General features: G+C 40.5%; 3 protein-coding genes across 4 annotated transcripts; 1 reads left to right on the forward strand and 2 right to left on the reverse strand.

The window, feature by feature from the left end:
• Nucleotides 1–6,399: 6,399 nt before the first annotated feature.
• Nucleotides 6,400–7,962, reverse strand: LOC119735513 (microfibril-associated glycoprotein 4-like). Its single transcript, XM_038209226.1, has one exon. It carries the CDS (start codon nt 7,591–7,593, stop codon nt 6,574–6,576), a length of 1,020 nt encoding a protein of 339 aa, XP_038065154.1. The 5' UTR covers nt 7,594–7,962; the 3' UTR covers nt 6,400–6,573.
• Nucleotides 7,963–12,090: 4,128 nt separating this feature from the next.
• LOC119735693 (ABC transporter G family member 23-like) lies at nt 12,091–43,469 on the forward strand. Of its 2 annotated transcripts, none has more exons than XM_038209547.1 (7): nt 12,091–12,145; nt 19,942–20,172; nt 21,467–21,626; nt 23,441–23,595; nt 24,289–24,396; nt 26,413–26,506; nt 43,029–43,469. In XM_038209547.1, exons 2-7 carry the CDS (start codon nt 20,048–20,050, stop codon nt 43,122–43,124), a joined length of 738 nt encoding a protein of 245 aa, XP_038065475.1. In that variant the 5' UTR covers nt 12,091–12,145; nt 19,942–20,047; the 3' UTR covers nt 43,125–43,469. The 2 variants fall into 2 exon arrangements, with proteins under 2 accessions (XP_038065475.1, XP_038065476.1); XM_038209548.1 differs by having other exon boundaries at nt 12,097–12,145; nt 19,965–20,172.
• A 1,398-nt stretch (nt 43,470–44,867) lies between these two features.
• On the reverse strand, nt 44,868–45,791 carry LOC119735193 (histamine H2 receptor-like). The gene has a single exon (XM_038208899.1). It carries the CDS (start codon nt 45,789–45,791, stop codon nt 44,868–44,870), a length of 924 nt encoding a protein of 307 aa, XP_038064827.1.
• Between the last annotated feature and the right edge of the window lie 15,157 nt (nt 45,792–60,948).

Here is a 60,948-nt window from a genome sequence, read left to right on the forward strand (position 1 = left end):
CAATTTGAAAATCAGCAGACCACTAAGTTATATTCCTCCCTCAAGGTTTGGGCGAAACTGAATTATCTTCGTCGAAAAATATAATATGAATGAGAGTAATTTCCCCCATCACAGCTCGAATACTACCCCCCCCCCCCCCATTCGCTACTTAGGTTGGTAGTGTCCTCTTTTTCATGGGACACTAGGTGGCGCTATTTACGAAGACGTTTTGCGTAAAACCACGGCCAAATTTCATAGCACTACTTAACAGTTAGCATAAAACTTCTGAACGGAAAATCATGCTGCTGCTTTAAGCACTATTTTTCAAGGCGTGAGTGTGATAACGGTCGCGCGCGATAGAGATTTCGATTATTCATAACATGGAATTTTTGCGTCGGGGTGATGTAAATCAATATTAGGTTTTGCCCTTCACCGACGTACACTGTATACGCAGTGTGTTACCTCCCGAGGGAAAGTTTGAAAACAATCACTCGGGTGGGACTCAAACCCACGACCCACGGTGTTCGAGTGGTAAGACGTCTGCACTAGAAGCAAGAGGTCGTGGGTTTGAGTCCCACCTGAGTGATTTTTTCCAACTTTCATTTGGGAGGTAACACACTGAGTTTATACGTCGGTGAAGGGAAAAACATAATATTGAAATTTCGATTGTTACGTCACTTATTTCAGACAACTTTTTTCCCTCTGGGGTTAAGCGTGATTTTGCTGTGCTTACTGCTTAACGGTCTCTATGGAAATAGATGGAGGCTCGGTAAGCACAAAATCGGCTGTTAAGCAGCGCTAGGAAATTGGGCTCCCGCTGTACACTGTACATACGTTGTAATTAGCGATTTACCTCCATTGCCCCATTTTGGGGTATATGCTGACGAAAATTGTTGGAGGGGAATTTCGGGGGAACATCTCACCAGGCCTACATCTCACCAGGCCTACAACATATTACGGGAAGGGGGGGGGGGGGGTATCCACAGACGAACATTTTCTTAAGTATCTCATGCATCCACATTGAAACAGTGGACTCTGAACAATAGAGGCCACGATTTGGTGAAGGTCCTCGGTTTTTGAGAACGTGAACAAAACATAAGGGAGGACTCTTCATAAAACTTATACAGTATAAACAATAGACGGACAATAGGAGGTCCATGATCGGAGTGAGGGAGGGAAGGGGGTGAGGGGGTTTAGGATCATGGGAGTGCGACGTGACAAAACATTATTTAAACGTCGGAGGGGGGCTGCAGCTAATTTAGCCTATTTTAGATAATCCGTGGGACGAGTGGCCGAAACGCTTTAGTTTTCGAGATAGGCGATCTGTGTTTTCAAGTTTCCACATTGAAACAGTAGACCCTGAACAATAGAGGCAACACATTTGGCGATGGTCCTCGGTTTTGAAAGCGTGAACAAGACATAAGGAGCCCCCCCCCCCCAAAAAAAATAGATATATTAAGTATCAACAACAGACGGGTCATAAGAGGTCCACTATGGAAGGGGTGTTGAGGGGTATATGATCATAGGAGTGTGACGTGACAAATGTTTGAGAGTGGCTGCAGCTAATTTAGCCTATTTGAAATATGGCCGACAAAGAAGGAGGGCGCGATTTGGTCGGGTAAAAATACAAAAGACTTTATCCAAATCAAACAGCGCCCTCTTATTTTGTCTTCCATACCTCAAATAGGTTAATGGTCCAACCTCGTCCCCAGGGTGTCGAGCAGTACGCGCCCACCTCTACCTGCTCTCTCACCCTGGTATTGGATCATTTGCATGTGCAAGATGTTTGCACACGTATGCAAATGAGGAACAGTCTGGTGCCTGGATATGCGTTACACATTAGCGTTTGTTTTTGTACGCGGTGTCTGGGGTAAAAACAGAGTCAATTCGTAGCAGCGCGAGCACGGCGTGAGTTACGAAAACACGATTTTTGAAATCAAACTGTTACGATCTTATATCGAGACAACATGCAGTATCATATTTCATATTAATATGAGCAAATTGGAAAGGAAATTAGTATGTTCGAGAAGGCGTGGACGAATGATCGCGAAAACACGTACTGCACGTTGTGAATATATAGCACCAAGTACACGATAAAAATCCATTACTAGCCAATTGCGGTATCCAATCAGGATACAGGAAGAAAGTTTCCCATCCAGGGTTTACTATTGGAAACGCGGTTGGAAATAAAGTAAGCACTGGGGACGAGGTTGGTTAATGGTCAGGACACTCTGTGTGCTGTTAAATACAGATATACCTAAGTGTACACAATTGTTAGACTTGCGATATCGTGGGCAATAGGTTGACGCTGTCTTGGTTTTGCTATTCTTTTGTGCTTGCACAAATCATTTGAAACACAATAGCGCCCTCCTATATCTGCCAGGCCAACGGTGTAGCCTACACACGCGCGGACCTAAAACTCGCTTGCAAGAAAAAAAAATACTTATGAAATCACAAAGTATAACAATTTGCCCCTTTTCTAACTAGTATTTATTTGTAACGGCATCAATAACAGTAAAGATACGTAACCCATGCTCTTCAAAAATTGATTTTGTTTTCCTAACGAATAAACACTTTGTGTGATTATTGTTTTGTTTTATTGAATAAACGACTTTATGCCGATTTTGGGCGTCTGCATGCACTCCTCTGAAAAGGGATTTTTTAGTTTGTGCACAAATAACCCGCCCTACGACAGCCAAATTATTGTCTTGCAGTCAATATTTCAAATGTTGTCAAAAACAACTTTTCAATAACTTAAATGTGAGTAGATTTGTTTTGATCAATGTCTCATTCAAAAATGAATAACCTTTTTCTATGCAAGGAAAATAGCAATTGAAAAAAACCCAAATAATTATATTTTTCGAGGTGAAACTCGAAAATAGCACAGGAATACATCTTTAACTGTGGCATACAATACACTTATACATGTACATCAATACAATTTTGAACCATACATTATTTTCACTGAACGAAAACATAATGAACCTATAGGCCCTATTTTAAACAATTGTAAGTGCAAACGTTGGTATCATTGAAAACTGAACTATATTTACACCGAAGGTGCTGTCTCAATGTGTAACAATATTTGAAACTCAATTTGAACAGACACTAGCAAAATACCCATTCTGGCCTATTCACAATGCAGTGCGCCACCAAGAGTTTGCCACAGAGAGTGCACTTTTCTTAGTGCATTGTGGGAGATGGTCGTTCCGGTCAGTAGTTTCGTAAGCGCATGACTTGAGACTGTTTGCCCTTTTCTATTCTTTTTATTAATATGGTGTTTTTTGTAATGCGACAGAACGCGATATCCCCGTCAGTTAATCAGGCGCGGTTCTCGAGCCAATATTTGGGGGGGGGGGGGGGGGGGGGGGGTCTAGCAGGGTGAATCCGTAATTTTTTTTCAGGGAGGCGTGCTGAAATGTAGACCGGTTATTTTCTCCGGACACTTAGGCCACCGAAAATCAATCATTTGGGTTGGGGGGGGGGGGGGGGCTCGTGCCATATTTTCAATGGGGAGCGCTGATAAAATCCTACAATCAAGCGCACTATATTAACTAAAAGTGTACAAATTCAGCCTTCTCACGACTATTTATTTAGGGGAGACCGTTCGCATGTACGTCACATTTTTACATTTTGTTAGTGCAATTTTCTTGTATGGAATTTTCTTTGGGGGGGGGCACCCCTCAACCCCCCCCCCCCCTCCCCCAGAACCGCCCCCGTCTGTTAATTAGCTCCAGTTGTCCAGTTTCAAATGGGCCATGTTTTGTCGACCGTAAACTTGACTCTCCACGGCAAATTCTCGGTGTGGCACTACATTGTGAATCGCCCGAATTCCGGCTAGACAGTACTCCTTATAGGCTTTACTCGCGAGTCCTCCATAAAAAGCAAGGTAAAATCCCGGAATAATGATATTAAGAATGATAATAAAGCTAACATTATGTGCAATTATGTATCTTATTTTAATTAATTAACTCTTAATTAAACACTAGGTGAACCAATAAAAGACATTTGCAAATATATACACAGCATAAACTGTTGATATTGACATCAAACTGCGTAACAACGAAACTGTGACTTGTATTATGTGCCGAGAACTTGTGGGCATTATATATACAGTTTTCAAACAATTCATTTTTTTCGGAGATTCGATTAAAGAATAACGAACCTATTGAACTTGCGTGCATTATCAGTTTTCACAAAAAAAATGATAATTATTCGAAAACAACATCTATTCAAAAAAAATCTACAGCTAAAATGTTTACCTAAAGGTAATTGTTACAAAACAAAACTTCCCCACTTACGAAGAGTAGAGAAGATAGCATCCAAAACAAAGAGTTGTTCCAAGCCAGTACCTTACAAACTCAAACACGAGATTTAGTGTCAAATGATGACACACATAACACCTATTTTGCAACATCTCCAATGGCTTCCGATTAAATTTAGAATCATGTACAAACTAATGCTTCTCTTTTATCGCTCACTGCACAACATCCCCCTCCGTATATTTAACTGCGCTACTAGCTCCCCATCAATCCGGTCGTTCTGGTCTCCGGTCACTAACCAACAATTTCTGGCTGTACCGAGATCGTACCGATCCTGGGGGACGGATCTTTCCGTGCATAAAAAAACATCCGATCTAGCACATTTCTCAGCTCATTCAAAACGGCTCCAAAAGCACACTACTGTAATCTAGCCTACAACACCACATAATAAGTTCTTTTGCAGGTCAGACTGTACACAATGAACATTTTTTTTGGTTCTTGTTTGTTTCATCATTTTTTCTTCTATCGTAGCGCCATGAGCGCCTTTTGTTAGGTGTGCGCTTTATAAGTACCCATTATTTTAAATATTATTATAGTAATTATGATTGTTATTATAATAACAAGTATACCCTTTTAGGAGACACTTCAGTGTCAGCGCCTTTGGGAGACACGTCGAATTAGGGAGATATTTCAATGTCTCCCTAGTTCCACATCCCTACTTAGAGGCAAAATGTTATGGTCGCAAATAGGCTAGATCGATTGCTTGTGGTCCAATTAGTTAAAGATAATTGGGGTTAGGAGTCATTTAGCTGGGGAAAAGAAATGTGTGCACAAGTCTACGAAAAAGTCTCCCTAAAACCCAATTATCAGACCCAATTATCGGTAATTGTTACCATTAGGGAGACACGTTATCGTAATTTTTTTCGATAATAGGGAGACACCGGCTTTTAGAGAGACACATAACTGTCTCCCTAATGGCACAGCCCCCTTTAGAGGCACAATTTTATTGTCGCAATTAGGTTATTATTTTATGGTCGCAATTAGATTATAGTTGTTGCTCGTGGTCTAATAAGAAAAAAATACCAACATTTGTGGCAAAAAGGACCAGGGAAAAATGGGTTAGGGCACATTTAAGTTGGACAAAAATGTGTGCTCAAGTCTATGGGAAAGTCCCCCTAATCACCCATTCCCGGTTATCATTATTATTTTTATTGTTAGATGATGCCACTGTAAATTGACACTAACTGGTAACTTCAACAAACAAACAAACTTGCTTGGCTTTTCTAACGCTAATGACAGTTATATTAATATGTGTATATATTCTTTCCATCCACTGACATCAGATTGTTAATGTTGCGAAACAAACAAATATAATTAGTTTCCATTAAGCGATGATGATAAGTTTTGGGTGTTTTTTTTAACATGATAGATCATGCTGTTGATTATTCATTTCGTGAGGATTCGCCTCATTCATAGTCTTAAAAATATATATACCTTCTCTTAAAACAAGAACAAGTAGGCTACAGACTATTCAAACAGTCCACATGACACAGACAACTGCAACACGTGACACTCCCGATTTTTGGCAACAAAATGGGCCGGGAAATTGTTCAGTTCTTTACCTTTCGTGTCATTTTTTTTTAACAATTCGTTATTGTGACCAAATAAAAGTGTGGTTTTTTTTCAAGTTCCAGCTTAGTTTGGTTCCATGACCCCATTATCATTCGGACTTCAGAAATGGTTTCCGTTATAACTAGCGGTGAATCTTGCATACATTGTGCAAATGATATGTATGACATATGTCAGAATTCCGCCTCCTAATATGCATTCAAAACCACAACGGTAATGTCTGTGCACAACCAGCCTATTGTAAAATGGGCAATAGGCTACGAATCTACATTTTCGTACATAATTAATTTCAATTTTGTTGAATTCGAAAGTGTCTCTCGTAACTATCAACAAAGAGAGGGGCATTTCTGTTCAGTATATTTAAAGCATATGCATTTCGAATACTTGAATGATTTTTTTATGGAGACACTGGCGAAATTGCGTATCTTTTGGGGGGTAAGATCTGATATTTGTTGATAACCATTGTGTTCAAGCATGGTTCAAGCATGGTCCATGCACAAGCTAAGCCGGATAATGATTCAATTGTAATAAACAATTACGTTACCGGTTACCGGTCCCATATTTTTTAATGAGGGTCGAGAAACAGTAGTTCCAGCTGCAATTAATAGCGCCCTCCAGCGCTAAAACCACGACACCCGGGCTTGAATAAAGACTACACCCACTCCAATCCTAGCTTTAATTATTGATTGATATTCTTTTTTAATCAAGGCAGACGATGATAGCACTTAACTTCCCGTATTTTCATACTGCATTGCTTAAGTGATTCGTGAAATCCTTTCCACCGTCCCCATATGATACCCTTCCCCTCATTGATGTACCCACGTTCACGGTACACACCATTCAAATGGGACTCAAGACATAATACGAACCACCAGGCCCCAGGATAATCGTCTGCACAGTTTCCGCCTGCAGAGTCGTGGTCTCGATCCTTTGTCGTGAACATGACGCCATCGTGTACCCGCTGCAGCGAGTCCCCCGCGGTACTTGCAGGGTTGTACGAGCCGACACGGAGTTGGTATTCACTGCCAGACAGTCCAAACTCACCGTATTCTGCCCAGGCCGTGTTGCCCTCCCAGTCTCCTAGGTCCACGATCAGCTGCCAGGACCCGGACGCGGTGACGTCACGCACGATGTCGTTCCCCAGCCAGAACTCGCCGTGCATATCGCCGAAGCCCGACTGGTACTCGACCCAGACACGGGAGAAATCCTCCGTACCGTCACGGCGTCTCTGGATCACCATCCATCCTCCACCGTCGGTCTCCATGTCGCAGTACACCGGTACCCCCACGCTATCAGCTACTGGGTAGATGGTATACACGCCGCTGGCGCGGTGACCGGCCCTGAAGAGCATCTGACAGCTGCTGTTGTATACCTCTAGTGGCGCCGAGCACAACAGAGTCTCGTCGCTGCGGTCATAGTAGGAGCTCCCTCCAAGCTCCAAGAGGTCGACGGGCCTGTCCTTCCTGGTGGCGTTGTTTAACTTGCAAACGCCACTGGCTTGTTGGTAGTTGAAGGACGCACAACGAGGCGAGTCCAGGTGGCAGTTCCGTGCGCACATTGCTGCGGAAACTCCGTGAATCTCCTGGTAGGCAGAATAATTCAGAGCTCGATTTTCAGCCAAATAAAAGTCTGGGGGATCCTGGAGACTGAACGAACACCCGTGTGCACTGTTCTGAGCCTTGATACTTAAAACTAGAGCGGCTGATAGCAATGTAATCAACATGATGAGTTCATCTAAGATGTCTATCTCTACGTAGAAATTGGCTGTAATGAAAAATTTGGTGTGGGGGGAAGAAGCTGTCAGGATTTTTATGGCAATCAAAGACCGGCACAATTCTTTGCAAATATTTTTAGCGCGTTTCAGTCCCCGCACACAAATACATCTACAAAACGTACTCGAATCCTTGTTTCCCAATTTGATGTCAAGGGATGGCTGAAGTCAAGGGGTGGATTGGAGAACATCAACGATAAATCTCGTGGAGATTGGAATAATTTGAGAGTAGGCCTGTCTTGAACGCAGTAGAGGCTCCTTTCTGGGTATCGGAGAGCGCAGACAGTTGTGATAGAAGTACATGTATTGCCGAAACGAGTACTAGAGTTTGTGCCAGAATTCAGAAGTAATTAAGCCGATGCATAAATTAGGTTAAAGAGAAGCAGACTTTTGTTGGCGAGGCGAGAGTTTCCTTGTGATCGGTATTTCAGAATCTGGATCTCGAGTCCACTACGTCTTTCTGCATGCACTACCGCACTTCACCAGACACACAGCACACTGGTCGACGGAACACCTAACTCCCCACGTCTCTTCTCCTCTCTTTCTCTCTAGCTCTCTGCTGTCGAACAAACACTGCTCATTGTGTTGCATGAAGTATTAACGAGTCCCTTAGCTCAATGCGCACGTAGCCAAGTATTGACAACCATGGCCTTCTGCTTATTAATAGGTACGGAGATCGGCAGCTATTATTTTTCTTCACGATCCAAGCGTTAATGTGGTGCGCGCATCCAGGCGCTTTTGTAATTTACGAACAGTAGGGGCGAAATCGATGTGCCAAGAGCCTAATGTCCTCGGAGGTAAATAAGTGATACGGCGTAGTTCCATGGTTCTATTATGACAATCCATTAGAAATATAGTTGGCGGCTCGGTGTGTAATGTTTTCAATTACCAGTTCGTGTGGTTATGTCACAAGGCCGTTGCATCTTATTATTTTGACGCGAGGCACATTGTCAAAGTTAAAGCCCTATGAAAAATAACTACGAAATGACTGTAAAAATAATCTGTTTTTCTTTTCGCGAGCCCCACACGTCTCCCGCATCGATTTTTAATCGCCGCCTGAATGAAAAAGAGGCGGGGACGCAAGCCGACCGAAGCGTGATGCCATTAAGTAGCTAACGCAAATAAATGATACATCCAATAGCGCCTTAGCTCTTATCGTCACCACTCAATATTACATTGTGAACGCTAGTACACTTTGGTCCATAATCCAAATCAGACTGTCAAGTTTACTGAACATGCGGACTAAAGAAGGCCTGCCGGTGGTAGGTCGTCGGTAACATGCCGTCTTAACTTTGGCAATTCAAACAGAGCAGCGAGTGAGACGAATTGAAGGGAGATTGAACACACAGTGCACGCACGCCCTCTTGTTTTACTATACTCCTGAGGACAATGCTTTGTGTTTCCCTTTGCCCCTGTAATATAACACTCTCCCATAGACTACGCACACAAACTTACTACAGTGGACCGTTTCCAACAAAAGACCCAACTGCCGAGGACTGAAAGGATCTGTTGTTCTCCCTCTGTGTGTCTGTCCTCGGGGGTTATGTAGAACAAGTACACACACATGCATGTTTACTTTACATACCTAGTGTGGACATTCTTTTGTTTTCGTGTAGTTTGGAATAACCTGTGAAAAACAGAAATCATTTTACTCACAGTTGTGAAAACTCTTTGAACCCAAATTATTTTCTCTGTTTCTCTTTATTTTTGCCACGGATAAACCTTGCCCCCAAATCCCGTCCAAAAAAATGTAGCCTACATATGATTCTATAGCTCAGAATAGCTGATTAAATTACTCCAAACTTACAAATGATGTTCAAATTGTGATCTTTTGCTCAAAACAATACGTTAAAGTGGTCAGAAATTGCCTCACTGAGATCGCACCACAGAGCGTCTAGAATCCAAAATTTGTCGGGACCCTTAAGCGGGCCCCGCACCCCACGCCGTTAGGGCTTCGCGCTTAGCGCTCGCATTAGTTCCGATCAGCGAATGTCCCCCCCCCCCCCCCCACACACACACACACACTTTTGAAAAGTGATTGACGCCCTTGGTCTCGATTACCTTATGCCGGCCCTTGGTCTGCACTTAGGGGGCCGTAGTCATGATGCACACTGTCATCAGTGATCTCCTTTATAAATTAGCCTTCAAATGAGTGTTAATTGGGAGAGGTTGTAATCGAGAATGTACGTGCATGCAGCCATTACAGACAGGTTGCATGGAGTTTTGGGACCCCGAGCCGGGTCTTAAAAAAAATCTCAGACTTTTGTTTTTCTTTTGGAAAGAAGTGTTGTTGTTTTCTTTTGTTTTGAAACACCCGGCAAAAATAGCAAGGAATCTAAAGAAACGGTGTGTGCATGTGTACTTGGTGTTGTTATTTAGAACGTGCAAGTACGTATTTTCACGAACGAACGTAATTATAACGTCCACACCTTCTCAAAAATACCCCTTTCCTTTCCAATGTGTTCATTTTAATATGATGAAGAGTGATACTGTTGGCGGGATAGTGTAACATTTTAACTGATAGTAATCGTGTTTCGTCAACTCAGGGCGCGCAAATTGATTTTTACCCGAGACACCACATACAAAAACAAACGCTAATGAAACGCACAGGCAGGCACCAGACCATTGCTCATTTGCATACGTGTTCAAAAATCTTGCACATGCAAATGTCCAATACCAGGGTGAGAGAGTAGTCTGGTTCCCAGACCAAAAGATTCCGACTATTCCTGATGAATCTTAGGTCAGGTAGCCTCCGGTAATACAATGTATTACAATTTACATCACGTGACTAAAACGGGAGGAATTCCTCCTTTTTCCGAAAATGTCCGAAGTTTGCCGAATTCATTTCGTCGACTATATCGGATAGTGTCCGAGTATTTCCGAGTATAATATAGGTTTTATTAACTGCTAATTGCTTATTAAAAACTTAAAAAAACTAGTTGATAATTAATATCCATTGCTTTTATTTAGAAAACTTGAAATTCAACGACGATTTTGCACTCGGATCGTATACGAGGGGCGAACTTTTTGCTGCGTCATGCACAAGTTTGAATTTGACGACCGTTACCGGCATTTTCCAAAAAACTCGGCGTGGTCTCAATTCGGCTCCGCCTGCTTACAGTGCTGTTTGGGTGTCTAACTTTGAAGATTCCAGGTCAAAATTAGTCAATGTTTTCTTACAGAAGTATTAAACTGTATATCATAACTGTATGATATATGAAGCAAGTGATTTATTTTTAAAAAAATGATCGGAACATTAAAAGCTTTATGTGATAAAGCGAATTCGGAAACGAAGCCGAGCTTTGAAAAAGGGCCGTCAATGTCGTCATGTTTATTTTTAGCCACGGAGGCTGCCTGACCTACAATTTAGACGTGTAGACGTCGGGGGAAATTGTCAGGTCGGGGAACCAGACTAGGTGAGAGAGCAGCTAGTGGTGGGCGCGTACTGCTCGACACCCTGGGGACGAGGTTGAACTTCAACTGCCTCAGTTTCCTGGCAAGATCCTCAAGTGTTCATGATTTTGGGACAAAAATGTGCTAGTGCACAGGTGCATATGAGGTGCAGTCAGTAGAGTGTATGGCGTACTACCAGCTAGTTTTTGGTATTTTTGTTGTTGAAAGTATGGATGGATCCTGACTAGGTCACATATCAAAATTACCCGGAACCACTTTCCAGACGCACGACAAGTGTCACATTATCACGCGTGCCACTTCATTGCCCTATAATGTGCGAAACGTAGCCTATTATAACTTGTGATGACGGATACGCGTGTTATATTTACGTGCCACTGCATGGGCCGGGTGTGTACACGATGGATATTAAACTTCGAAACTTAGTCTCATATATAATGCATGCATCTCTAAGGAAAAGGGTCCATTAGGCACTGAAAGGGTAATTAAGTCGCGCTGTTTCGCGCTCTTCATTGTGTGCCCCTTTATCGAATAATACATTATGGTATAAAAAAAATCGCTATGGTGCTTATAATAATGCACCTATCAATTGTTTCCCCACCCCTCCCCTGGGCTGCCCCACCCAAGACGTGGGGATTGTCACTTTTGGAGTGACAAAATCCCCACCCCTCGGGCAAAATTTAAGTGACAATCAGTCGACCATGCCCCGATTTGTATACGTGGGGCGCACTAGTGATTGCCTTTCCATTAGTACGCCAATTTTAACAATGTAATTTGAGTGACCAAAATCCCTACCCTGGGGCATGAAAAACGTGACCAAATCCCGACATCGGACCCGGGGCAGCGCGGGGAGGGAGGGGTGGGGGAAACATTTGATAGGCGCATAATTATCCAATCGAGCGAATAGGCTTTAGAGCGCCCTCTCTTGGCAAAATGTGATTTAGCCTGGTACCCAGCCTGCTCCGCCTTGTACGCTATTCATTGTGCCTCTCTAGACCAGACTAAACCATATGACCACCAAGTTAATTCTACAGACAGTAAAAAAAATTGACAGAAGATTAATTAGTCCTCCGTCTCCGACCTCAACATTTAGGTAAGTTTACTGATAAAACCTAAAAAGGAAAACGGACAAGCGGCACAATTGCAGAATACCCGCCACTCGATCTATGCACCTCGTAGCCGGCTAGCTACGGGGTCACGGTGAATGATTGCCCTCACCTTCTCAGCGCTTGTTGATGTGCTTTAACTAGCTTGAGTAACTCCAGCTGACTTGCTCCATATTCATTCACATGTAACGCTGGAGGTAGCCCGACTGCGTCTGGCCGTACAGTACTATCGCAAGCTCTGTAGTACGGCCAGACGCCCGATGCTTCCACAGAGACTGAATTTTTTGGGCCGCCGATGTAGCGATTTTGCTACATCTTTCGATCGCGATTATCTTTTCATCCAGGACACAAATTTCCAAAGTTAAGGTTCGTAGTCGTAGAGCAACTCATATCTTTTCGAAAAAACGTTCTTTGGTCTCAATATTTTCATCCATCTGGCCACAAGACGAATTTCAGTCATCAGATTCCACAAATATCGTCCCCCATGCGATACCCCATGCGATTTCAAAATGGCGGCCGCGCTGTAATGTATGCAATATGCAGGCGCGCCCGCGCAAACTCATGAATATGCATAAACAGTCTGTGACGTATGACCTCGTGTTTTTGGACGTGCTTGCGACGGCCCCGCCGCAAGCACGTCCAAAAACACGAGGTCATACGTCACAGACTGTTTATGCATATTCATGAGTTTGCGCGGGCGCGCCTGCATATTGCATACATTACAGCGCGGCCGCCATTTTGAAATCGCATGGGGGATCGCATGGGGGACGATATTTGTGGAATCTGATGACTGAAATTCGTCTTGTGGCCAGATGGATGAAAATATTGAGACCAAAGAACGTTTTTTCGAAAAGGTATGAGTTGCTCTACGACTACGAACCTTAACTTTGGAAATTTGTGTCCTGGATGAAAAGATAATCGCGATCGAAAGATGTAGCAAAATCGCTACATCGGCGGCCCAAAAAATTCAGTCTCTGTGGAAGCATCGGGCGTCTGGCCGTACTACAGAGCTTGCGATAGTACTGTACGGCCAGACGCAGTCGGGCTACGCTGGAGGCAAAACCTGTTCGTTAGAATGTGGTAGCAAAAGACCCTAAAAAAATGGCCTCTCAAAAATTGTTCAGTTTCACCTCTAATATCCCACCCCAGAGTTCATTTACATACCTCATACATTCAGCAGTCATTTACGAAGCCTAATGATCGACTTGAAACAGACTACTCCTAGAACTATGAGGCTCCACGTAGTGGAGCCTCATAGGTTCAGAAGCCCGCAAAATTGTTGTCAGCACAAAACACTAATTAAGTACAAAAACGTCCATCCCAAGCAGGCCGTTTTCCACAGAACCGCTGCACAGTTTGCCCCTAAACTCCATACAATACCTCATGACATACTCACGTTATGTGCACCCAACAAACATCGGTGGATTCTGTCTGTTTTTCGGCAAAAATGATGAAAAATATGCCCTTTCCGCACTGAGCCAACCTAACACTTGAAACGAGCACGCGTGCAGAATGATCGCAGTCATTTTCGGTTCGATCGCTCGGAGCGCGCCGCGGGGGGTATGGTGTAGAGCGGAACGATAGTATGCACATGCGTACAAGTGCAAGTACGTACCCCCCGCGGCGCGCTCCGAGCGATCGAACCGAAAATGACTGCGATCATTCTGCACGCGTGCTCGTTTCAAGTGTTAGGTTGGCTCAGTGCGGAAAGGGCATATTTTTCATCATTTTTGCCGAAAAACAGACAGAATTCACCGATGTTTGTTGGGTGCACATAACGTGAGTATGTCATGAGGTATTGTATGGAGTTTAGGGGCAAACTGTGCAGCGGTTCTGTGGAAAACGGCCTGCTTGGGATGGACGTTTTTGTACTTAATTAGTGTTTTGTGCTGACAACAATTTTGCGGGCTTCTGAACCTATGAGGCTCCACTACGTGGAGCCTCATAGTTCTAGGAGTAGAAACAGACCACACAAAAAAAAGTGAAAAATCTTGACGATTTCGGTGGCTTGTCCATAAAAATACGCCAGTTCCAACGGCTGTCTTCCATTTTGTTTTGCTAATTATGTAAATGTATGCATCACGTGATGACATCAAAAAGAATCTGCGCGCGTGATGTATTTGGTTACCACACCGCTTTCAGGCGCCGCAAGTGAGTTCAATTTTCGTCTGGTGCGTTGCCGTGGAGAGCATTGTCGTTGTCTTGCTTTCCGCGACAACGCACCAGACGAAAATTGAACTCACTTGCGGCGCCTGAAAGCGGTGTGGTAACCACATACATCGCGCGTGCAGATTTTTTTTGATGTCATCACGTGATGCATACATTTACATAATTAGCAAAACAAAATGGAAGACAGCCGTTGGAACTGGCGTATTTTTACGGACAAGCCACCGAAATCGTCAAGATTTTTCACTTTTTGTTGTGTGGTCTGTTTCAAGTCGATCATTAGGCTTCGTAAATGACTGCTGAATGAGTGAGGTACACATATGTAAATGAACTCTGGGGTGGGATATTAGAGGTGAAAATGAACAATTTTTGAGACGCCATTTTTTTAGGGTCTTTTGCTACCACATTCTAACGAACAGGTTTTGCCTCCAGCGTTACATGTGAATGAATATGGAGCATGTCAACTGGAGTTACTCAAGCTATACTGTAACGGGATTAGCGTTACAAACAGGTTCGGATGGTGTTGACAGGACACGAATGACAATACAGATTGACAACAAATATAAACATAGAAGATTATGTACATTACACCGCTACAGTACCCTAACGTGGCGCGGCCCCTAACGTGGCGCACTTTGATTTTTCGCCTGTAGCGCCTAGCTAGAGCAAAAGTTTTTACTGAAATTGCACAGAAAGTGAAATTTCATCAAGTTCTAAACACTCCCGTTCATAAATCGCGAGTTTATTCACCTGTTACAAAGTTAGAAGGAAAAATTATTTTGGCGTGATTTTCCGGTTATATTTTCAAGTGCAAAGTGAACCCGTTGAGAATGCCCCGAAAAATAAGATCATAATTTTCTGACAAACATCTGGCTGGGTATGTAAGTAGAGAAAATAATGATTTAGGCTATCAGAATTTATCAAGTTTACAGAAATTCTTAAATGTTAATTTGGAATTTTCCGAGATTTATTCAAGTGCGCCACGTTAGGGAACACTCCGCCAATTTGTGCCCAATTTCCGGACTCCACCGTTTTTTGAATTTCGGATTAAATTTTATGAAACCGAAATTGTTCACAGAGGTTAAATAGCAAGCATTAATAAGGTAAAAGGACCCGTATTTCACTGCATGAATTTGAGGTTTGTCAACAAAGAGGTTTGGCAACACTACACGAGGAAAGTTGGGTAAGCTTCGAAGTGCGCCATGTTAGGAAACACGACTACCCGGTATATGTATAGGTGGTGTACTATGCGTCATGCTCCACTGCACTCCCACTCCGTATCCGCGTAGCCGGCAACAGGGTAGTTGGTTTGGACTTAGAATTTTTTCAGCAACTGCCATTCATTTTGTGTTGCTTCGTTTTCAAGGGGACCCCCACTCAGTATCCGCGTAGCTGGCAATGGACTTGAATTGTTTCTATTCCAGTGATTCCAACCTCGTAGCCAGAGAATTTAGGGTTGTATTTCCGAGTGGCGGACTGTTCCTGCGAAATAACGAAACACCCCAGTTGTTTACATTGGACACGATGGAGTACTGAGTACGCATACGTTTTTCCTGTCATTTTCAGTCAATTATGTAGGATATACACGTTGTGTGTGTCTATACAGCACCGCGCTCGCGAACAGCGTGACATATCACCAAATGTGGTTTCTTGCATGTCCACAAAAGGCAAACACTTTACAAATGAAATCACAACTAGCACCCAAACTGCTCGACATTTTGGGGATGCAAAAGTGGACCCCGAAAGTCGTATAATACAGAAATAATGTAAACGCCCAGTGTTGAAAGGATAGTTGTGTGGATGTTTCCTACCTTTAAAGGGAATATACATCATTTGCTTTTGCTGTAATTTTCAGAAATGGATGGAGTTGGGGGTAGTTAATATATAGCAAATATTGTTACATTAACTTTTTTGACATTTTGGGTTCATAGATGCTATAAAAACCAAGAAAAACAATCATTTTCCTGAAGTCTGGTTCCCTGACTCCATTTAAGATGAAACGGAGCAATTCATAGATGTTGGGGAATTATAAGGTCAGGGAACCAGTCATGCTGGCTTGTACCCGTTCATAGGTGTGAAATCGATTGCAAACAAATGCGGACTAACTAAATATGGTCAATTGGGGCCAGTATCTGAAAAAAGCCAGTTTTTTTCCAATGCTGGTCGGCCGACCAGCGTTGGAAATTGATACGAAAATACCACTTTTCTTGAAAATGACAGTATACATACATGTACATGTACATGTATGTACCAAGTGCCATGATTTTACAGGATGATTTAGACTGTCATTCACTAACAGTCCAGCAAGGTATTTCAAAATGATTTGCTAGTTTTATTTTGTGATGTTTGCAAATGTTGTATTTTCCCTTTAAATGTTCTTTTCGATAAACATCATTTCGTTCAAAGCGTGTTTTGTAGCCCAATTGGGCTGTTCTGGGACACAGTGTCCCTTTAATGTTCCTTGCTCTATGGTCAGAGCCACGCAGCGTGTAAGAGATGCATGCTAAATTTTCTGAAAAGTTGTTTTTAAATCCTAAATTTGAAATCCAGACTTTTTTCCACTTGTTATTTGTTATGGAAGCTACATGTACCGGTACATGTACTTATGTGGTTAAAGGGGCACTGTGTCCTGAAATCCCTAGATTAAATTTTCTTTTTGATTGTTTACTTATAATTCCTATTTCAAACATCTGGTTTAAAGGTAACCAACCTAATGCCTTACCATTCCCGAGAAAAGACGAAACACCCCGGTTGTTTACATTGGACACGACAAAGTACGCACACGTTTTTCCTGTCGTTTTCAGTCAATGTATATAATACACGTTGTGTGTGTAATGTAAATTAAACACAACACCAATGCACAAATATGGTTTCTTACACGTCCGCAGAAGGCGAAAACTTTACGGCTGGAATCACAACTAGCCTGAACAGCCTGATTTATGGATTTATGGGAGTCGCAAAAGTGGACCCCGAAATTCGTTCTCTCTCGAATAACGCAAGAATAACACAAAAACACTCAGTTTTTAAATAAGGGAATAAATGTGTGCTCCGGAGGTTTTTATCACTCGTTTAATACCACTTAGAGTCTGGGTGCTGATAATTACCCGAGCCGGAGGCGAGGGTAATTATCAGCACCCAGACTCTAAGCGGTATTAAACAGAGTGATAAATACCGACCGAGCACATATTTATTCCCATTCATAAATAACTTATCCGTAAAAAAATATCAAATAATTCGTTCAAAAAATCCCGATTTTGTTCAACAAGTTCACTTCATGCTTTTTGAAACATCCCTCTAGCAAAATAATGGAGTGTTCAGCTGGCGAGTAAGATGTAAACAACCCTTTTATGGAGATTGATGCGCGCGTAACATGTTCTGCGCGATGTCACGCAGAACGCACCTGGGGCGTTGCGTTTTGAATTTAGAACTATAAAATTCTGACTCGCTTGTAGTGTTGCGCATGCCTACGTGAGGATTGTGAACATTCAACCAATGAAACGGTAAGAGGCACTGGATTTTTAGGAGTCCACATTTTATTGTGACACTGGAAAAGTGTTTAAGACCAGCTAGCCATGTCTTTATCATCCGTTTAAGACCGGCCACGTGACGGGCTCTCGACCAATAGGAATAGCTAAACTGTCTGAGGTATTTATGAATGGTGCTTCAAGTGTGGATGTTTACATACGTATATCCCACATGTACTTTTAAATGCTCTTTCCGATTAACATCATTTTGTTCAAAGCGCGTTTTGTCATTTGTAGCCCAATTTCCTGGCCGCAGTGTCCATTTAATATAATAACAGGGGAAAATCAAAAGATCAATGGTGCATGACCCGGCCTTGTCCTTGTGAAAAGCCTTACAGTTATTTTCACACAATAAAGTGGCTACCGCATTTTTACATACAGAAGCATGATGTGTTTTTCAATGGCTGTACAGTATGTTATGTGGTAGTGTAGTGGCAGAATTGCAACACAACATTGGAAATCTATCTGAGGTTTTAATTTTTTTTTCTTCATTTATCGCAGTATTTGAAGCAGTTAAGTAGCTCAACAGGATAAATGTAACGGTATTTATAAGGCCAAAAAAAAAGGCTCCGGTTTCTGGTATGCACGCGCGTCGCCGTAGCCATGCGCGTCGGCAAAATGAAAAAGTTTTTTTTTCAATGAAAGATGATGTCTCAAAACCGCCAAACTCACTGGTTTGACTGGAATCCTGCTGCTGCACAATTTTAACGTGTTTTTAGATGGGGTTATGATCGAGAATAAGCTTTATGTGGCCTCTCTGGACTCCCATATATTTGCACTAAAGTTTAGTCGGGCACCATTTGCAGTCATCAGCCGTCATTTGAAGCAAAAAAGGTAAAAAAAAAAAAAAAAACTCTTCGCCGCACCACTTTTGGACAAGCTCCATACCAGAAACCCGGAGACTTTTTTTTTTGGGCCTAATGCATTTGAGTGCCGAAAGTGCAGGGTTTAAATCTTGAAGAAAATGGGCAGTTGTTGACGCTTTCTTTTTGAAATTGAAGATTTAGGCCTACCCCCTCCGATCCCACGTTTGAAATTCATAATCTTTTGATCTACCGGTATAGTAGTTTTATCCATTTTATTATGAAGGTAATTGAGCTTTTTGATCCCCCAAACATGAAAACAAGTTCATTTATTCGACATCATGGATCCATCTTTGGGACCATTACCTGAGTGGTGATCTTGGGTGGTTTGTTGATAATGCAGTCATCTTGTTCACGGGGCAAAAAGATGTACGCGCTGCTAGAAACGGGCGCATTTTGGAATGAACACACGGTGACTTGGAAGCTTAAAAGTTTTCGCGATTGACGATGCATCAACGAGTGTTAAATTTGCCCCGTAAGCAAGATGGCGCATATTACCGTGAAAGAGCTTAAATTGAAAAGAATCTTGGAAAAATATATTAAAAAGAAGGCCCTCCTCCTCTTTTTGATAAAACGCGGACGTTCAACTGGTATTTATTTACTTGGCCTAAAATATTTCCCCAAAGCAAGATTTAATCCCAGAGTAATCGTTGTTTATTTTGTGGGGACCATAAATGTACTGGGAAACATGGATTTTTATCTGAAGGCTTACTATCCTATCAATGCTTGAATCTTCAGAATCACTTCTGCAAACTTGTTACATGTAATTGTTTGGTTTGCCATGGTTTGCCATGGTTTGCCATGGTTTGCCATGGTTTGCCATGGTTTGCCATGGTTTGCCATGGTTTGCCATGCTTGCAATAATTATCAATACAATTGTAATTGTTTGGTTTGCCATACTTGCAATAATTTTCAATACAATTTTTATGCTGGGTCCAATTTCTGTAAAGCACAGAAACTATATTATTATTATTAAATTTTTTTGACAACGTCATGGGTTGTGGAAAGACTACACATCCCATCTTGAACCACTTCCCGTATAAAATACTATAAAAACTTGAAGTAATCAGTTAAAGATAAAAACTTAAAGTAATCATGTAAACTGTAAAACAAAAAGGATAACTTTTGAAACTTAACGTATAAGAAGAAAAGAAAAAGTAATTGTCCATTGTTGCCATTTTGTCAATATGAATCTTAATACTGTACACTTTGCTTCTGTTCATATTTCAGGGTATTTCTTGTATGCATTGCAGAGGTTCGACTTGTACACTGTACCGGTATGACCTACATGTATGAGGGATTGTGGAAATTGACTTGAACTTCTGGGGAAACAAACATGACACAGGACAGTGATGTCGTCGCTGCGGTGCGGTGCATCAACATTAAGAAGCATTACGGGCGGGGCACCAGCCGTCTGGAAGTGCTGCAAAACCTGAATATGTTGGTGCCGCGGGGAACCATGTAAGTTAGGTGAATGTAAGGTTGGCCGTGAAATTAAAGAAAAAGGGAACCTCTAGTGTGACAATGCCGTGCATTCATGTACATAAGTTCCTGTCTTGTATTACGCTCGAGGACAGACACACAAAGGAAGAACAAAAGATCTTTTCATTCCTCGAACGACGGTGCTTTTGTTTGAAACTGTCCTCGATCGTACGTTTACGTGCTTAGTCTATGGGAAAGTGTTAAAGTACAGGGACAAAGGGAAACACAATAGGTTGTCCTCAGGCATATAGTAAAACACGACTGTGCGTACATGTTCATGTATGTACTTCATATTGCAGGCCCATGTTATCGCTTGCATATTTTTCACGTTCATCTTTTCTGTTTACCCAAATTGGCCATACTGTAGTGAAATACAACACGTAAAAAAATGTTACTGTCCTGAAGAGCGTTTAAATTGGGGCCATTACCGGTGGCCAGGCCCCCAACTGGTTTTAAACCACACGTTTATACATAACTGCCCCATCACACTAAAGATACCCCCTTATTAAATGTGTGCATTTTTTTTTCAAACCTAAAGACGGGTGCTTAACAGCTAACCTGATGAAGTTTATTAGCTCAGCGAATGCTGTATGTTCCGAGAAAACAACATCTAGGATCTCAATTACAATTTAGAAGTTGCTGAGTCATGATTTGAATTGTACCCAGTATCAGCATCTGGGACATGTTTTCATTCAGCCGATTGCAGCTACCGGTAATAAGCGATACTATGCACTGAACCGTCAAATAATAGCAACCGAGCACGCGTGTGCATCGTGTCAACACTTGCACGCACCCATTCACAGATTCACCGAATTACGACCAAACTACTCAGGGAAATTTTCAAAGATGCATCACTTGAGGCTTCTTTAGAAATGGCCTTCTTTTATTGTTTTCTTCAAAATGACAGTATGCTAGAAGGAATAATTTCACAGGGGTTCAGTGCCATTACTGTCTCTAAACCAAGTAAGATTTTCAACATTAACCCTAACTGAACTCAACCCGTCAAAGCCCAACAGCAGGTTTTGTTGAAATCTGTTGGGATAGTACAGTACCCCTAAACTGATGGTCTTTTACTTTGGGTGTGGCATACCTCCAGAAACTAAGTCCAACAGTGTGTGTGTACAATTTCCCATGTGGGTGTTGGAATTTGCCAGAGTGGGTATGGTTACTAGTAAATTATGCTAGGGAGTTAGGCTTAATGTCGTCAGTTACTTTTTGGATAGCTGCAAATGATCTTCTACCTGTAACTTTTATTTGTACTTCTAAATTGCAGATACGGGCTTCTGGGACCCAGCGGCTGCGGCAAGACCACCCTCCTGCGGTGCATTCTGGGAAGGCTGAGCATGGACCAGGGGACCATATGGACCCTGGGCAAGGCGCCGGGAACCAGGGGGCACGGGATACCGGGGAGCATGGTGGGATACATGCCTCAGGTACGGATTCATCGGGGAGAAAAAGGTTTCTTCCACGGGCCTCGCCTGACCAAATCGGTCCAGGGCTGTCCCGAATAAACCGAATATTCAAATATTCGATCATCAACAAAATAGTTGAATAGATTTTTTCGGTTTGAATATTCCAAAGAAAAAAAACCCATGCATGTACACAATTATGACATTATTTTAATTGTAAAGTTTGGGCATTTTATTGTCAGACGCCAGTTTGTCGGCGGCGACAGCAACCTTTTTTGTTAACGGTGGTTCATTGTACTCATCTTTTTAGTAGGTGAAAGCCCTTGACAGTTGTACAATACTTACTGCAAAACATTCCAGCAACCCATAACGTCATAATGCAAAGTTATGAATATTCAAATATTTGGTCAAACTCAGTTTCGAATAATCGAATGTTAAATTATTCGATTATTGACAGCCCTAGTGACATCAATTTTGTCAGAAAAATATATTGATGTGTACAAACTATAGGCCTACATGATATTTTCAATATTTGAATATTAGCCCAAATATTTGAATATTAGCCCATTGTCAATTTTCAACAGAAGCATGCAAGTCCAAACTGGCAGCCCATTTTTATTTCCGACTTGCACGTTCGATTTACGTTGGCACGTGGCGTACACAGGTATATTGAAATTTGATTAATCGAAAACTATATTATTAAAAAATGAACATCACTATTTTTCAGTCAGTTTCTTTGCATAAAAATTATTTAGACAGAAAGAGAAAACAAATCAGTTTTCCTTTGTGGTTTATTTGGTGAAATACAATTAAGATGACTAATAGTGTCGGATGGAATGTGCGTGTACATTTTATTTTGGGCTTTGACCTTCGTCAACGTATTCATAAACATTGTGCACTCTGTGTTGTCCAAGGGCTTGCAAGAAAAATTGACAGGTTCGAGTCCCACCCGAATAAGCCTGTGAGCTTTCCTCAAAAGCCCTTGAAGAGCACTGAGTATACCAAATGAAGCAGAACTGCGTAGCACTGTAGATAAGTATATAGGATGAAAATAAGTTAAAGACGTGCTCACCAGGAATATTGGAGTTGAATTTTCGGCCTGACTAGGTCTTCATCGGAGCTGGGAGTTGGGCTGGCAGTTTGAATACAGAAACTTCTGCATTCAAAGCGCCTGGTGTGAGCATTCCGAGCCTGTAAATGAGGCGTTGTTCCATCTCCAAGCACTGAGCGTTGGATGTTGTCATGGTCAGGACACACACGCGCATGTCGTCACACATGTGTAGTGGCTTGAAGAAGTGGGGATGTCCGGGGAGATTGAGTCGGACACTTTGAAGGTGCTCAGTATATCGGTCAGCCAAACGACGCTTTGTTTGGCTGTCCGATATACTGACCATGTTTATAAATACATGTATGCCAGCAAAGGATTAAACCAGATTGCTAATAATAATAGTGGGTATTTATAAAGCGCACATATCCAACAGGACTGATGCTCAAGGCGCTTCATCATTATTACCCCTGCTCATTGGGCCCATGAAACATTCCAAATACCATCTCAGCTCCCTGGGGAGTATACAGCTTGATGCAGCCTGTTAGGGGTAAAGAAGCTAATTCAATCACCTCACAGGTACCCATTTACTCCTGCTTTACTGGGTGGAGAGAAGCAATGAGTGACAAAGTGCCTTGCTCAAGGGCACACGCACCATGACCCCAGGCTGGACTCGAACCCACAACCCGCAGCCCAATGCCCTTAACCACGAGGCCACAGCACTCCACATGATGGTGCACCTTTTGTAGATGAAGTTTGTACCTAAGAGTTCTAATTTTATTTGTAAATCCAGGAAACCGCTTTGTATGAGGACTTCACCATCAGCGAGACTCTCAACTATTTTGGCACCATCCATCGGATGCCCAAGGACGTCCTCAAGGCAAGGAAGGCCTTTCTGATCAGCCTGCTGGATCTGCCTTCTATGAAGTCAATGGTCGGAAACCTCAGGTATTGTTTACTTTCAGTTCCAGAGTGATATTTTGCCTTTTTTTTTTTTTTTTTTTTAAATCAAATATTTTTAAATCAAAGTGCCAGAATGGGCATTGTAGACATTTTGCATTCTGCTCGGCTTTAGTCTTGGCCAAAAGGATTTGAAAAAAAATGTGGTCGTTCTTCACAAAATACTGTACAGTGAAACGTCCCCCAAACACCGCTATACCGAACATTCAGCTATACCGAACATCATCCTTGGCTCCCGATTTTTGTGTGCAAAACGTATCGAACATTGTCGTTGAAAAATGTTTAACAGATCTCAAGGAGCGACAAGTGGCTATTACGTGCATTTCCCTCAAGGAATAGAAGGGGAAAGCCACCCGTTGCTGTAGGCACCGGTAGTAAACTAAAAAAAAAACCTGTGTAATTACATTATTCAGTAGTCAGCACGTGTTCAAAGTCGTCTTTCAGTAACTACCAGGCATGTAGGGTGAAGTTTTGAAGGGCGCTATTTATTGAAAAGTGAGTACCGGAACACCGGCAGTTTAAAATGGTTACACCGAACGATCGCTATTACGAGCAATTTCTGTGGATCCCGCGATGTTTGTTATAGCGGCGTTCCACTGTATTAATTTTCAGTTTTCTTAGAATCTTCTTTCTTTTTATTATTTCTCACCCTCCCTCTTTATGCATGCCACGCCCATTTAGTGGTGGTCAGAAGCGTCGGGTGTCCTTCGCCGCAGCCCTGGTGCAGAGCCCACCTCTACTCATTCTGGATGAGCCAACGGTTGGAGTGGATCCCTTACTCCGAATGAGGTGCAGCGCATTTGAGTGCATTACTTATCGTTTTATCAGTTCCACTCAGACTCTCACTTTCTTGAGGGATCATGTGAAAAATGTTAAATTAGTAAAGTTAAGCCTAACCCTCCTCAATCCTCCAAAATCCTCCTGGCAGTTTTTGGAGGATTTTGGAGGATTGAGGATGAACATTGCTTGAGAAACATGAGAATTTTGGAGGACTGAGGATGAATGGTGTTGGCATACCCGTACAACTCCTTTTGATTCACATGAATGCCATTACAAATTGAAAAACACTGTACGAAGTCTTGTGTGGTTTAGAATTTCCTCGTTTTTTCTAAATTCCCAATTGCATGCCTGATACTGTTGTAAAGCACATGATGATTTTCATAGCTGCCAACTATTACAAATTTTTTGTAATTATTACGAATTGTTTGTTAAATTACGAAAATACGAATTGCCACAAAAAAATTTACGAATTTCCCATTTTGTACCTAACGAAAAAAAAAAAAAAATTGAAAAGAATCGTTTTTGCCCGAAATGTTACGATAATGGATGGACTGGTGACAAGTCTAATAAGCAATGCAGTCAAGCACCTGATAGACATCAATGCGGTGTGCGCAGTGGAGTACTTGAGGACCAGACAAAAAATATTTTTCAGTGGTGTGTCATTTGTGTGCACCTCGTGGATGTGTCGTTGTGTGTACTGTGACTACTTTTCAGTGACAATCGTGAGCACAATTGGTCACTTATTGCCGGGATGAGACCCATCAGTGCGAGATTTTGATATGGAATTTAATAAGGGTATGGTTGGAAGAATTGGTAATAGAGTTTGAGTTTATCACAACGTCCAGAAAAGATAAATCAGCATGCGTTTGCAAGGTATGTTGGCGGGATATTTCCATTGCATACGGTGGCCCTAAATCATTGTGTGTAAAAACATGATACGAACTCGAAACTCAACATTGATAGCATGCATCTCAAAAAAATATGCGCACGTTATTATTGTTATTATTTATTTTACTTCAACTAACAAATACAGACAGTAACAAAATTAATTATTTATTTTTTTATTAATTTTTTTTAAAAATTTTATTATTATTTTTTTTTTAAAATATCTGATGGCCTACAGTAAATTATCAATCACAACAAGAAGGGTATGCACATGTATCTGTTCATGTAAACCATGTACCTGTACTCGATGTTGGTAAAGCTGGTACATACACTGTTAATATACGAGCAGTTGAAAATGACCGCGCGGGTTGATTACTAATTGGGATTTTGAAAAGTTGGCAGCTGTGGATTTGGAGGATTGAGGATGAATGGTGCTTGAGAAACGTGAGGATTTTGGAGGAGTGAGGGTGAAAGGTGTTTGAAGAAGATGAGGATTTTGGAGGATTGAGGATGAATGGTGTTTTAGCACACAAGGATTTAAGATGAAAGGTGTTTGAAGAAGATGAGTATTTTGGAGGATTGAGGATGAATGCATTTTGAGATGATTTTGAAGGATTGAGGTGCTGGGTATCCTTCATTTGAACATAAGTGCAAAATTATAGAGGATTTTGGACGATGGTTTCTAGCAAAAAGGTCCTACTCCTTTTTAGGTCAGCCATTAATTTAATATCCCACCACTTCATGGTTCCTTTAAGTTGCAGGTAAAAAATTGCATGCGTATTGGATACGTCATCTGTTTCAATTGCTACCTGAAAGGTATACAAGTTCAACGGAAAAGACAGTACAGACAACACAGTGTGCGATATGTAAACATGGACGTATGTGCGTAGCTTTTCGAGCTTTTCTTGCGCATCACGCATTGCTCACTATGCTTAACACATGACGGACACAAGGATTTGCGGCCCATTGCTGAAACTTTTCATCTAATGAACCCTGCACCTACATTTAATTTACAACATGTACATTTACATGTAAAAAAAATCCCATTCAAGGCAGACCAGAAATCAAATTCAGTCATTTACATGTACTTCTGGGTAAACAAATAATGTTTTTTTTTCTTTTCAAATGTCAACCCGACAGGATCTGGGAACACTTATTGGAGTTTGTGAAAGATTGGAACACCACCATCATCCTAACCACCCACTACATCGAGGAGGCGCGCCAGGCAAACATTGTAAGTAGGACACAATTTGTATGTTTAGAAGTTTTTACTGGTTCTATCGACAAATCCGGCGGCAGCAATTTTCTGCGGTGGTGCATGGCTCGCAGGAGTCCCGCTCGGGGAGTATGCGCGTACTCCAGGCTCCTTCGACCAACAGCAGGGTTCGAAATTAGCGGTGGCCTACTAACCAAATGCTAGTCAAAACGGCGGCGGGCTAGTCAAACTATTCCTTTAATAAGTAGCCCGGCTGGCGAGTCAAAATATTATTTGGATACTGCAAAGATGAACGGACAGGAGCAAATAAATCATTAAATTCAGAAAGAAAACCTCATCAAGTTGGGTCTCATTTTTTCAACTGTTTTAAAAGGTTAAATTATAAGATCTGTTTATATTTAAAAACAGTGCGAAATTGCCTCAGAATTGAGCTAAAAAAAAATGCGGGCTAGTGAAAATGCCCGCGGGCTAGTTAAGAGGCTGGTTCAGTAGCCCGGCTGGCTAGTGAACAAAAAAGTTAAGGTCGAACCCTGACCAACAGGAATACCAAAATGCGTGTGCGCCTCGTCTTTAAGAACAAGTGCAGCATGCGCGTGAGCTTGACACCACCGTAGTAAAAGCTTCTAATTCTGGTCGCCGGTTTCCACTGTAGGGCCAGCCTGCTTTGTACCCATCGCACTGACTGACTGACTGTCACTTGTGAAGAGAGCAGCACCCGATTTCACGAAGCGCTGCGACGCTTCGCAACTCGAGTTACATGTACGACGTGTAACACGTCGCAACTCACTACGCGTCGTATCATCCATTCACGAAAGTTGCGATGTGTTGAACGCGTCGTAAGTTCCTTGACAACGGTCACAAGTTACGACATGTCTAGTGGTCATCGCAAAATAAGAAGAGTCCCTTTCTTAGCCAGTTTAATGCCATAAACACTACATAAACGAAATTATAATACCGAGGCAATGTGTGTAAAGTTGTAAATAGAAAATTCAATGAATAATTATGAATTAGACTGGAATATTGCAGTTGAAATTTCAAAGTAGCTATACAGTCCACTGAGAGCTTGTTTTCCTTCAAAATTGCATCGCACGACTGCCATTTTGTTTTACGTTTTAACAAATTTCAAGCTGAGATCCGACGACTCTTTGTTGAATATCAGACGACTTTTTACTGTACGCCGACTAAATACATGAAACAGTCACCGAGTTGTGCTATAAATACACCTACGACGCGTCGCACTTACGACGTGTTTTGTGAAATGGATCGTAGGACGCCTCGCAGCTGCGACGCATCGTAGGGTTACGACGCGTCGCAGTGCTGCGATGCATCATAAGTTACGAAGAGTTTGATGAAATCGGGTGCTGGGCACACAGGCGTAGCAAGAAGGGAAGTGTAGGGGGGGGGGGGATCCCCATTAATCCTTTTTGTCGGCAAAATCGTCCTGTCAGCAAAATTGTGTGTCTATCAGCAAATATGCTTGGATGAAGAGCACCACCTGTTGTCCGATAGTGGCCATATCATCCGCTTTGAACAGCGCACCCTATAGAAAGGTGGTGGTATCAACATCCACACAGCTATCCTTTCAAATCTGGGCGTTTTTGTGTTATTCCTGTATTATGCGTGTGTGAACGAATTTCGGGTCCACTTTAGCGACCCCAAAAATTCGAGCTATTTTGATGGTAGTTGTGATTTCATCTGTAAAGTGATTCGCCTTTTGCGGACGTGTAAGAAACCATATTTTGTGCGTTGGTGATTGGTCACCGTGCGCTGTTTGTGCTGTACATTGTACATATTGTACGTACATTGACTGAAAGTGAAAACGACAGCAAAGGCATATTCGTACTCCGTTGTGTCCTGTGTATTAAAACAACCGAGGTTTTTATGTCTTTTCTCGGGAACGGTAAGACATTAGGTTAGTTTCCTTAGAACCAGATGTTTGAAATAGGTCAACGATCCAAAATATGAAATATTCGGGGATTTCAGGACCTAGTGCCCCTTTAAAAATAGATTTCTTTTAAAAACTGTTTTCTAGCAATACAAAAGTTATTCTCTTTTGAATGATTTATAAATCAAAGTGGAATCATTACTTTAAAAGTGTTTGAATTATTTGCAGGCCAATAATAATTTGGCACGTCTTTTGTGTGTTGTTGGTGCAAAAGCAACCCAAAAAATAATTGTATATTTTGAGAGGAATAAAAAAAAGAAACCTATAAAAGAAACCCCAAAAGTACTTTAAATATTGTATTTCATAGTGTGTACACGTTTCTCATTGTTTATTCAAGTATTTGTGTTTGCTCACGTCAAATAAACAAGCCATTTTCCCATCCATATAATTTTTAAAAAGTACATACTGGTACCTGCAGTATGTAACAAATAATTGAACGTATCATAGACTAAAGCATGATTAATTCATTGTCATTCACACCTGGTGACTCAATTACAACATTAAAATACTCAACAGTTAAGGACGCACACGATGTAGACATATTTGTATTTAAAGGGAATGTACAACATTTGCTTTTGCTGAAATTTTCCGACATAAATGGATTTGGAGGAGTACGTGATAGAAAATATTGTTAAACTGACTTCTTTCACGTTTTGGGCTTGTAGATACTTGAAAAACCAAGAAAACCAATCATGTTCTTGTAGTCTGGTTTCCTGACCCCACGTAAGATGAAACGAAGCAATTTATAGATTTTGGGGAATTATAAGGTCAGATAATCAGTCTAACAGGCTTGTACCCTTTTCACAGGTGTGTAATCAATTGCAAAGAAAATGCGAAATAGATAAATATGAAAATTTAGAAGCAGTTTTGAAAAAAGCCAGTTTTCTCCAACGCTGGTCGGCCGACCAGCGTTGGAAAAATACAATTTTTCTTGAAATTGTGAGCACAGAAGGAGCCATGATTTTACAGGATGCTTTAAACTGTCACTCCCTAACAATCCGGTTAGGTATTTCGTGATAACTTGATCATTTCGTTTTTTGATGTTTGCAAATGTTGTATCTTCCCTTTAACAAACATCAAAAGAAAACAGGGGTATACATGTACATGTACATGTACAGGTATGCTAAAAGGCCAGTTAAATGTGGAAAAGTTCTCTAGAAAATAATGTCACTGCATTTTGGGGTAATAGCTGGCATCCATGCTACAGGTAGATCAATTATTTGAACCATAACAAACAAGATGTGGGTGGATGCCATCGTTAATTTTGACCCGAAATATACCTAGTTTGCATAAATCATTAATACCGATACCTGCCGTGTAATTCATTTTCCCCTATATTTGGGTATACCGGTATTTTTTATTTTTTATTTTTGAAAATTTTATTTTTAAATACACCCATTAGGGCCTACTTCAATAAGATGTTCTACAGCATACATAAGTGACTGATTAATTGAAAGGACATAGTAACGATCCAAAATGGCTACTATAAACAGGCATGCAACTTTTCCTTGGATCCGCTGATTTCCTCTTTTTTTACTTCTCATGAATGCCATTGCATAATGAAGCACACTGTACAAAGTCTTGTGTGGTTTTGAATTTCCTTGTTTTTTCTAAATTCCCAGTTGCACGCCTTTATGTACCCAAAAGTTGCGAGCAGTAGTCTTGCCAAACCTCAGTACTGATGAGCTTCAAATTCACCAAGTTGCTAACTTGCACATTTAATATGGAAAGTCATGTGAACAATGATGGCGTTATGATATTTAGCCTACATTTGTAGCAAGCAAATATGGGGAAAACATTAATTGGCCTAATTAGTGAAGGGTTACCTAGCGTGGGAGACTGAAAAAGTTTGAGGAAATTCCTTCAATTATTGGAATGAAAATTAATGAACAGAAAACATTTTGACTTGGACCTAATTATAATTATTATTATTATTTTTTTTTTGGGGGGGGGGAGGATTTTCTTGGTCTTATTCAAGTCTCCCACGTTAGGTGATCCTTCCCTGTTTTAAGCCCAGTTTACCTACAGCTAGCTCATTTTCCCCCGTTTTTGTTTGCTGAGCTAAATATCACAATGTTATCATTTTTCACATGATTTTCCGTAAGGTTTTAATAGGGACACTGTGGCAGTAAGCAACTTGGTGAATTTTGATGCTCATCAATACTGTGGTTTGGCAAGACTACTTGATGATATCTGGAGACAAGGTAAATGCACCCAATTTTTGGGTATAATAGTAGCCATTTTGGAATGCTACTACCGGTTTGTCCTTATAACTTACCCACTTATGCTTAAAGAAAATGATATTTCAGTATGGGTGTGTAAGTAGAATCACCAAAATAAAATTTGCAAAAAAAACCCCAAAATGTAGAATATACCCAAATATGGGAATAAATATATTACACAACGGGGATTAACAATGTATGCAAATTAGGTATATTTGGGTCAAAATTAAGGATGGCATCAACCTACATTGTCTTCTCCATCCTTTGACTGATTGATCTGACATGGTTGCCTGCTATTACCAAAAAAAGCCATCCAAAGTTTAACATTCCACTTTGGCTGGTCCACTACAAACTGGGAGAGACATCTCTTTGTGAGAGACCCTAAAGAAGCCCAGCAAGGTTTTTTAAAAAGGGGCGGGGCAAAATGGAGAACGTTGAACCGTAAACGACAGAGCGTACTGTGCGCGCATTTTGAAGAGTGCACGCCTTATAGGGCGCTCGCGCGCTATGCACGTTGCGTCGGGAGTATGAGCCAGATTTGTCTTGAATATAACTGCCTGAGAATGACTTGGCCTGGACGAGGACGGGGCACACACAGATTATGGTCTGGGATCCAAGGCTGGAGCCATAATTGTTTTAATTTCCCGCCTCATAGCCACATTTCAATATTTTTTTTGGTTGTGACCATCGTATCACACGCAGGGCTAGACAACGGCACTGTGTGACAGGGGCTTAAGGAAAACTAATAAATAAAGAAATTGAGTTACAAATTATTGGCAACATTTATCAGCATTCAGACATTTTCAAGACACATGGACAGAACTTAGAAAAAAAAACCAACCCCCTAACAAATACTAGAAAATCTAATTGATTACTTTATTGTACATGTAAACATGGTAAATGGATGAACAACACGCATGATCTGTTGATTCTACAAGTTTAAGTCCCAAGCTATACACGCCTACATCCTCTGTGGTAGTCTCTGCCATCACAAATTGGAATTTGTTTTGCACTCCAAAATCAATTCGTGCGCTGGAAGAACTCTGCCAAGCGAAAATACCATTACCATTAGGTCAGTTGTACAGGTATTTCAAAAGCTAAACCACTTATCTGAATAAACGCATATCGACCATGTTATTTCCCAAGATAATTCATGCAGTTACAATACATGTACATGTATTTGCAAAATCAACACACCTGATGGAAACACACTTGGGAATCACTTAGCATTCAAGCTTCAATGGAGCCTTTTAATTCACTTTGATGAAATGAGAGAAATTGACCGGGTATCGGTACGGTACATGCGTGTGGGCAATTCCATCGTTCTGAAAGGAAGTGTAATGACCGTGACTAGAGCCAATTAACAATGATATCTAAATTAAATTGATTTTAATAAGTGAGTCTGAGAAGTCTCCCCGTCTTTAATCGCCTTGACCGTCACTAGATGATGGAAGTACACGTATGTATAATTGGAAGATTTGAAAAATGGCTTTTTCAGGGTTATTCACTGGGCTCTTAAAAGCTCTGTCACAGACAAACATAACACTGAAATTGCCGATAACTGGATGATTTTGCCCCTTTCTTCATGAAGACATGGATACAGTTTTGAGAAAGGAAATGATGTTTGTTTTTTTAAACTGACACTGTTAAATGTATTAAAAGAGGAGGTTTGTTTATTGTATTTTCGATTACAACTAAAATAATCTTTTTAGATCAGATTTACCGGTACTTAAATTTACATAACTTTCCTTACTCAGATTATTTTTCTTCTACAGAATTGGCTGAAGTCACACTTAATGTGTAATTCAGCTACATTCTTGTATCTATACATGTGTTACGAGACAAAAATAAATGTAATTCATACTTTACTGACCATTTACAAGTAAATCACTGCTGTACTGTAAAGCTCAAAGGGTGTACAGGTACGGTATGTGTGCGTTTGTTCATGGTGTAAATCGAGGTCACACACGATGAATTGAGGACAGAAACCGAATCGAGGACTCCTCGGTTGGAAAACGTGTACAAAACCAATGGGAACTGTAGTTTGGGTACAAGTTGCAATGCAAACCAACAGGTTTTTAAAAATCTGGATATTAACCCTAACTCCCAAGTCCTTTTTGCTAGGAGGTAGCCCCAATCCTGCAAATTCCTGCATTCTTTCTTGAATGTGGTCCGTGGAGGGGTGACCACTGCACTGCCTGAATCCTGCAAAATCCTGCGGCAGTCACTGTCAATATGTTGAGGCTTGGCCAGTGACATCCTGGAGCAGTACGGAGGATTTCAAGCATAATCCAGGCCTATATTTATGCATGGCTGAACAAAACAACACAAGGTCCGGCCCAAGACCTTGACAAAGTGCATCCTACCGGTATGAAATCATTAATGCACTTTTTCCCATACATGTATAAACCTCAATCCTCCAAATTCATCCACTTTGGCAAAGAGGATTTTGAAGGATTCAGGGCGGTTAGGGTTAATCCCACCACTTATACAGTGTAGTTAAAACCATTTATATAATATGTTTAATAATGGGTTAATTGTGTAAATTATAATTGGACAAAGACAGTTTCTAATAGGCCTTTTCATTTGGCATGGCAACCCATTTTACATTGCAATCAAGCGAAAATATAACAGTTTTTGCACTGGCTTCAAAGTTATGATGTGATTAGGGTTATATGTACGAACAGGGACAGACATTTTATGACAACTGTCCAGTCTGTTCGTACATGTATGTGTAAATCCTGATTATAAAATATCAGATAATTCTTCACATTGACTCTGAGTTTTCTAGGTTTTAACTGATGGCATTCCTCCAGGGTACATCTTCTTAAATTAAACACCATTAGGAGATCATTAAATGTTATGCTTATTTTGTGACTTTATCTAAACTGTCTGTCCTTTGTTACGTTCGGTACGTAGGGTAAACTGGGGTAAAAACGCCCGATTTTTAGGTTTTTGTTAAATATCTCAGTACTACTTGGAGACACTAGGAAATAAATATGTGGTTTAATGCAATACATGTCTCCTCTATCAGGTGCAAATATAAAATCATGGTCATTATATTGATAAGGGGAAATTTCCCCCCCTTTTCGGGAGGAAGTTTGGCGGGCGTTTTTACCCGGGCCTCGGGGGAAAAAACGCCCACCCACATTTATAGGGAAAAAAATGGATATACCACAGGTTTCCCTGTAGTATAGTCATATTTTTGTGATTAATTTAATATTGAGGGATACTTCATCAAGTACAAAAAACTTTTCAAACACAGCTGGTTAATTATAACTACAAACTTGATCATTTAAAACAGGTATTTTTATGTGGAAGGAAGCGGAACATTAGCGTACATAATTCGCCCATAACAAACTGGTAAGCTTACAAATGTATATGTATAATGCCTGCCAATATTGAAAAATCTATTTCAATCATGTTGAGCCAAAGCATAGTCAATATTATTAGGCATACCATATGTTTCTAGCCTACTGCTGATAACCTAAGGCTTTATCAAAGGAGAACTACTAAGATATGCACATCTCTGTAACAACGAGACCGATTTCTTAGAGCAAAGAAATGCAATCACGGAGAAACTTCTACTCTGTAACCACAAGAAAGAGGAAATTGCCAGTCATAAAAGACGTAAAATTTGAAAACTGTGAGCAATACATCATGAATGAAACACGACCAAAAGAACCACCTCTAGTCTTCAAGATAATCTACACACCACACATCAAAACCAAGCAGCTAACAAAAACATTGCTGAAAGACTGGCATTAATTTCGGAACACCCGAAATTATGCAATCTGTTTCCAGCGAACCAATTCCTGCCTATAAAAAGGCCAAAAGTCTGAAAGGTTTACTTGTCAAATCAATGTTTATTGTTAACCGTAATTGGACTTATCACGAGGTTGACACAAAATTATATTACATGCACTTACTGGTATCTATGCACTGTAACATTTGACACGACTTTAGCCGAATATAAAATACCGATATTGGCTTACTACTGATGAAGCTCTGCTAGTATAGCATGAGAGCAGAAACCGGTCTAGTTGGGTCTTAGAACCATTTCTAGTCATTTTTAATTATTAAAAGTATACTCAAATCACCATAAAGAGAAAATGCCATGAGCTCATGATTTCTCGGGCATTCCCTAACAAATGCCAGATTCCTTACCACTAAGTAACGTCTGTTAGTGATACCGCCTACATGTACCTCCCCACTTCACACAATACACTGTTTAATATTTTTGTGGTAGGACTCTAATAGCTAATACTTACTCATACAAGAAACATATGGCTGTAGAAAGTTCTAATAGTGAGGTTTTTGATGATAAATGAGGCTGCAATAGAGTTTGATGTCAAGAAATGTACTGGGCGTTTTTACCCCGAGACCCTTGATTTTGCCCGGGGTAAAAATGCCCACTCAAAAAACATTATTAAGCAAATATAAAAATAGATTTTATTATTTTAATCATTTGTAATTATGTAATTAACCCTTCTTAACATATATCAACTAAAGAATAATAAAAAAATAAAATACTTTTTTTTATAAAATAATTTTAAGCGATATAGGCTAAACCTTCGACGGTCATTTTTTGAAACTTTTTTTTCAAGTTTTTTTTCAACAGCACCTACGTACCCTTCAAATATATTAATGAATTTAATTCTTTTTATTATTAGTTTTTATTTACATTGTACTTATTAGAAATATATTCCATTTAGTAATTCATCTTATAATTTTTTACTAGCAGTGGAAACAAGTCAAGTGGGCGTTTTTACCCCATGGGCGTTTTTACCCCAGTTTACCCTAACACTTTTAAAAATATCCACCCTATTTTCTAAAATACAAAACCAGTATCCTTTGCAGGTGAGGACATTATTTTGTTCAAAGCTTGCAATGTTTACAGCACAAATTGAGAGACCAAGATCCTAGTTTGATCATCAAAACTCAAAAGGTTTTCTCAAATGTCACACTTTTGGGCCCATTAGTGTGGAACTGCGTGTAAGGCGGGGGATAAATGGTGTAAATCGAGGACACACACGTGCAACACCATTGATAAATCGAGGACAGAAACCGAATCGCGGACTCCTGGGTTGGCAAACATGTACAAAAACCAATGAGAGCTGTTGCGAAAAAGTTAAAGTACAAACATGACAAAGAAAGGAAAAGGGAAGAGGAGCAAAAGAAAATCCTTGATTTACACAATAAACAAACGTGTCTGGGTGTACGTGTTCATCTTTTTAAACCTTGGATGAAAAATACCAGAGAACAAAAGAAAACAATATCGTCCACGATTCCCAGCATACGTCCGTGATTGGGGTCGTGTACAAAACCTATGGGAGTCTTCCTAAAAAGTTTGAACAAAAGAGGGACGTCCACGATCGATGGTGAACACACGTTTGTGTGTGTCCATGATGTGCCTCTTCCACTAAGGCTCTTAAAAGCGTCCACAAAACAGGGAGGCAATATCAATTGTTGGAGCAATACCAGTACATATCGTGTATAATGAACATTGTACGTGTACCGTGTGCAACACGGTCATGCATTGAACAATCGACCCACGTTTGCACTTATGTGCCATAAGGCAAGTTACCAGTATGTTGACCAACGGCGAAGTCTGAAGTATTCAAGTGAAGATTTAATTTTGTTGAGGCACCCTTTCACTATAAACTGACCATTATACGATTGTGTGACCTCGTACCATGGATGACCACCTACAATTTAGATTGTGGTTCATAGGCGCAACGTTTATTCGATTAAATTTTGTGATTTGATTTTAGTTGAAAGCCGGCAACTCAGTCAGAATGAGGTCTTCCTGTTAATAGGAAGTGCAATAGAGAGCACAAACGTTGAAAGCCTGGGGAAAAAAGAAAAAAAAAACCCACAAAATTGTAGGCACTATTTATTTATTTTATTTGTAAATGATTTTTTCCCCTTCTAGCTCCTCAAGCCTTCGGTGTGCAGTTGGGTCATTCTTTAAGATTAGGAACAAAAGTGTGCCGTTTTTCTTTTTCGTGTCACCTTGGTGTACTTTGTGTTTACTTTTTGCCGTTCAAGTATCTTTAAGAATAACTTCAAAACAAGTTTTCATGTGTTGGGTAAGCAGTTGTATTTGTAATCAATCTTGGGGAATGACTGCATTAATCCCCTCCCCAACTCCATCAAAATCCATCCCCTCCATTTTGGTGGATTTTGGGGGACTTGGTCCTGCAGGCCTTGTTGGACAAAAACATTGATGGAGTACGATGGACTTGGGCCTGGAGGCCTGGAGGCCTAAAGCAAAGCATGCATTGGAAGCAGTGGTTTTCGGCGGACTTGATCCAATACTTAGCAAAAGACAGTAGGGAGTTAGGATTAACCCTAACCTTTCCAAATCCTGCACAATCCTTTTTGCAAAATGGATGATTTTGCAGGATTAAGGCTATTATTATGGTAAAAGTGTGTGGCTGATTTTGGAGGATGCGCTGTGTTGAGGTCTTGTGCCACAGCTTGTGCTGCTCAACTGTGCTCAAATTTAGGCCTATATTATACTTGAAATCCTCCGCACTGCTCCAGGATATCACTGGCTCTGCCTCACCATATTGACAGTGATTGCTGGAGGATTGTGCAGGATTTAGGCAGTGGTCACCCCTCCAAGGACTGCATTCAAGAAATAACAAATATGCAGGATTGAGGATGTACATGCCATTTTTACATGAAGGCAGTTGGAGGATTTTGCAGGATTGAGGCTGTACAGTATGCTATTTCTACACGAAGGCAGTTGGAGGATTTTGAAGGATTGAGGTTGCATCCTAGCAAAAATGCCTGTAGAGGGAGTTACGGTTAAAGATAAAAAAAGAAGAAACTTAATCAGCGTAGAGGGATTGATTCTCACAAAACTACACTAGGGCAACGAGCCACCCCAACAGTCCTGGTTCCTCAGATTTTGCACACCCCCTAGGGAGTTACATGTAGGGTAAAATAGTTAATTTGTAACGAGACACACTGGTACAAAGAGTCCATACTTGCCTTAATTACATTATGTACGTCCAGGAGTAGGAGGTAAATTAAATGGGGCCTTTCACGTATTTTGAGAGCCTCAAAAATTTGTTTGGAAACGGAATATCAAAATTACAAAGGTGTATGGGTAATGGCACTTAATTTCATGTACTGTACGTACGCAAAAGTTGCCAGTTGTGCTCCAATTATAAATTTACCAATTAGGTGACTCCTTTTACAAAATGTACTGCAATGCAGCTAACAGACAAATCAAATTTTAATTTTTTTTTTTAACTGCAAGAAGTTTGCTGGAAATTGCCTTCATTACAATAAATGTTTTCCAGAGATCCTCAAATGTGTTTAAACATCCAACATTGTATACTTGTGCATCTTAAATTTTTCGAAATTGTATAAATTGTTTTAATAATGTGTCAAGCTACCGTATATTGCAACTATCAATTCAGTTTTGGCGTACCGTAAACAGAAAATTTACCATTTTGCGGCAAACAGCATTGTGGAGGTATACGTTGATTGAAGTTACCTGTGTAGCAGATGCAATTTACAAAATGTAGAATATCAAATTCTGCATCAAAAGATTCAATATTTCTATTTTTGCGGTGCAGTTTTCTAATGTCCGACATAATTATCTGTACAGTGCCCTTCAGGAGTTGCAAATTGACAAACAACATGCGTAGAAAATCGAGAAACGACTCATTTTGCGCCACAAAAAAATTGCATTAAAAAAAATTCTCAAATTCATAACTTGATTTTGTCCTTTCACTGTATACAAGTGATGTAACAAATTTGGACAGATTTTGTAATCCGATTTTGTTCTGAGGAATTTTGTATGTGTCGCTCTCTAGACAGGCTATGTTATTAGGATGTTATTGAGTAAAGAGAGTTTCTTTTTTACACACTAAAAATGGATGGATTCAACAACGCTAGGACAAACTTTCAAGTTTGTCTAATTTAATACAGTGGGTCTTCCATAGGAGAAGTTGTAATGATATCGAAGGCTTCAAGTTGACAGCACAACTAGAAATTACTCTGTGCAAAAAAAAAACAGTTTAAAAAAAGTAAAGTCCGTCACTAGCCAATGTGGACCATCAGGCCGGCGTTTATCTCCAGTTCCAGTAGCACAGTGGCACACCCAAGGGGAAGAGGGGGGGGGGGCCTCGGGGCCTTTGTTAGGGGGTGTAATAGGGGTGTAAGTGGTGACCAACGTCAAATTAGTCCCCCCCCCAAAAAAAAAAAAAAACCAACATTTTTTGTCTGCGGCCAAACATTTCGGGCATTTTTTTTTTTTTTAATTAACTTCTAAAAAATTTGAAACAAAAAAAAGAAAGTTGTGAGCCCCCCCCTCCCAATGCCAAATCCTGGGAGCGCCAGCGGCCACTGCAGTAGCACGAAATGACTGGGACTATATCTACTCCCCCCTCCCCCAGATGGGATGCTAATCCATCGCAGCTCTACTCCCCAGCTAAAGCCGGTACCCATTTATACTCGTGGGTGGAGAGAGGCAAGCGGGGGTGAAGTGGCTTGCCAAAGGACACAACATATTGCCAGCAGCTGGATTCGAACCCCTGACCCTCTGATCGTGAGTCACGAACCCTAACCACTAGGCCACACTCCCCTCTGTACAAAATCAGAGCTGTTTTTATAGGTCCCATGATGTGAACTTTTCTGAGGAACATATTTTTTGCAACTTTCTACTCCACTTACATGTAAATGCATGAAAAATATTTGACATCGCTTTCTGTTTGCATTTATTCAAAAGAGCGCTTCTTTCAACATTTAACATTTTCCATGCTTTTTCCGGATAACAGAGGGTGCTGTTGCTGTGATGTCATTTTAGGAAAACTCTGTTCTGTTAAGGGGATTTTGTATTCAAATTGTGAACCCAAAAATGTGTTCATTGATAACATAATTTACAAGAAAAGTTTGCTCACTGGCTAACTGCGATGTATTGACACAGCAACAAATCACCAGTGAAAAGCAAATATGACAGCAAAATATCCAAAATTCTGGCAACGTTTTGTGCTGAATTAGCTGTATCATTGGGATTAATGCCTGAAAAGACATCCCGTTTTTGCTCATGAATAAGTAAATTTACATTAGCATGAAAACCAAAAAGCACCCAAAATACCCTTGAAATTTTAAAGTGAAGTTAAATAGGACACAAAGGTTTACTTTCAAAAATTGCATTAACAAAAAGTACATTTCGCAGGCCCTTTTACTAATTTATTCCCCCTTTGTGCAATTCATTTATTCATTTTTATTTTGCCAATTGATAAAAACAACACAAAATATATAACAACAGAGAAAAAAACAGAACACTAAAAATACAAGATTGTGGAGGTATACGCTGATTGAAGTTACCTGTGTAGCAGATGCAATTTACAAAATGTAGAATATCAAATTCTACATAAAAAGATTTGATATATTTCTGTTTTTGCGGTGCAGTTTTCTAATGTCCGACATAATTATCTGTACAGTGCCCTTCAGGAGTAGCAAATTGACAAACAACATGCATAGAAAATTGAGAAACGACTCATTTTGCGCCACAAAAAAATTTCATTAAAAAAAAATTCTCAAATTCATTACTTGATTTTGCCCTTTCACTGTATACAAGTGATGTAACAAATTTTGAGAGATGTTGTAATCAGATTTTGTTCTGAGATTTTTTGTACATGTATGTGTCACTTTCTAGACAGATGTTATTGAATATAGAGGGTTTCTTTTTTATACACTGAAAATGATGCATCCAACAACGCTAGGACAAACTTTCAAGTTTGTCTAATTTAATACAGTGGGTCTTCCATAGGAGAAGTTGTAATGATATCGAAGGCTTCAAGTTGACAGCACAACTAGAAATTCCTCTGTGCAAAAAAAAAACAGTTTAAAAAAAGTAAAGTCCATCACTAGCCAATGTGGACCATCAGGCCGGCGTTTATCTCCAGTTCCAGTAGCACAGTGGAGCACCCAAGGGGAAGAGGAGAGGGGCCTCGGGGCCTTTTTTAGGGGGTGTAATAGGGGTGTAAGTGGCGACCAACGTCAAATTAGTGCCCCCCCCCCCAAAAAAAAAAACCCCACCTTTTTTTTGTCTGCGGCCAAACATTTCGGGCATTTTTTTTTAAAAATTAACTTCTAAAATATAAAAAATAAAAAATAACTTGTGAGCCCCCCTCCCAAAGCCAAATCCTGGGAGCGCCACTGCAGTAGCACGAAATGACTGGGACTATATCTACTCCCCCCTCCCCCAGATGGGATGCTAATCCATCGCAGCTCTACTCCCCAGCTAAAGCCGGTACCCATTTATACTCCTGGGTGGAGAGAGGCAAGCGGGGTGAAGTGGCTTGCCCAAGGATACAACATATTGCCAGCAGCTGGATTCGAACCCCTGACCCTCTGATCATGAGTCACGAACAATAACCGCTAGGCCACACTCCCCACTGTACAAAATCAGAGCTGTTTTTATAGGTCCCATGATGTGAACTTTTCTGAGGAACATATTTTTTGCAACTTTCTACTCCACTTAAATGCATGAAAACTATTTGACATCCCGTTTTGGTTAATTTTGTTCAAAAGTTTGTCCGCTGATTGCCTCATTTTTTTAAATTCTCATGAATGCCATTACAAATTGAAAAATACTGTACAAAGTCTTGTGTGGTTTGGAATTTCTGCGTTTTTTTCTAAAATTCCCAGGTACATGCCTGCATTTTAGGAAGACACTGTTCCGTTTAGGGGATTTTGTATTCAAATTGTGAACCCAAAAATGTGTTCAATGATAACATAATTTGCAAGAAAAGTTTGCTCACTGGCTAACTGTGATGTATTGACACAGCAACAAATCACCAGTGAAAAGCAAATATGACAGCAAAATATCCAAAATTCTGGCAACTTTTTGTGCTGAAATAGCTGTAACATTGAGGTTAATGCCTGAAAAGACATCCCGTTTTTGCTCATGAATATTAAGTAAATTTACATTAGCATGAAAACCAAAAAGCACCCAAAATACCCTTGAAAATTTAAAGTGAAGTTAAATTGGACACAAAGTTTTTTTTTCAAAAATTGCGTTAACAAAAAGTACATTGCGCAGACCCTTTTACTATTTTATTCCCCCTTTGTGCAATTCATTTATTCATTTTGCCAATTGATAAAAACAACACAAAATATATAACAATAGAGAAAAAAAACAGAACACTAAAAATACAAGAAAAAACAATTTGGAAGGAACACAGACAATACAAGAAAGACAAAATAACAGGACAAATTAAACCTGAGCCTGCAAGGGCAAGGGCTGACAAAAGCGAAGAAAATCACTGTAGTCCTTAGACTTGCCAGCCCTCATGCTGGCAAAGGACACGTAAAACATTAATATTAGATAAAAATATCTATGCATTGGATATAAAACATTAAATTAGAGAGGACAGAAAAGGATATATTGCACAACATAGATTAAAATACCCCCCCAAAAATGAAACACGACACAGCCATATTACCAGTACAATCAATTAGAAATTATTAGACACTATTTTTTATATTAAAAAAAAGAAAGAAAGAAAAAAAAAACTATGGACAGAACAGGACACAAACAAACTTTGCAAAAATGAAAAACATATTTAAAGGGAATGTACATCATTGGCTTTTGCTGTAATTTTCAAAAATGAACTATTTGAGGGGTCAGTATAATAGATCAAATATTGTTACACTGACATGTTTGAAGTTTTGTGTTCGAAAATGCTGGAAAAACCAAGAAAAACCAAAAATGTTCAAGTAGTCTGGTTCCCTGACTCCACTAAAGATGAAATGGATCAATTTATAGATGCCAGAAAATTGTAAGGTAAGGGAACCAGTCTAGCTGGCCTGCACCTGTTCATGAACATGTAACCAATAGCAAACAAAATTTGGACTGAAAAACAATGGTAAATTTGGAGCAGTAGTTGAAAAATAGTTAGGTTTTTCCAACGGTGGTCGGCCGACCACCGTTGGAAATGTATACAAAAATAACACTTTTCTTGAAAATGACTTCATACCAGGAGCCATAATATTACAGGATGCTGTAGACTGTCATTTACCAACATCCTAGTAAGGTATTTCGTAAAAATCTGGTAGTTTTGTTTTTCGATGTTTGCAAATGTTGTATATTCCCTTTAAAGAGTCAAATTTCAAGACTCTACATACACGAATAAGGCAATATGCACTAACCATCATTAATGTAATTACGTAAAAACATGTGCAATGTGCAAAGTGCTCCACTAGTTTTTTTTCTGCTAAACTCAAGGAAGAGTGCTCTGTTTAGTATTAAAAGATTTAAAAGATCCTTTTTTAGTTAAAAAACCCTGTCCCTGGACATGTTTGCTTTGATGAATGTGCCTCGACGTCTTTTTTACACTGGCAGAAATTCATCAGCTCCTTGTTCTACCATGTACTACCCGGCCGTATGGGCGGCCTAATCATCTCACCCACTATGCTAAAGATTAACTACCGTGATTGATGAACAGTTGAACTCACTCCTACGTGCTTGCCCCAACGAATCTGTTTTATAAGCCAGCGGTTTGTGGGTGAAATCGTTGACAGTTCCATTGCTTTCTTTCATTCTGCAAGATTTGTTTTAGGTCCTGTCTCTCCAAACGTAACTCTTGGGCTTTTCTGACCCATTTTGTCAGCACCAGTTATGTATTTGTATTGGTGCCGAAGCCGTGTCAAAGTAACAGAGCGCATGTTGCGTACAAATTTGTTAAGTGTAGAGTGGCACCATATCAAAAGTGCATTGATATCAACGTGATTTTAGTTCTGAGCACTTTGTCATTACACTTTGTTGTGACCGGCTTTAAAATGTCTTTCAGGCCAAAAAAATAAATAAGTCGGTCTCTGGTCAGCGCGCGCGTCGATTTTAATCATGCGCGTCGATCTTCTTTTTTTTTCCAAAATGTTCCGCGGTAGCTCCAACAGCGCCCTCTATTTCCGCACCTCCTCAATTTTTTTTACCAAAGAGCACCAAAGAATGGGAAATTGCACCAAGGCAAATGATCGAAAGCACCAAGGCAAATGGAGGACACCAATGTACATGAGGACACAAAAAAAGCAAAATAGTACCCCACCTTGTCTGTACAATCCAAGCTTGAAGAAAAAAAAAAAAAAGCCAAAAAAAAAAAAAAAAGCCGCATCGCCGCGTCAATTCCGGAACTTTGGTCTGACCAGAGACCGAATATTTTTTTGTTTGGCCTTTGTTATGACAGGCTTTAAATGTTTTTAACCCTAAAAGTGCATTTTTTTGTTGGGTTGGGGAGGCAGACTGTGCAATTAAATATGTTATGCTTGTGAAGACATCAGTATTACTTACAAACTACTAGTATAACAGCAGTATAACCTTTTTGCAGAATATCTCATTTCTAGTTTTTTAAAGATTTTTGTTTACTTTCTATTGACACTCAGTGAGGTGAAGATAATTCAAAGTACATTATTGTCACGTCAATTTTTTTGTACACTGTGTTTTAACCAAACTTTGGCTGTACAGTTCATTGCGCTTGGCCTTCAAAACATACTTAATGTACACTGAGGATACATGAAGAACTTCAAATACATGTACAGTCGAGTCTCGTTAATACAAACTTGTTCGGACCTAGCCAAATTGTTTGTTATATCAGAATTTTGTATAAAGAGGAACATCAGTCCCATTCATTGTGTACATAAATGCACAGTCGGGACCAAGGCCTTATGTTTGTTATAACCAGAATTTTGTATTAACAGAGTTTGTACTAACGAGAGTCGACTGTATATTTACTAAGACGCGCTAAGACACACATGCCATACCATACCCCAAAGAATTGTAACAGGGAGATTGAAAATGCAAACCATTTTTTTTTCACTCACTGTTAAAATTTGAACCTTGATCAGTTGTTTTGAAATGGCTTACGTCTAATTCAGTTTAATCCTAACTTCCTACTTACGGTAGTTTTACTAAGCAGAAGACCATGTCTGTCGAAATCCATCACTCACTCTGCTTCACATAATGCTTCAGGAGCAAATCCGTTGAAATCCACCACAAGTGCTGGCAGATTTTGATTGGCTTGGTACACATGGCTTATCTTCCAAAATCCTCCAAAACGGGGTTGGATGGATTTTGATGGCATTGGCAAGGTTAGGGTTACTAGTGAGGTAGTATTTACATTGAAATTTATAAAGTCGTTCTGTGAAAGAGGCTGTTGCAGGCTACAAGCAAACGGGTTGTATGTCTTCAGTGACTCCTCCTGAACAACTTCTTCAAGCCCGCCTGGAAAGATTTGTATTTCAACGCGTAGATGATGGGATTTGCACAGGAGTTGGCAGCGCCTAGGACGATGGTGAGCTGGTAGACTTGGTCCGAGAACTGAACCACGAAGGCGATAAGATTGGGCAGCCAGCATATGATGTAGACGCCGAAGACCAGCAGGAGAGTCTTGATGACATTTTTACTTGCGCGTAGCATGGATGCGTTCTGCATCTCCTGGGGTTGGACTTCGGGGTCGTTGCTGCTGCTGTGCTGGTGGGTGATGGACGGCATTGGTTGGATGCTGCGCGCCTTGCGCCGTAGCACCAGCATGATGTGCACGTAAGCGAAGAGCATCAGGATGGCTGGTAGGAAGAAGAGGACCACGCTGTCCACGATCAGAAGGGCGTGCAGCGGCGGGTTCCGCAGCTCCAAATCCGGGCTGACGTCGCAGTGGTTGTGGGCGGCGGAGAACTCCACGGTGGACAGCGTCAGAGTCGCCGAGGCCACGCTGAGCAGCCAGGTGACTGCGATGAGGGTCACCGGCAAGCACTTAGTCCCTGTGATGGCAATATACCGGAATGGGAACACGATGGCCAGGTAGCGCTCTAGCGTCAGCGCGGCCAGGCCCAGCGTGGAGGTGTTGAGGAACAGCCACAGGATGTACTCAAACGTCCAGACTTTACAGATGAACTCCCCGTAACTCCCCTCGGGTAACGGGTCCGGGGAGGGGATGTTGAATTGCAACGGCAGCACCAGGGAACACAGGAGGTCTGCCACAGCCTGGTTGACGATGAAGGCGTTGGTCAAGGTGCGTAGGTTGGCATCGTGCCAAATCACGACGCAGACGATGCTGTTGCCAATGACTCCCACAATGCCGATGGGTATGCTGATTATGCCTAGCACATCCATTGTTGTTTCACACTTTCATCAGCGGTTCCCTGCAAGTCCTACAATTTCTCTGCGTCCAAGACTTTGGAAAGTACATGTACGTGTACAAGAAGTGTTTCAAGCTCAGCTGATGTTAGTCCTCAACCCTCAGCCCTTGTGTCCTCATTTTGTCCAATGTTAAGACTCCAAAATGACTGTTGCCGGAATCCAAGTCCAAATTGTCCCTGTCCGACACAAAAAAAAAAACACTCACAAAATTAATAATATAGCCTGGGAGTTCAAATACAGTATGTACATGTACCAATAAAAGTGTTCGTTTCACTTTTTTTTTTTTTAAATAACTGCAAAACCATGAAGTCAATTTTGAAAATGTTTGATTGTGCATCTTTTTGTAGCCTACTCCTTATCCTTGGCCTAAACCCCTATATGAGATTCATTTTAATTTCAGTCACTACTCAATTACCAAATGATCACAACAACATTTTGGACCCTGTGACCAAGTTCCTTGTCTTAATCACTTTCAGTGCTGTGTTATGTAAGCTGCGTAAAAGCTTTCATCTTTTGAAAAGGTTTGCAGTTGGAATTGGAATCATTTGCCTGGCTATCAGTCTTCATGGCAAACTATCAGTTTAATGCTCATCAGGCGCAGTGATTCCAATCCACATCAGCCTTTTTTCACAACATGCAGTATTTTACACAGCTTACATAACACAGCACTGAAACTGATCAAGGCGAGGAACTTGGCCACAGTGCCCAAAAATGTTGTTGTGATCAATTGACAATTGTGTAGTGATGCATGACTGAAATTAAATGGAACTCGTAGGGGTTTATATGCCAAGGAAAAGGAGTATAGTCTGCCCATTCAAACATTTTCAAAATTGACTTCATGGTTTTGTAGTTATTTCAAAAAGAGTCAGACAGACACTTTTTTTGGGGACATACATGTACTGTACAATGCTTTACAATGCTGATTCACTTTGCTCCAATAATACACGCATACATACACATGCTGACATCTAACGATTTGTCTTTTTAATGATTGATACAGCAGAAAAGGAACCAATTTCCAATCCCTTGGTCGGTTGAGAATTGACCAATTATGTTCCTACAATTTGTTGAGCAGATGTTGGGGTTTTGTTTGCGTCAAAACGTGTTTACATGTAATTCCTCAGTTTGCCAGGTGTTGTTCTGTTCAATGAAGTGCATGCATTCGCAGTGTAGGCAAACAACAAAGTGTTCAATAAGTTTTGTTTTCATTGGATATTAACTTTTCAAACAGCTGAACTTGATGATCTACATGTACATGATGACTTGATAATAATAATAATAATATCTGGATTGGAAATTTGGGAAACATTTAGTAATTAGGCCACGAGCAACAAATATAACCTAATTGCAACGGTAAAATGTTGCCTCCAAAGGGGGGCTGTGACGTTAGGGAGACGTGAAAATGTCTCCGTAACGTCTAATGTCTTCCTCCGTTCAAAGAAATTACGACAACATGTCTCCTTAATGGTACATTTAGTCGTATAAAAATAACAGCTTCTTATATAGCACTCTAAAGATCAAAGCGCTTTACATATTACCCCTGATCATATTGGGCCAATTAAACATTCCAAATACCATCTCAGCTCCCTGGGGAATTTACCGCTCAATGCTGCCATTTCAGCACAAAGCAGCTAAAAAATCAACCACAATAATCATCTCCATCTGCCCTTTACAAGTACCCATTTACTCCTGGGTGGGGAGAAGCAATGAGTGACAAAGTGCCTTGCCCAAGGGCACACGCACTACAACCCTAGGCCGGAATTGAACCCACAACCTGCAGAATTACACGCAGACCACGAATTCAATGCCCCAGACCATGACATGCACGAGGCCATGGCACTCCACAATAATAGATGACAGAGACCTACATGTGTATATTGACCTCCTCTTAACTATTAATTTGTCCTGTGAAAACCCCTCTTGGTTATAGCATTGAAAATAATTAAATGATTTAGTGGCAGAAAGAATGATGTACGTATGCATACTTCAAGTGTAATGAAATGTTACCATCAATTTAGACATATGTGACTGTTGAATGTTTAGGTGTTAGTCTTCAGGGGAATGTTTTGCCCTGTTCTACCGGTATTGATCTCAGCAAGCCAGAAGCCACCTTATCTTTTGCTGGTAATTTTCTGCAACCTTGATGTGTACTGTCCAATTCAAATCACCAATATAAATGACTGCTTTAGTTTGATTACATTTACATACACTGTAATGCACTTATCTTCAAGTAAAGTTTGAATCCCCACTCCTGATTGGTCAATCCATCCCTACTAGAAAAATTAGTCATCATTTGGTCATCATCAGTAGATTTGGTCATCATTTGGTCATCAGTAGGCAACAAAAGGTCATCAACAGGCAACAAAAGGTCATCAACAGGCAACAAAAGGTCATCAACAGGCAACAAAAGGTCATCAAAAGGCATCAAAAGGTCATCATAAGGTATCAAAATGTCATCATAAGGCATCAAACGGTCATCATGGGGCATCAATGGTCATCAAAAACTGGCATTACAGTCATCACATTGGATGACTGTTGAGAAATTTTCTAAGAAAGAGGCATCACATCCTCCAAAAACTAAGTTTAAGTTATCAAAGAGACATCAAGAGTCATCAATGTCAACAACAGTGTGAAATTATTCCATGTACATGTACCAGGGGCCATATGTCACACTATGCTTTATCATGCTATTGCATGTGCACGTATCTCCAAGCAAAGTTGATGATAAGTTTATGTTATCCCTAGACTGCTTGTAGAACATGAAAAATGTAATGCATCTGTGTTCCATATGGGACACAGATGGCCTACATTATTCCATGTTGCAGTCATGTTGTTGCGTATGTCGGCTCGGAAAAGGAGCGTGTACATTGTAGAATCACCGTTTTGCGTGGTTATTTCATCTGTCTATGGGCAATGTACCGGTATATGAGCATGGGCGTCACAAGGAGGTGGGGGGGGGGGGGGGGGGGGTTGCCTATATGTACGGTGTGCAGTTAAATGTACCTACCAGGAGTTCCATCCATAAAGGGCAGCCATGAAATGTGAAACAAAGCTGTAATTATTCCTAACAAATCGCTCTGGGGAGAGTCTTAGATTCAGTGATCAAGCCAGGAAAGAAAGGGACCAAGCACACATCCTATCACCGTGCACTTCTGGGGATCACTAAAATGGAGTTGAACAGAAAGTGGACCAATCAGGAGAGAGACACAGGTTTATCGATCCAATGGGATTGCCACTCCTTAATATGACCTTGTCATCAATCATTGAGTTTTGTGAGGCTGCTTAATATTTTTCATTAAATGATTGATTCGTGCAATCCCGGTACTCGTTGTGACGGAAGATGATTACATTGCAGACAACGTCTTCAACATCAATACATTCATCTTGAAGTGGAGAACATCCCCACTCAATCGCTTGAAAGGTGTTGTTTTCCACTCAAGTTTTAATTTTTTTCACTTTCATAAAAGGATTACTGCAGTAGGCCCTTGGGTAATGGAACATGATTTCATTTCAGTCAGTGTCTTCAATGTCATTACATTCATGTCTGAGCTGAGGGGGTTAATAATATCATAATATCAATAATATCGGAGTCTTATATAGCGCACGTACATGTATCTACCAACAATTAGGTACTCAAGGCGCTGGAGATATGTCTATTATTAAAGAAAGGTTTATGAGAAATATGAGACCCATTATGTAGCACCTTATAAGGGTTTACAAGTCAGTCAGTGTCTTCAATGTCATTACATTCATTTTACATTCACTCTCACTTTAAAGGGCAGTTTTTAGAAGACGACTCTCTCCTTAAATCCAAAGATTTCGTAATCAGTATCGAGTCTTTTTCCCCCAAAAGGTTTAAAAAGATCCCCTCTTGGGCCAAAAATAAAAATTAGAAAAATCATGCAGAAAAACACCCCAAAAAATGCCTCTAAACACCTCTTTGCTGCTAAACATATACATGTGCACAACTTTGGCATTTCTGTGAAAACTATCATGTCATGATTTTAATTATCTAAACATATGGTACATAACATGCAGTTTTCTAGTCTAGTCCTTTTCTGGGCCCCAGGGAGATGGTGGTCGTGACAGATTACCAACGGTTGTACTGCAGCTTTTGCTATTACCATGATTACCAGGTACTTTTTTGGGCAGACTAGTTTGTCATCACTCTACAAATATAACATGGTTGGAGAGTGGACAGTTGATATTCGCTCCCTGAGGTATTGGAAGTTGACAAACTTCGCCTCCGGAACTACCGGGTAGTTTGTCAACTTCCAATACCGAGGGGAGCTAATATCGACTGTCCACAAGAAATAAACCATGTTATATTTGTTTTACTATACCTCATACATATTCAGTTGCCGAACAGTTTCATGATCACCGTGCTTTGTAAAGTGCATGCGTAGTATACTGTCTATTACGCATTCGTAGCCTGTGCATGAATGCTCCCACGTGCGCTTGGTAAACAGCAAAAATAGCATCTGGCACGTGATGGTGAATGGACCAGTGAGAATTCGGCTTTCGGTCATGAATATGTATGAGGTATAGTAAAATAAAATAAGACACGTGATGAAGATAAACCACAAACAGGAGGCATTAGCAGAATTTCAAAGGTCCTGCCGCTATTAAGCAAAACTATTGGTTAGAAGGCCAGTCCCACAATTGTCATCTTGTAGATACAGTGACCACAAAAGATGTCAACAATTATTCATATATACCGGTACCTAAGACAGTTTGCCCACTCCCATTGGTCGAGAGTCTGTCACATTGCCAGTCGTAAACGGATGATAAAAACATGGCTGGCTGGTCTTAAACACTTTCCAGTGTCACATGAAATTTGGACTCCAATGAAATCTAGTGCCTTTTACTGTTTTATTGGTTGACTGTTCACAATTCTCACGTATAGGCATGTGCAATACTTTCGTAGTCCTAAATGCACAACGCACTCGCCACAGCTGCATCTGCGCATCAGTAGTATGCACGATGCGCACGCCAATCTCCAGAAAAGGAGTTGTGAATGGGAATTAAAGCTATAGTCCATCATTTGTAATTTGTGCATTTTGTTCGTTTGAAGCAACAAAAGGGTTCAAAATCTAATGAAGGATACTGAACAACTAACCTGATGAAGTTTCAGCTAAGCTTCAGCTGTACATTCCGAGAAAAACAGCATTCTTAGATCTCAATTTCAAATCAAAAGTTACTGAATCATGTTTTGAATTGTTTTGAATTGCAGCTATACGCGACGTAGCGCACTGATCCGACAAATTATAACAACCGCGCGCGCGTGTGCGTCGTTCCAATACTTGTGCGCGCTGCGCTGAATAACAAAACGAACTACTAATTTAAATTTTCCTACGGTGCTTCTTAAGAATCACCGTTGGAAATGCCTTCTTTCGTTGATTACTTCAAAATGACAGCTTCCCAGAAGGAATAATTTCACAGGGAGTTTAGTTCCCTTACTATCTTTCAACCAAGTTTGTTTTTCAACAATAATTACGGCAGTTACTTTTCGGATGGCTGCAAATGATGGACTATAGCTTTAATATGTGCTTGGTCGGTATTAAACACTTTGTTTAAGACTGGTTGGAGTCTGGATGCTGATAATTACCATCACTCTCGGCTCGGGTACGTCGTCCTGACTCCAACCAGTCTTAAACAAAGTGTTTTAACACCTCCCAAGCACACATTTATTCCCTTATCAAAAGCAGGGCAGATCTAGCCAAGTTATTACTTTTTTTTCTTTCAAAGGGCTTTGAAGCACCTCTGGCAACATCATATGTAGTTTAGAGGTCAATACCACAATATTTACTGAAATTCCATACTGAGTTTTGTAGTAATATTCGCTAACATTCAGTCCAAAAAAAAAAAAAAAAGTATCGGTAGAGTAAGGCCAAAAAAAAAAATATTCGGTCTCTGGTCAGACCAAAGTTCCGGAATTGACGCGGGGACGCGGCTTTTTTTTTTTTTTTTTTCTTTGAGCTTGGATTGTACAGACAAGGTGGGGTACTATTTTGCCTTTTTGGTGTCCTCATGTACATTGGGGTCCTCCAAAATTTGCCTTGGTGCTCTTGATCATTTGCCTTGGTGCAATTTCCCATTCCTTGGTGCTCTTTGGTAAAAAAATTTTTGAGGAGGTGCGGCAATAGAGGGCGCTGTTGGAGCTACCGCGGAACATTTTGGGAAAAAAAAAAGATTGACGCGCATGATTAAAATCGACGCGCGCTGACCAGAGACCGACTTATTTTTGTTGGGGCCTAATACCCAAGTATTGTTCAAGGATGTTCCCTTCCTGTGTTGAACACAGACATTGACTGAATCGAGTAGAGATTCAGACAGGTCTGTAACCCTTCAGAACTGTTGACTCGAGGCTCTACCAATGGAGTAGACCGGAAACGTGACGTCATAAAACACTTGTGGCAACGGCCTCGTGCTTCTGTTATCTTATTGGTTGCCATGCATCTTGGCTGTGCCACTGATCCCTTTAGTTTGATTAGCCTACTTCTCCTGCACACTCAAGTGTCCCTAACTCCCTAGCATGATTGACCAGGAACCATACCCATCCTGGCAAATTCCAACACCATATGGGATAGACTGCACACACATATTTCTGACTTTGATTCTGGAGGTTTAATTGCCAACCCAATGTAAAAGACTGTCAGTTTAGGGGTACTGTACCCATCCTGACAGGTTCCAACAAAACATGCCGTTGGGGTTACGCAAGTAGATATTTAATTTAGCCAGGTTGACCCATACATCGTAGGTCAACCTGACAATAGACGTATCGGCCGATATCAGACTATTCATGTAAATGGCCTGCCATTTTGAGTCTGTGTCCAGACTGGTACCATCTGAGCTACCCAGCTTTGTTTCGCTGGCCTTTGACATGTACTTCAACACATTTTTAGCCCTTTATTCAGGCATGCAACATTTCCTTGAACCCTCTCCTCATGTTTTTAATTCTCATGAATACCATTACAAATTGAAAAATACTGTACAAAGTCTTGTGTGGTTGGATTTTCCTTCTTTTTTTTCCTGAATTCCCAGTTGCATGCCTGTTATTTTATCTGGAGTGAGCTACAAAATGTATCATATTGAATAGCACTTTTCAGTTTGTTATAGCTGGACATACGAAGAGTTTGTTCCAAAATGTGATCAATGCCATTTTAGAATCCCACTCTCTCCTGGTTGCAGAAAGTCAGTTTCGATATAGTTGAACACAATTTAAGAATAGAATAAAGCAAAAATGCAGTTTAGAAACAGCTGTTGTACTATGCTGATCTGATACACCGTGCCCTCTGGAGACATGCACACAATAGGGAACAAAAGATTGTATACGTCTCCACAGGGCAATTTCTACAGATGAATACGTCTCCACAAGGTTTTCACGAAGTACTGGTAGATACATGTATATGGATTTTACTCAAAAACTAGGAATTTCCAAGGTATGTTGATGTGTCGCAAATGGTAGAGTTTTAGAAAAGGGATATTAAGTCCGAATTTCAGCCAAGGAATTTAATTCTAGTTAAAATAAAAGCATTTTGAAACTGTACTTTCAAACACGAGAACAAAGAAATGTCTCCACAAAGATACAAATTTCAGTATGCGTGTGTCATTGATTGTGAGAGTTCTGTAAGATTTTATAACTTTTTTTCACATTTTTCAAATGGATATATATCGCAGACAGCCAAAATTCACTTCCACCTCCCCTGCTATACTTTAAACAAAAGCTAGTCACCAGCTGTCAGATCATACATGTATGTCAGGCAAATACTAAGTCTAGTCAAACTGGGTCAACAGACAAAGCTGGTCAGTTGTGGTCACAGCTGTGTTATCACTGTCCTGGAGTCAAAGCATAGCTGTATCAAAGTTACTTAAGCAGTCCAAGGCAGTCAATCCTGCTTTATGTGGGCTGGAAATTCTTAAGGGTTGAAAACAGTCACTTGATTGATTTTGACTGCAAGGACAACTTGGCACAGAATGCATGTTTGCATAGGAGGGTTTAAACTCTGCCTCACGTTTTTTCTCTTATTTTATTGTATTTTTTTTTATTACTTCATCGTTGTGTAAACTTTTTAAAGTCTGCTACACATACATTGTAGGAAAAGATTCCACCGTTGTCATGACTCACAGCTCTGGCCGGGAGATTTTTACCCTTTGAAACTAGATTCTTGAAGTCTGTGAAGGTTTTGCACAAGATGGTGATCAATAATCGTTAACTGATGGGTGATGAAAAGAAAGTGTGTGCAACCTCATTGTTACAAGTAGATTGATTTTTGCCCCCCTCCCCTCAATTACAGGTCATCTGTCGACCCAATTTGTAAATGCCACCTGCAGCTGTTTGCAACCACTGTACAATAGAAGTCAACAAATTGAACGTACACATGTTCTGACCTTTCGACAGGGTGCTCTTTTGTTTATATTTTTACGGTTCTTCTCTGCCTGGCAAATTCAACGAGGCCAACCTAACAGTCAAACTGAATCAGGTGACTGCTTTAAACATTTGAGTGCTCCCTTCTCACATAAAGCAGGATTGACTGGCTGTGATTATGAAACTTGATACAGCTACCGGTGTATATGCTTTGACTGTAGGAGATTGATAAGTCAGCTGTGTGCCTTCCATGCAGTTACCTTCTTTTGTCTGTTGATGTCTCGGTCTCGGTCTCGAGACCACTTTTTGCTGGTCTCGGTCTCAGGAGCTTTGGTCTTGGTCTTGGTCTCAATCTTGATTTCGGTCTTGGTCCCCTTGGGTCTCCATATTTTGGCTGGTCTCGAGTCGAGACCAGCCAAAAAGTGAGGGGGGGGGGCGGATTCCACTCCCGGCCCGTTTAGGGTTAAGTAACGAATCAGTTGGGGGCAAATGTGACTGCAGTGTGATGCTAATAGACATGTCTCTCTTCACTTTGTGAGTGAGGCATAGTCCAACAATCATTGCTCCTCTTCTTATTTCCCGTTTTTATTGTGGAATGATCTGTTGAAACAAGCACTTTATAGCCATCCTCATTGATTCCAAATACAACTGAGGTTTAAATCTTATGAATCAAGACTGAAACATTATTTTTACCGTCAGATTTTGTGTTTTGAATATGGGGAACAATTCAACTCTTTTTCCCCAGAAATATTGGTGATTTTTTTTTCTATTTTCCTTTTTAATTTTTCCTTTATTCGTGGAGCTACAATGTAGGCGGGAAAACGTTGGGTTTTTTTTCGTTATATTTATTAATGGATGTTCATCAATTCGTAGACCGTTAAATTGATATTAGTGGTGGCCAGCTGAATTTTGTGATCTCTTTATTAAAATACCAGTAGACACAACTTGGGAATAGAGTATACAAATTACGTGAAATGTTCACAATTACTACTCAATAACATGTTCTTTATCCCAATTATATTTTTTACAAAATGGAGTGTGTCATTTCTTTTTTTTTTATCATTCAGTCACTTTTTTTGACTCGCCATGTATATATTCATCTTTTCATCTGTGATAAACACAAATTGAGCTATATAGTCACACAAAAATAGAGTCTAATTGCCTACCTCGTCTCCTTCCTAAATGTCAATTGTGTTTGCATGAGTTGAGAAGACTCTTGTTCCATTAATCGCTATATGCTGCATACGGCCATCACAATAAACGATTAAAATATTGGCAATATGTCGTATACTTGTTAATCACTAAAATATTCAAGTAAATTGCCGGCAAAGTAGCCGATGCAGGCGATAGGCTGGCACGGTACAAAAACACAGAGAGGCGTGCGCACTGAGCCATGAATCCTAAAAGTACATCTTGCCCACCACACTCAGTTTGTGACAGCGTCCTTCTATTGTGTCAGCCATATTCTCAAGGCTAATGACGATGATGACGGCAGGCACATTAACAGAAGAAACATTAAGCATATATGGTTCATAGTATATGTAATGGTATTGACATTAAACAATAATAAAGTGGCATTACATTTCAGCCTGAGCCAGGCCTTCTTCAGAGGTAAATGACAGAGGAACAAGAAACAAACATGAAGGGGACACACAAACATGCAGGGTTGGAAGGAGAATCACAAAGAGGGATGGAGGGGGGGGGGGGGGGGGCAGACCAATCCATAGCTGGCTACCATCTCTCAATTTTTGGGTCTACATGTAAAAGTCTAAAGTCTATATTCCAAGACTGAAATTCTAAAAAATAAATCAATATTTTCTTGCTCGACATTTTTTTGAAATCAGGTTTACAAGGAGGTCCAAAGTAAAATTAAAGTTGCATTTTAATATCCGTCAGTAGTCATTGCTGAACCAAGGGGTGGCAGGGTTCGACCTTAGCGGTGGTCCGCTGGCCGGTGGACCAGCTGAAACACCTTACCAACTTAACGGTGGCTGTGGAGTTTAGGGTCCGAGTTCCTATAACAGATGAAACATCAACCTTTAACTTTTTACTTTTGTCAAGTTTCAACATTGCAAAAAAACTAGTACAAATTGTCGTACTCCTAAGTTACAGTTTCTTCATCAGATTGACACTTTATAGTAGTTAAACAATATTTTAAAGAAGTGGCAACAATATATGGAGTTTACCAAATTAGGTTCTCCCCTTCTTTAAATTAGGTTGTTTCCATATTTTTTTTAATTGATTGTGACAAGAACAAATTCTGTTGCCATGTTGTAATTTATGGTATGAAGCAAACATGAAGAGCACTCGCATGACACAATTAAGCAGGTACAAGTGATTCCTAGCTTTCAATCACCTCCTTCACATCCCCATCAATATCATCATCTCAAGGACAGACTGTTCAGCTGTAATTAGTGTCTTGTTTTTTATTTTGATTATTGTTATTTATTATCCGCGGTCTCGGTCTGGGTCTTTGACCATTTCGGTCTTGGTCTCGGTCCGCCTTGAAGGGGTTGGTCTCGGTCTCGGTCTCGGTCTCGCAACTTCAGGTCTTAGGTTTGGTCTTGGTCTCGGACTATCTGGTCTCGACTACAACACTGGATACGAATGTCACAGTGCCTATTGAAATATAATCTGATTGTTGGTGACTAGCCTGCCTTAAAGGCATGACAGGGGAAGTGGAATGTATTCTGACTGTCTGTGACTGATCAAACAAAAGAAGGGTGAAAGGGGAATCAGCACTGACTATCTAACACATACAATGTACATGAATGGACAAGACATACATGTACATAATGTGTATCACATAATTCAAAAAAAATTCATTCGCTTATAGGCGATTGCATGGGTGGCTTGTGAAAAGCCCTCGCCTCTCACCAAGGTGACCACGGTTCAAATCCTGGCCGCGGATCGCATGTGAGTAGAGTTTTGCGTTGGCTCTCTCCTGTGCCACGAGGGTTTTTCTCCGGGCCCTCCGGTTTTCCTCCCTCCAGAAAAATCAAACTCTTTCAATCTCAGGCTGTGCTCCGTGGTCATATATGGGTCGATGTGGCCGGCAGCCATAGGCGCCTTTACGTGCAAGCGGCCCGACCACGTTGTAGCCGCGTCCTTTGCAATTCAGCATGCCAACTGCGAGTAAGGATGATTAGCTTCCCAAATTATTATTAAAACTTTTGACAATTGAAGCTAATTCCATCCATCTTAAAAAAAAAAGCTTTAAGGAAAGACGTTAATTTCACTAATGAACGAGAGTAATGAATTACTCTTTGCAGCGCTATGAACATGATGAAAGGTGTTACATTGTATATCCGGTAAAGGTGTTACATTGTATATCTTGTAAAGGTGTTACATTGTATATCTTGTAAAGGTGTTGCATTGTATATCTTGTAAAGGTGTTGCATTGTATATCCGGTAAAGGTGTTACATTGTATATCCGGTAAAGGTGTTACATTGTATATCCGGTAAAGGTGTTACATTGTATATCTTGTAAAGGTGTTACATTGTATATCTTGTAAAGGTGTTGCATTGTATATCTTGTAAAGGTGTTACATTGTATATCCGGTAAAGGTGTTACATTGTATATCCGGTAAAGGTGTTACATTGTATATCCGGTAAAGGTGTTACATTGTATATCTTATAAAGGTGTTACATTGTACAGGTATATCTTGTAAAGGTGTTACAGTAATTAGATGGATGTGTTGAGTGACGTGTCAAATTTGTGTGGAAGTGTCTGGAACCTATCCTTGGAAGAATTGAATGAATATTAAAGCCAGTGAGTTCGGTATTTCAATGACCCGAGGTCGATCATTCGGGATAACATCGCTGACGTGATGTTATGCACACGCCCATTCTGCTGGTAATTTACAGGCAATTAGCATCGTGCACCCACGTTCATGCACCTTCGAAAAAGTTTGATTATCCCAAATGACCCCTGACCCATATCGTTGTGCACATGGCGCAGTTGAAATACAGAACTGGCTTATTCCTCCAAAAGGTGGAATCATGATTTCGATTCCAGGTTTGCAATCAGTTCTGTTAAATTTTGACCTACCGGTAGAATCACCCAAGCCTGGTAATGTACAGTACATGTACATAAAAACATAGCAACAAATTTTGGGTCAATTTATGTGGTTCCGAATCTCCCCCCCCCCCCCCCCCCCTCTTTCATGTGATTTATTTTGTATATGAAATTTCAATATCTTTTCAATAGTACGGTACGTTTCAATTCAATTTAAAAAAAAAATTGCATTAAAAGTTTTTCTTTTTTGAGTCATAATGAATGGCTCTAAAATGTCTGGAGGATTTTGTTTTGGAGTCTACCCGATGTTCCCCAATACCTATGTCACTACCGATGCTCCCTGAAATCCTTAGGGTTAGGGTTATAGGGTAGGCATTTCGGGGAACATTGGGGAACATCGGTGTTGGGGAACATAGGTATGCACCCTTTTGTTTCTAACACTAAAATTCAAAGTCCAAGAACCTCTGCAATTTGTGGTCAGTGACATATGGCTGTAGAAAAAAAGGAGAATAACTTCAGGATCTTTTCTGAGTCTTTTATATTTTAGATACTGCCTTGGGTTGTGTTTCAGCAGCCTCTCTTGACTTGTTCCCCGACCGTACTCTCAAGCAATCTTCAGATCCTTTCATTATCATACAAAGACTAGTATTTACAAAATACTTGAAAAACAATGAAAAAGAAAGGTTTGGATTGCCAGTTGAGGGGAATTTCCAAAACGAAAGCCACGATACATGGCAAACCAAAACAAATTTCACGATTATGAGCATTTTATTGTGTGACACATGACGCTCACGAAAGCTGAAGTTTACATCGTAAAGCTACATGTACATGTACTTGTATAAAGCCCTTCAGACAACTTTTAACGATCCCACAAAAATGATTATTTTACGATTTTTCCACAGAAGGTTTTTTTTAATTATTATTATTTTCAAGAAAAGTTGATGAAAATGGCATGTAAAAATGTGCACAATTGTAAAACACCTATACCAACGGTGATCAGACCCTTTCCGGCTGGAGAAAAGGTTAAATACTGACCTATGACATTGCTGCGCCGTGCTGCCCTGCACTGCAGGATACTGTGGCAGCTCGGACAGAAGGTCCAAATTTTTTTTTAACCAAGGCCAGTTTCATCTCTGCTACATGACTTGTTTCCTTCAGTCTCTGTTCTTTCTAATTTGTAGCCCACACCTTTAATGGCCTTGGCCCACATGGACAATGACCATCCAAAAAACAATCATGCATGGAAGATCAATACTGTCCATATATCTGCCTTTCTTGTACATGATGACCAATTTTCAGGGAGTTCGCAATTTATTGATTAAAAAAATTTAGTCAGCTCCTGGTAAATTCTCCTCACAATTGCAAGGTGTGAACTCTATTACTACGACAGTAATGAAGGTCATGGAAGATTTTGGTCACAGGCTGCACACAATTAATTATTAAAATAATTTATTTTTTAAATAACTTATTGTTAACTGAAGACGTCAAAACTGTCAAAATGCTAGAGAATTCAGTAAGTCAGCATTTAGGCCCTAAGAAATGGATGGCAATCAGGGGCGGATCCAGGTTAGGCTCAAGGGGGGGGGGGGAATTAGCAGTGTAGGAGAAGATCTAGCAGGTACGCTCTTGTATTGTATTACGCTCGAGGACAGACAACAAAAGGAGCACAAAGGGGCCTTTCATCCTCGGACGACTGTGCCTATTGTTAAAACCGGTCCTCGATCATATGGTTATGTGCTTAGTCTATGGGAAAGTGTTATACAGGTATTAGAGGGACAAAGGGAAACACAATAGGTTGTCCTCAGGCGTATAGTAAAACACAACTGTGCGTACCGGTTTGTGCTTTTTTCTGCACGAATGTCCTTTTCTTTGCGGCCCAAGGAGGGGGTTCAGTCCCCCTACAACCCCCCCCCCCCGAAAAAAAAGCTGCTACCAATACAAATAAAATTTGCTTCAAATATTCCAAAGTGAGAGTTATAGCCCTACATTTATGTTGGTCGCATAAATTGCAATAATCATCGTGTACATGTTTTTGACTCTTGTACCGGTATGTGTAATTACATTGCATGTTAACCGATATGTTGAAGAGCTTTTCAGTAAAAAAACTATGAAAATGTCAGTGCGTCAAGCTTTCCTTATTGCATTCGTATCAGTTAAAGTTGCCTTCCCAGTGCTCTTCAACGGAGTCAATTTTTTTCCATTAATAGATTTTCAATTTGTATGTTGTTATTCCAGCCAAAACCTCCTTTATTCCCCTTTTGGACACCTGCAACCCTCTGAAAAAAAAGTGATGCGATCAAGCTACATGAATCGTTTGTCGGGAATTTTCATTTGGAGATACAGGCCAAAATAGGGCCACTTCATCACATCACTTCATCACATCTCTTGGTGTTCCGACTTCCATAATTTTTGAACTAAAGACGGTATCAGCATGCGCTTTTCACAGCAGTAATGCTAAGATTGTGCTCTTTTCAAATCTGTAATAAAACAAATTTTGACCGGGGTCGACAAACGACTCATTTAGCTTGATCGCATCGCAAATGTTTATGTCTTGGGCGTGCCCCCTCCCCACACCCCCCCCCCCTTGGCTATGCCGCAGATGGGAGCAAACATAATACAGCATGATGCTACATTTTTTGAGACACAAACAGCTATTTCAAACACAGTTGCCATTCTTCCTATTTGGCCGACAAGAAGCAATTAGTGACAAAGTGTCTTGCCCAAGGACACACGCACTTCATCCC

The sequence above is a fragment of the Patiria miniata genome, unplaced genomic scaffold (genome assembly GCF_015706575.1).
Source record: "Patiria miniata isolate m_02_andy unplaced genomic scaffold, ASM1570657v1 HiC_scaffold_29, whole genome shotgun sequence".
Taxonomy (NCBI): Eukaryota; Metazoa; Echinodermata; class Asteroidea; order Valvatida; family Asterinidae; genus Patiria; species Patiria miniata.

Bases quoted from the DNA above. Each gene is read 5' to 3' on its own strand.
- LOC119735513 (XM_038209226.1), bottom strand. From the start codon at position 7,593: ATGTTGATTACATTGCTATCAGCCGCTCTAGTTTTAAGTATCAAGGCT.
- LOC119735693 (XM_038209547.1), top strand. From the start codon at position 20,048: ATGACACAGGACAGTGATGTCGTCGCTGCGGTGCGGTGCATCAACATT. The intron at 20,173-21,466 runs GTAAGTTAGGTG...TCTAAATTGCAG, and splicing joins TTGGTGCCGCGGGGAACCAT to ATACGGGCTTCTGGGACCCA. The intron at 24,397-26,412 runs GTGCAGCGCATT...TCAACCCGACAG, and splicing joins GATCCCTTACTCCGAATGAG to GATCTGGGAACACTTATTGG.
- LOC119735193 (XM_038208899.1), bottom strand. From the start codon at position 45,791: ATGGATGTGCTAGGCATAATCAGCATACCCATCGGCATTGTGGGAGTC.